The 72,089-nt window shown below is 40.3% G+C and overlaps 1 protein-coding gene and 1 long non-coding RNA gene across 5 annotated transcripts; one reads left to right on the top strand and one right to left on the bottom strand.

Annotated features, from left to right (window-relative positions):
- Positions 1-19,913: 19,913 nt before the first annotated feature.
- Positions 19,914-65,520, bottom strand: LOC115250756 (uncharacterized). The gene is made up of 3 exons (XR_003889338.1): positions 65,313-65,520; positions 21,158-21,215; positions 19,914-20,149 (listed from the first exon to the last, which is right to left on the bottom strand). It is a non-coding gene; the product is annotated as an uncharacterized lncRNA (long non-coding RNA).
- Positions 47,727-53,345, top strand: slitrk5 (SLIT and NTRK like family member 5). 4 transcript variants are annotated; one of them, XM_003977579.3, is made up of 2 exons: positions 47,727-48,610; positions 50,044-53,345. In XM_003977579.3, the coding sequence occupies exon 2, from the start codon at positions 50,102-50,104 to the stop codon at positions 52,727-52,729; it is 2,628 nt and encodes an 875-aa protein (XP_003977628.2). In that variant the 5' UTR covers positions 47,727-48,610; positions 50,044-50,101; the 3' UTR covers positions 52,730-53,345. The 4 variants fall into 4 exon arrangements, with proteins under 4 accessions (XP_003977628.2, XP_029696528.1, XP_029696527.1 ...); XM_029840668.1 differs by lacking the exon at positions 47,727-48,610 and adding an exon at positions 48,624-48,733; XM_029840667.1 differs by lacking the exon at positions 47,727-48,610 and adding an exon at positions 48,815-49,130.
- Positions 65,521-72,089: the final 6,569 nt, after the last annotated feature.

Genomic DNA, 72,089 nt, shown 5'->3' with positions numbered 1-72,089 from the left:
AGACCTGAGCATCTACAGCAGAAAATTGACCTTTATTGTCCCAGTAAAGGACATTTTCCTTTGTTTTAAACAATTACAGCGTTTCTTTAGTGCCACCATTCCTGCAATCAAGGCAATTTAGCATGTTTAGCATGCCTGTCTTACTTTCATCCTCTGTCTGGCTTTTCAGAATCACCCATTCCAGGAACCAACACATTTAGTGTGTGAGATACAGGGTGCTTTTAGTTGCAGAAGAAAGAAGTCTGTGAGAAGATGAAAATTGCGCAAGAAAACAAGTGAGGGGCGAATATATGAGGCAGGACAGAAAGCACGGGTGCTTACAAGTCCAAAAATTATCAAATGTTTTCTCCCCATATCCTGTAATTTGTAACTATCAAGCTGCTGTAGCACATCAGTAGTACCTTGAGGATTAGAGTATCTCATCAAGGGAAATCATTATCTTTGTAAACAACTGTGAAATCAGTTTTGATAGAATTCTAGGCAGATTTCTCACATATCCTGCTGGATGTTTTTTTGTGGTCTTATAAATGCAAGCTAAAATAGTTTGCGAGTTTCACCTGGACAGCGTTTCCTGTCACATGTAGGGGCCTGTTGAATTCAGACCATTATTTGAAGGATTAGGATGTAGAGGAGTTGATGCTGCTATTCCTGTTTTCTGAAAGTCAGCATTAGTGTGGAAGGTTATCTGCCAATCCCTACTGAGGTGAAATTTCCACTGTGACCATGGCAACAGGGTATAAAGACTGGGGGATAAGCATAGGACCACTTCAATTGTAATTTTTGATGAAATAGTCAAATGATATTACTCATCAAGGCTTAGTTTTTATATTCCAGAAAAGAGCTTTTGCAATAAAAACATTGATGGAGCTGCTGCTCGGGCCAATGTGCCGCCATCCTCCAATTAAAGAGAAAATAAAAGGAACACAGCGAGATGCTCTGTCTACACAAACACAGCAACAGCACACACTAAGTGTGACATGCTAAAAATAACATCAAGTCCAGCACCATCGCAGAAACTAGCCCCCAGGCACTCTCATTGGTCATCTCATGGTCAGAATAGGTTGGGCCAAAGCTGCTAATGATAACAAGCCAGCAAGCTGTGACATGTGAAAGTCCCTCACCCTCCTTTACTGCTGTCAGAGAGCAGGTGCTTTGCTGTCTCTGCAATTCTGTCACAATCTGTCAAACCAACATCAGAAAACTGTCCATATTTGTGAATCAGCATGCTACAGGTCCCAAGCTGCAGTTTAGGTGTTGTATAGCCAGCCTCCATATTTATTTTAGCCAATTTAAGAAGATTGATCTTTTATAGTAGATTTTCTTGTTTTTCTATAAACAGTATTAATGTGTCACATTTTATTTTTGGATCCTTAATTTCTGGAGTTGCAAATGTAACTGTATTCACATTATTAGGATTAAAATATGGGTGGATTAAACGATCAATGAAACATTGAAACATGTATAGAATTCATTCATCTTCTATAAAGTATCACTTATTCATAAGCACAGATACTGGGTGACCTCAATAAGCCAGTTCCAATTGGGAAAGGCAAGGAAACACCCAGAACACATACACACACACACATGAGCCCACGACTGGACACTTTTTTTTATAGTGTGTATCTGTGGATCTGTGTCCTAAATACTGGGGCCAATTGCAGGCGAATGGGAAATAGGTGTGGCTAACATGGGTGGGACATGGACTGACGGGTGAGCTAATGGAAAGATACTGCGAAGGCAAAGTGAATGACAGACCAACATTGACAATGATGTCAGAAAGGAACATTAAATCTTAACCAATGTGTAATTTTCAATATTAGCGATGAAGCAGCAGCCAAATCAAGAAATAAACACTGATGATAAATGTATGGGGATTTGACAGGTTTCATAAAACATATTTCAAAATATTTATATGACATATTACCCCTATTATGTGTAGTATTGTGTTAATTGCATTAAACTAAATTATATTCATTTTTTTAAATCATTAAATTGGAACACATTCACCCCCTTCACATAGCAAGCATCAGCAATTATACTTAAAGGCAAAGTGTCACATCTACGCAACATTCACAACTAGAGCATAAAATATATCGTTTATACTGAAAAAATGTGTGAGTCAACATACACTAACGTTTATAAGAGTGACAGGTTTTCCTGTGACTGGTGACCATTGCAGGCTGTGTTTCTGCTTTCTGGGATCAGCTCCAATTGATGAGTATTATTAATAAATGCTAATGCTTGTCGGTTTTCTCGGGCTATGCTGAAGTTATGACATATTGATTTTTATTTTCTTATCTTACTGGATCAGATTCAGTTCTAAAATGTCTCTGCCTTTTCCCATCAATCAGTTAAATGATGTCAAAAATATTGGACAACATCATAAATCTGATTATTTTTTGTGTCTACCATAGAAGCCTGGATATTATGCTTTAAAAAAAAAAAGATATTGCCTCTTGCTTCTGTTTTAAGTTCTTTCAATCACCGTTGCCAAGTACCCTCAGTACCTTTTCCATGCAGAGAAAAAGATTGAGGCGGACTGGACTGTACTCTGTCCTATTAAGAATGAAAGGACTGGCTTCAGTGAATTCCAGCTTTTACTGAAGAAAGTGGACTTTTTACCTTATTGAGCACAAGAAGCTCACACACCCACATAGTTTTAAGTGGTGGTTGGCATTTGGTCACACTTGAAAGACCGTTTTTTTCTTGTTTTTCCCTTCAGCTTTGGAAAAAGTAAGTCAATGCTAGAAATGCACAGGAGAGTCATTAATTTGAATGCTAGTTGGGTGTTGTGGGCTTGATTAAAAGAAATTCCACAATAACTTCCTTTGTGTCCATTTTCAAAGCATCCGGAGGCAGCGCGAGTTTCAAACGGGGTCAGAGTTTCCAATTTACAGGTGCACTGGCCACAGAAACAAAGCAAAAGATACAATTTGGCAAGAGAAACAAACACTCCAAACATTTGCCAAGTGGGGAAAAACTTGTACAAAGGTGTTGTTGAGCTGGGCACAGATGCCGTTTATGTGTGTGTATGTGGGTTGTTTTTTTTTTGTTTTTTTTAGAAATAACATCAATACTGCTCAATTGTGTCTTTTTCACATGGTTAGCTATTTGAACATCTACATCCTCTGGAGACTGCTGCCATTAACTCTCCACCTCCATCACTGCTCATACTACTAGTCACACTAGCTTCTTCAGCACAGTACAACCAGAGTGGGCAACCACCGCACCTTAAATACACTCTACTCATAAAATCTAACTGCTTTGCCTGGACTTTAAGAAGATTCTTTTCTTCCTTTAGTCTGTTTTAGTGCCAGCTTTTTTCATGCTTCAGATCCATCATGTCAGCATGCGCTAAAACTATTTGAGGTCACGGTTTCCTTTGAGACTCCAGTAGATATCCATCAGATTTACAGGGCTGATCTATATATGATGGGAACATGAATTATGCACTGAAAAACATCTCTTCAACTGGAGGGCATCACACTAATGTACACAAGGTCTTTCAAGGCACCATGGGGTTATTGAATTGATGCGTACGGTCACATTATGCCTCAGGATGATGTGGCCCTATCACAGCCCTGTGATATGAAGAACACTGAAGATGATATTATTTAAAATTTTAAGTCATATGGAAGTAGGGAGCATTTGATTATGCTAGTGTCCCAATCCCAGACGCCCAGTTGGACAAATTTCAAAGAGGCCAAGAGCTCACAGAAAGTATCTGCTTTTTTTTTATCCGTCTATCCATCCTTATCAGTAGTGGCAGCAGGTGAGTCGAGTCTCCTGCTCCGCCTGGGGGATCCCGAGGCTTTCCCAGGCCAGATGGGATATGTAATCCCTCTGGTGTGTCCTGGATTGGTTCAGAGGGGGCTCTTCTCTTAGGTGAGAGTTCAAAGAATACCACCAGTGAGAGAGCAGCCTGGTATAAATCCTAATATGGAAAAAGGGTGAAGTTTGACATGGGAGTGAATACTGCCACCGCTGGGTGATGAAATTCGATGGAATGACAATAAATAGACATTATTTAGCATTGCTACTTGGGAAAAACCATTAATTATTCGATCACGTTTGTTTGAATCACTCAGTTGTCTGTATAAGGAAATCCAAAAGACACCTCTTCATGACCAGGTGAGCAAAGAGGATCAGAAGACTCCACTCCGCCCTTCCATTATTTATTCACGGTCATTCAGCCAGGAAAAAATGTACAGAAGCACCATGTCAAGGTCAGATTTGCTAGAGCCAATGGACTGCTGTGTCTCTTCCATTTCAATTTCAGACAACACTTTCTCTTATTCAGTGCTTTGATTTTAGTTTAAATCAAACTCAGCTTGCCTGTAGAGCTGCTGCAACTTCCAGGGTGAGAGAACTCAGGGACAGTGGGAAACAGAAAGATCATCAGTGCACTCACAGAAACCAAACAATGTTGAGAACCTAGAAAACCCCTCTGGGGCTGTTTTTAAAGATGAAGACTTTACAGAGAAACATCCACATGGCAAAAGACTCCAGGTGAAGCAGCTCTTTCAAAGCTTTTCCAAGAGCTGGGATGGCTGCTTCCATTCTGTCTCACTGACAGCAGGAGACCCATTTTGTAATTGTTGCCAGTGTTTCCAATTATTTCCCATTTGCCTCATTTTGAATTTTAAATAATTGAATATGTTGAAAAGAAATAAAAATTAAAAACAGGCAGGCAAAGCTAAAATATGCACATGTCACTTTAAAAACTAAACTGCTGTAGGAACAAAGTGGCCAACATCCAATGGTGCTTTATTGACGACCACAGCAAGAATTAAAGAAAAAGAAATAGCAGCCCAGCCGTCCTACAATTATGGTTACAATTGAGTAAGGAAGATAATTTGAAAAAAGTATTTGCATGTAAAAACCTGTGCAATGATTATTTATACTTTAAAATGTTGAACTACAATCATTAAAGTCAATATGAATAGGAAAGATAGCTAATATACAACTGCGGCTATGTAACTTTAATGCCTATAAAGTGTCTTCAGCGCCGCTGTGCCAGCCATCACACATAGGGGCAGAAGAGACAAAGCAACAAAATGTCTCGGCTAAAATGAAAGCTGACACATGATTACTGTATATCTGCTTGAAAAGCCTCCACCACTGCTCAGTCAGTGCATCCAAGGGACAACCAAACAACTGCCAATCTAAAATATGACTCTTATTTAACAAGCATATCAGGAGTGATGGGCATTTTCCTATTCGCAGCCACAAACACAGGTCACAGGTTACGGCTTTTCATAAGTTTAATGCCAGAGCTTTCACTCCTGGGTAATCAATTTGTAATTCATCATTATTTATCTAGTGCGAGGGAAAAGGCCCAAAGGAGTCCCGTTCACACAGATTCGCAAATACACGCAGGGATGGAGCGTACACACAAACAGGAGTGCACACACAGACTTCTGCCGATACCCTGGGGGTGTCTTTGCCCACTCTGAGGTATTAAAAGTATCATGGCAGAGAGGTAATTACAAACTGTGGGGGGAGGGGAGGGGGGGTCTAATGCAGGACAATATCATATTGTGTGCTGTCAAAAGCTTGTCGACGAGCTAATGCATTTAATGGGCGGAGTCAGATATTCCTGAGGCTGGGATTTGTCAAGCTGCAGATGTGTATTATTTTTCATGAACCATCACCAGAATGCACAAGACAATTTATAAATAGTTTTGTCCCAATGTTATATGTCAATAACATAGTGGTGTGTCTCTTTTAAGGCAAGCAAATCCTTCCCTGTGATCGCCTCAAGTGGTTTTTTTTTAACACCAGTATTTTCTCTCAGTTTTCTCAGAATTTTGTTTGAGTTTTTCATTTCCTTTACTGGCTTTCCAGGGTTAGGATTAGATTTATGACCACTGGGATAGCTAGCCTGGCTGCCAGGATTTTGAGAGGATTGGTTTGTTTGGGACGGATGTTCCATGGACTCCACCTTACCTTATGTATCTCTAAAGGTTCTTGAACAACTTTAGAAAATCACAGGGGCTGTTGTGCTCAACGTAGCGTAACAAGCATTTTTGGCATTTCATTCAGTATCGCATACAACTACATGGGGCTTATGGTGGTCATGTGTGAGAGTTGATGAGACAGGTCATATTTAAAGCATGCATTCTTAAAAGCCACTGAATCTTTCTGGACTGCCTGTATTGGGACAGATTTGAAAATATGAATCAAGTTTTTGTCAAGCTCTTTTAGGTTCTAATGAGTCCTGCGGCTGTTAGTTTCGATTGAGTACTGCAGAGATGCTAGTGTCAATACCTGAGTTCATGAAGATAATTTATTCTTGAGAGTCCATCAAAAACCTCCAGACAGGACACAAACCCATCACTGGATACATACTTTGACTGGGTCTTTGTCTTATTTTGCTGCTGAGGTTAGCTATGGCTGGCAGGCTAGCAGTTTAATCATCCTTGCCTAAACTAAACTATGTCATTATTTCATTATGAATATGTGGTTGTTTGTGGAATGATTTTATTTCCACAGATCAATTTCAGCATATGGATTGAGTTACAGTTACATCTCTTTTTGGGGCAGCATAATGGAAAATAATTGTTGCCTTACAGCAAAAAGAAATATAAATGTGGTTAAATGCTGCTAACCACTGTACGCTTGTACTCTAACTTTGACTTCTCACAAGCACTTTATTTGCAATGTTTAAATAAACTAAGAAAATGTTCCTCTAGTTCAGGGCTTTAGACAATCTAGCTAATGTAAGATTTAAATGCTTATCTTCAGTCTGATGATACAACATGTATTTGATAAATTGTCCTCTTACGGGCAAAAGCACCCAGGTGAACCAAGAACTGTGCTCAACACGGCGTAAACAAATAGATTTTATGTTTGGAAAAAAATATATATTTTATTTTTTTCCTCAGTGATAAAAATGGAGGCGGCTGCCATGTAAACCTCACTCCTGCCATCATCCATGAGCATTGAGAGGAAGATGTTCAAAAGAGGCACTGTTATCTGCCAGCTGTTTTCAACAAAGGCCTTCCAGCCTCAACTGTGTCTTTTGAAAATCCACATTGTGAGGAATGGATTTCTACCATGGAAACTTTCACAGTATATTAAAACCAAATCTGATTCAATTTGGGATTTGCATCGTGACACACAGCGGTCTTCATAAAATGGTAATAGTGTGTGGTTTGATCAGTGACCAGATATTTAAAGAATGGATCTGAACTGCATGCATGCATTTTGCACCCTTTGCTGAATTTATAGAGCTCTTCTTCCACAGATCCTCTGTTCAACTTGAGAGAACACTCGTAAATATTGATTCAGTCTGAGGCTGATTGGAATTGCAGCATTTGGGAACATAAGGATTTTGATTGTGTTAATCAATCTGGCAATCAAAACAGTCGATATGGTGCTGCCTTTGATGCATGCATCAAAAATGTTTTTCAGCATGTAACAGTCACACACAAAAACAAGCTTTTTGATTTAAATTGCGATAACTGAGACGGGAGATTACAGTCAATGGAAGGGAAGCCTTGGCACCAGCTGCAATTCTGTAATCCCAGAAAAAACATTATCCCATAAGGAATTACAACTAGAAATGTGAGCATTAAAATTAAAAAAAAACAAACAAAAAAAAACATTATAGACATCAGTCACTCAAATAAAATTCCATCATGACGATACCGTCAAAACAGGACCATCATACAAGTTATTTATCTGGGTTGGGACTAAATTAAGGCTTTTTGGACTTGTAATTAAATGTTTCCAAATGAGACACAATTAGTAATCTCTCCTTACAGTGAATAAGGAAAGCAATGCTGAGCCACCAGGTAGCATTTTCATTAAATCATAACTATTTACATGCTCATTTAAAGTAAACCAAAATCTAATTTCTGAATTTTATTCTGCAAAGATGATGTAAACTGCATAATCTGATATGCTGTTTAAGATAAAATCAATTATGTGATTATAAGGAAATTCAGTTAACACATCCTAATACTCTGGTGTCTTTATACATCTGATTTATGACTTTCTCTTATGTCTAACCATGTCCCGTTGTTAGTGGAAGACCAAATACAACAAATGCTCTGTGCAGCAGGATAAAGTTGATGAAAAGCCACTTTGGTCGCTTCGCCTTGAGTCTTACATCTGTATGTACTACCCAAAACCAAATTGGATAATTGGACTGAAACTTGTAAATAAGGAATTTTTAGACAATCACATTTATGAAATTCAGTTAAACTTGTTAGATTACCCATTATTACAATTACCCCGAGTTGTGAGTTGTTTTTTGTCATTGAAACAGATGTGCTGTTTTAGTTCCATCTGTTTTGCTTAGTAAGAGGCAATACTGCATATCAGCCTCAATCAGAAGTAAATTTGGCAATTTTATATCGTAAAAGGTAAAAAAAAAAGCTAGGGTGTAAAGCCTGTGATAAATGCTGCAGGATACCCAAGTAGTTATAGATTTTCCATCCATATGCATTCATAGATCAATGAAATGCAATAGTGAAGACAGAGGACAGGACGTACCCACTTTGAAATTCTAATGGATTCACCTACAGGGAAAAACATAACTAATGAAGACATTATTGCACCACCCCTCAGTGAATTGATAATAGGCTGAAATGTTGCGCTTGCCTCAGCAAATCAAAGCTTCTGAGAAGTAAAGCTACAATTAGAGAGGTGAAATCTAACTCACGTGTGAAAACGTGCATGCCCGTGGTACCAGTCAGACTTCCAGCAAACATCAACAGGGTGGACTGATGAGCCTATAGTGAGCTGCATCTGTTTCCCTCGCACTACTAAAACAGGAAGGCAGTGGATCTCGTAGTGGGAGGAGGGCTGCTCTTGGTGGAGTTGCTATTGATAAGCCCCACGCCGTGCTCACACCTGACTAATTTCACGTCGCTATTCAAACAACAACCTGCTTTGGCTCCTCCGCACTTCCTGTGGACCCCCAGTGGAGCTTGCTCAATGCAAATGAGCCGCAGGCATTTAAAAGGAACAGTTGACTTCAAATCAAAAGAACTTTTGGGAATAGTATAGATCGCTGCGGTGGGTTGAAAATGACATTATACTAAAACTGAAATTCATCGCAACACATTGTTACAAAGCTGTTCTTTGCATGTTGAGATAACACACAATCAACACAGACACAGAGATGAAAAGACCATTTTAACTCTAAAGTGCCATTTTAATCAATGAAAAAAGTACTTTTACATCATTATTCATGCACGTAATTATGTTTAGTGTGCACGTTAAGATTTCACAATATTAACCAACTGGTCTGCGATGGTGTTTTTGTTTATGGGGTGACACTCAACTTTATGTAAACGATGGGAAATTTAAGGACTTTTCAAACTCATTGTTACCAATTATAGATTGATTTACTTACTTTAGGAACTAATGAGTTTGCTTGGACTGGTCAACAGGAAAGAACCTGGCGAGAAAAAATAAACAATTAAAATAAAAAACATTGAATTCTTGAAACAAACAAAAAAAAAAATTGCAATATTTTAAATAATAGTTAATACACAGGTATCTTGCAGATTCCTAAGATAGAGCAAGGTGAACATTAAAAGTCATGGTTGGTTCAAGGAAATGCATGCCCAAAGACTCAGAGAGAACGATCTCCTGTGCTGGTAAATATTGAAATAAGGGGAAAATGCTGTTGGAACTGGGGGCAGGTCTGCAGGTGGTGGGTGGAGTCGTGATCCTCAGGGCCAGTGACAGACATAAACAGGTACACTATTGAAACTTTAACTTCAAAGGCATTTCCGGCCACCAATAAAGATAAATAATCAGTAAATTAGTTTATGATACTGGTTCAAGTTTTAAAGATTGGTATAAAACAATGATATGAAATAACTTTTGTGGGTGTTCAAAAATGGAATGAGGCCAGGTCTGACTTCATTGCTTCTCGACACTTTTGCAGTATTTGAGGCTTGCCTTTTGCCACACATCAAGAGGATTTTGTATCTAATGCCAGTGGTTGGAACATTTCAATTCATTTTTCTTTTTTGGCAAATAATGGTTACCTGATTACATAATAAAACACTGGCTTTAAGAGTTAAGGAGGAAAAAAAGCTCATCCTTGCCACTTGGTCACAGTATTTTCAGGCAGCTGACGATATAATCAGTCTTTTTATCAGCTGCTTTCAGAGTACAGTCATTGCTGTTGGAAACCCACACATCATTTGATTTTGATTTTTTTACAATTGCAAAGCATCTTATTTGTCATTCACGTCCAAATACATCAACGGGCCTGACCTGGTGAAAGATTTGCATGCCTTTTAAAGACCAATCCTAGCTAGATTATGAGTAAACAAGACACTGAGACCCAGGTATGATTTGATCTCTGAAAAGTTAGACGTAATCTGGTTCCATGCAAGTATACCACCGACCTTCATCCACACACGTCCGTCTAGAAGAAGCACTCATTGCTCTCTAAAGTCAGTTATTAAAGGCTCTTTCTCCTTATCTTTACTCCCATTATCATCTGCTTTCAATTTGCTCCGCTTCCTTTTTGGATTTTGAGCACCTTGAGAGCCATTGTGGGGAGAGATAAGAAATCCCGTTTTTTTTCCTTGACAAAGAAAGACATTGTTGTTCTTTTTGCAATCAAATTCAAACATTTTTTCTAACTTAAGTGAATGGCTGAAGAAGCAATCTCAGCAGAAATTATGTTGTGTGTTTAACATTAAAAATGGCGTTCTTGCGTAATCATCTCGTTCCTCTTTCAGATTGAAGTAGATCATCAATAAAGTGCAAAGGGGTACAAAGAGGACTGAGTCCTCAGATTAATCCCAGCATCTCTCATTTCTCTCCATCATGGTAAAATAAATCACTTACTTGATGTTCAGTGCAGGTGAATCCCTTTAACTTTCCCTTGACTCCGTCTAACTGAGAATCTCTCGCTTGAATAGACTCAGAAAATCCGCAGACACACAATGTCACAGACAATTGCTTTGGCAGGGCACAGGGCCAAGGGCTGTGTAAGAACTGTCATTTCATCCTATTGCTTAGCTAGGTCACCTCATGCTTGGCCTCTCTATTGCTGTGTATATGTGTGTATTTTCTGACAAACGTGTATCCCCTGGCAAGGACCCAGTGTGACGTTTAATGGAATGGGTAAACACCGTTGGTTTCCGTAGGGTAAGGTGAATGCCACACACTCTGGTGATGCTATTATAGACTCATAACTTCCAGCTGCCTTTTGTCGCCCTCCACTTCTGATGCAATCATTCCTCTAACAAGTGCTGAAATATGAGATTGTCTTAATCCAATACAGCATGCGGAGTTTCCCGTTCGCAACCAGCCTCTGAATATAACAAAAAATCAACTCCTACAACAACAAAAAATATATATTTACTTCAATGAAACAGCTGCCAGTTCTGAGAGTTATTGAATTTCCTCCACCACATTTACAGTAGAACACATGGCCAGATTATCTTTCTACCTGGGTTAAAAGGTTTATGTCCAATGTATGCAATACCTCGCCACTTATTGCCTAGCTTACTTTGAGCACTACATACACCGTTTTAGTGTGAGCTGCTATTTTTTAACACTACCAACATTTAACTGATATCCACATTTTATAATTATTTGCAGTTTCATGCAGTTTAAAGACACAAAATGAGAAAAGTAATGAATCTTGAATGGTTCAAATGTGACTTATGGCCAGGGCTCATAATTGTAAATGTTCACCTGGATAGGACCTTTGCTGTGGATATCATAAGGGATTTTGAATTAACTCTACCCAGTTTCAAATCTGTGGAGAATTGTCATCCTGTGCAAATACTCCCCTACCTATGACAAGAAAATGATTATTTTGTTCATCTTTTGACATCTAGGGTAAGTTCCTTCCACATTATTAACATCTGGCTGGTGCACTGCTAGATTCACTTCCTCAGGAGTGTTAGACCTGCAGGATGGACCCATATCCTCATTTTGAAATAAAACTATCACCATCCCACCAGACCTTTTCTGGCAGACTCCTTCCACAGCCCTTGTGATTTTTGGATGGAATAAACTGATCTCTGATTTAATTCTTAGCTTCCTGAAACCCCACACGTCTGACCTTTGAAAACCTACAACGTACAGTCAAAGCATTGGATCATCTTGCTACAACAGGCAGATAATGATCACATGGCTTCCATAGGTGGCACTCTGTAAGTGTACACAGCATGTGTGTGTGTCCACTGTACAGAATGTAATCTACAGCAAAGTGGCCTTTCTGCTTACATCTTATTGTTTCATTGTTTTGTTTTGTTTTTCCAAAAATGACATTTTGGGACAGAATAGCTCAACTTAATGAACATGTTCACCACATTTTTCACTGTAGTTATATTCACGGGGCATTTGCCTTCTCTACAGCGCCATCGGATGGGCTTCCAAATTCCATTGTGAGGCGTGTGAATTACTCAGCCGGTGGTAAAATCAGAAATTATGAGACAGCTTGCTGGTTTGACACACTTAAGATGTTGACCTGTTTTCACATGAACGTGCGCTCCAATGCATCATCTGAGATTCAGGGCAGCAAAAATATAGAAGGCCTGTCATTAAGATACTGAACAGATGTCAAAATAAATACATATATCACTGAATGCAGTATCGGAAATCCAAGCAATTTGAATAGTAAAGAGGATGGAAGGGATTTTGAATTGCAGTTTTTAGAGACAGAAAATTTGGCTAATATGGTATATGCATTACAAAGAATTCAGTTCTGTTAAAGAAGCATAAAGACTGTTTAAGGTTGACTGGTATATGTCTATTAAAGGCCTTGTGCCTGAATTTAACATTATCAAACTGATTATACAGATAGAAAACTAATTGGTCTGAGTATCTTAGAGGACAAATCTGATGTAACTACTGGCTTATGCCATACACTGGGGAAAAATGATAGGCAATAAAAGGGGAAAAAAACAAACAAACATGGTTTTTAATCATCACACAATGTGACGTGTAATGGTAAATATGATATAATCAAAAAATGAGATGTTTCTTCTAGGACTCAACAAAATGGAATCACCATCTATTTCACAAAGTTTATGTGGATTAGCTGTTATTTCTGCAACAGCTACTCTTCCTGAAGTCCGTATTTAAAAAAAAAAAAATCCAATTTACAATTATATTTACATCAATACATAACTTGAATACAATTTCACCAATAATTATCCTCTACACACACTCACGCACCCAAACACCACACCTGCAAACAATCACATTCCCAACATGTTAACAATTACAATAAGAAACAGAAATGTTGTAAAACAAAATCAGCAGACAGGCCATATATTCTTCAAGCCTTTTTCCAAGAATAACCTTTTGATTGATTTTTAGAAACTCTCTGTGCTTGTCTCTTGGATTAATAATGTATCACTATTTATTCCACTCAAATAGCTCTAAACATAATCATTTTTTTCATGGCATTCTTTCTTGGTCTAGGAATCCTAACTTGGCCTCTCTGCACCTGTCTTATTCCATGACCATGTCTGTTTAGAGAAAAAGCTATTCTTGAGTTGGTATTTTTTAAACCCATTTATTCCTAAATAAAATTAGAAGACTTGGTCTTTATTCGTCTTCTACTTTTGGCTAGGCAAGATAAGCATGTATTTTATGTATTTCTTCATTGAACACCAAAGGGCAAGACGTGCTGCTCTATTTTGCACTAACTGCCGCTCTTTATAAGCTGCGCTTGACCAGATAGCTGAATAGTAATCGAGATCAGAGTATCAAAGCTTGAATAACCTGCAAGGTGTTGTTAGGTGTAAGGAAGGAGGACCATCTTCTTATCTTTGCCTACAATTTTATTGATGTATTTTTGCCATGATCATTTACTGTCAAGGTTAACTCCTAGGAGTTTTACCTCTTTTACTTGGTCAACACAGCTGCCAGTTATGGAGATGCATGATTTAAAATCTTGCCCGAGTGCAAAATTTGATCCAAAAACAATACATTTAGTTTTTGATACATTTAAACTTAAATTGTTGTTTGCCAATCTGCACTAAGTGTAATCTCATTCTGAAGGAGAACATTTAACTCCTCCACACTGCTTGATGACATATATACAGTTGAATCATGTGCAACCATAGCCAAGCTGGCTACTCTCAAAGCAAATTAAATATTATTGGTTAAAAAAAAGGACAACAATGGACATATAGGTGAGGCAATAAAGCCAGAAACCATCCTCAAAAGTTTCCCATCCAGTTCATCTAGTCCTGAGGGCAAATGCATGTTGATGCATAGTTTAATTAATGGAAAAAAATAATTTTAAAATTAATTTTTAATTATTATTAATAAACCAGAAAAAAACAACATATTCAGAAGAACCCTGAACTTTCCCAGGACAATTTTGCCAGGGGAATTACTCACGGATGACACTCACCGACACACACATTCGGAAACACAATGGATCTGACCCCATCTTCAATCTGTGCACAGTAATACAGTTGGGCATTTAAAGCATTCCTCCTATTTGCATGACAAACATGCGTCATCCTGCGACACAAACACTCACAAATAATCAGCACACACTCACATTATCAACCAGCTAATTCATTAGCAAGTTTTCCTGCAAGACTATCAATGGTGTCACTGTCAGTCATCTCAGTAGGAATAAAATGCCTTCTGCCAGGATGTGGGAAATCACTAAGAAAATACCCAATAATATCGACTGCACAGTACTTAGCATTGTTAATTCCCATTGCAAGGCCTGCTGGTGTTTATATCTTTTAAGGCTTGTAAAAATTAGCCTTGTCACCCATTGTTGTGTGGATGACAGCAAATGTAAAATATATCAGTGACCGAGGCCAAAAAGATTCAATGTCACGACAAAACTCCGTTCTCAGCAAAACCACTTCAGCACAAGTAGCCTAGCAATTGATTTGTTTAGTGACCCAGGAAAAGTCACAGATCTTAAAAACAACATCAGTTCTTAAACATCAGCTGTTCAGATCGCTGAAGTTTTGGATCTAATAAGAAAACTTTTCTTGGACCCAGGTTTAGCCACTTTAAAAAAAAAAAAAGTATTAATTTATTGCGACCCTCATGAAATATTATAGCCTCTGTGGCAGTGTTTGACCGCACATATGCAGTATCTTTACATGGAAACAACAACAAACAAGAAGGTAGATATCTGCATGCAACACTCAACAAGAATAATGTTTTAAACCACTGTTATGATGAATTTCATAGATGAGGAAAGGTAAGGCTTTTGTGTTTTGGATAGCAGCCGGAGGCAGGGACCTTGGCGATCTGATCCCCGTCTGCATAAACTGGCTCTAGGGACATGGAATGTCACCTCTCTGGTGGGAAAGGAGCCTAAGTTGGTGCGCGAGGTTGAGAAGTTCCCACTAGATATAGTTGGCCTCACCTCAACGCACAGCAAGGGCTCTGGAACCAGTCTTCTCGAGAGGGGTTGGACTCTCTACCACTCTGGAGTTGCCGATGGTGAGAGGCGACGGGCAGGGGTGGCAATTATCGTTGCTCTCCAGCTCAGTGCCTGTATATTGGAGTTTACCCCGGTGGATGAGAGGGTAGCCTCCCTTCGCCTTCGGGTGGGGGGACGGATCCTGACTGTTGTTTGTGCCTATGGCCCAAACAGCAGTTCAGCGTATCCACCCTTTTTGGAGTCCTTAGAGGGAGTGCTGGAGAGTGCTCCTTCTGGGGGCTCCCTCGTCCTCCTGGGTGACTTCAATGCTCACGTTGGCAATGACAGTGTGACCTGGAGAGGTGTGATTGGGAAGAACGGCCCCCCTGATCTGAACCCGAGTGGTGTTTTGTTACTGGACTTCTGTGCTCGTCTCAGATTGTCCATAACGAACACCTTGTTCAGACATAAAGGCGTCCACATGTGCACTTGGCACCAGGACGCCTTAGGCCGCAGATCGATGATCGACTTTGTGGTTGTGTCATCGGATTTGCGGCCGCATGTTCTGGACACTCGGGTGAAGAGAGGGGCGGAGCTGTCAACTGATCACCACCTGGTGGTGAGTTGGCTCCGATGGGGGGGGAGGATGCCGGACAGACCTGGCAGGCCCAAACGTGTTGTGAGGGTCTGCTGGGAACGCCTGGCAGAGTCCCCTGTCAGAAGGAGCTTCAACTCACGCCTCCGGGAGAGCTATGACCATGTCCCGGGGGAGGCGGGGGACATTGAGTCCGAGTGGACCATGTTCCGTGCCTCCATTGTTGAGGCGGCTGACCGGTGCTGTGGCCGTGAGGTGGTTGGTGCCTTTCGTGGCGGCAATGCCCGAACCTGCTGGTGGACACCAGTGGTGAGGGATGCCGTCAAGCTGAAGAAGGAGTCGTATCGGGCCTTACTGGCCTGTGGGACTCCTGAGGCAGCAGATGGGTACCGGCGTGCCAAGCGGAGTACAGCTATGGCGGTTGCCGAGGCAAAGACCCGGGCATGGAAAGAGTTCGGTGAGGCCATGGATAACGACTTTCGGATGGCCTCGAAAAGGTTCTGGACCACCATCCGGCGTCTGAGGAAGGGGAAGCAGTGCACTGTCAACACTGTGTATAGTGGTGATGGTGTGCTGCTGACCTCAACTCGGGATGTTGTGGATCGGTGGAAGGAATACTTCGAGGACCTCCTCAATCCCACCAACACGCCTTCCAGTGAGGAAGTAGGGCCTGGGGACCTGGAGATGGGCTCTCATATCTCCGGGGCTGAAGTTGCCGAGGTAGTCAAAAAACTCCTCGGTGGCAAGGCCCCGGGGGTGGATGAGATCCGCCCGGAGTTCCTTAAGGCTCTGGATGTTGTAGGGCTGTCGTGGCTGACTCGACTCTGCAACATTGCGTGGACATCGGGGGCGGTGCCCCTGGATTGGCAGACCGGGGTGGTAGTCCCTCTTTTTAAGAAGGGGGACCGGAGGGTGTGTTCCAACTATAGGGGGATCCCACTCCTCAGCCTCCCTGGTAAGGTCTATTCAGGGGTACTGGAGAGGAGGGTCCGCCGGATAGTCAAACCTCGGATTCAGGAGGAGCAATGTGGTTTTCGTCCTGGGCGTGGAACAGTGGACCAGCTCTACACCCTCAGCAGGGTCTTCGAGGGTGCATGGGAGTTTGCCCAACCAGTCCACATGTGTTTTGTGGACTTGGAGAAGGCATTCGACCGTGTCCCTCGGGGAGTCCTATGGGGGGTTCTCCGAGAGTATGGGGTGTCGGGCCCGCTGATATGGGCCGTCCACTCCTTGTACGATCGGTGCCAGAGTTTGGTCCCAATTGCTGGCAGTAAGTCGAACTCGTTTCCGATGAGGGTTGGTCTCCGCAAGGGGTGCCCTTTGTCACCGATTCTGTTAAAAATTTTTATGGACAGAATTTCCCGGTGCAGTCATGGTGTTGAGGGGGTCCGGTTTGGTGACCTCAGGATCGGGTCTCTGCTTTTTTGCGGATGATGTGGTCCTGTTGGCGTCGTCGGCCCGTGACCTCCAACTATCACTGGATCGGTTCGCCGCCGCATGTGAAGCGGCTGGGATGAAAATCAGCACCTCCAAATCCGAGGCCATGGTTCTCAACCGGAAAAAGGTGGAGTGCCTTCTCCGCGTCAAGGAGGAGATCCTGCCCCAAGTGGAGGAGTTCAAGTACCTCGGGGTCTTGTTCACGAGTGAGGGAAGAATGGAGCGGGAGATCGACAGGCGGATCGGTGCGGCGTCCGCAGTAATGCGGACTCTGCACCGGTCGATCTTTGTTCCTACCCTCACCTATGGTCATGAGCTTTGGGTAATGACCGAAAGAACAAGATCACGGGTACAAGCGGCTGAAATGAGCTTCCTCCGTAGGGTGGCTGGGCTCTCCCTTAGAGATAGGGTGAGAAGCTCTGCCATCAGGGAGGAGCTCGGAGTAGCGTCGCTGCTCCTCCGCGTTGAGAGGAGCCAGATGAGGTGGCTTGGGCATCTAGTTAGGCATGTCCCTCCGGTAGGAGACCCCCGGGAAGACCCAGGACACGTTGGAGAGACTATGTCTCTCGACTGGTCTGGGAATGCCTTGGGGGATCCCTCCGGATGAGCTAGAAGAAGTAGCTGGGGAGAGGGAAGTCTGGGCTTCTCTCCTTAGGCTGCTGCCCCCGCGACCCGACCCCGGATAAGCGGTAGAGAATGGATGGAATGGATGGAAAGGTAGAAGGATTAGATTCATGGAAAAATACTGGAATGAGACTTACCAGTAAATTGACTTAAAACAAAAATATGACCAAAACAACAAACAAAATATGAGATGTCTATGCAGGCAGAATTTGCAGTGCAATTATGAGAGTCATCTCATGAAGCTGGAATTAAATTAGACATTTTCTCCTAAGTAAGCTACTGCCTGGAAAGAAACCAAATCTAGCTGATAGAAAAGCATCTTCAATGTTCAAGCAGACATCGTGTAATGGTACACGTAGATTTACAACCTCGGAATAATTTAAGTTACCAACTATTGCATGTTCCACAAGAGAATATTAAGCTAATTGAGGCTGCCTTGCTCAGGGCTATCCTTAAGGCAACATAAATAATCAGAGGTGCCCAGCACATGCCATTCAAAAAGAGAAAAACAAATATGCTTCATCACCCTGCTTTGATGCAAAAACATCAAGGCTAAAGGACAAAAGGACAGGATGCAGTTTTCCGGGATGAACTTTTAATTTGGGTTTGCATTATTCCCATCTAAAAATGGTCATGAAAACTAGAGGGGCATTTTTACCCCAATAACAAATATAAATATAAAGCTGAATGTGGTCTGCATTGACACTGTCGGGACATTTCAATCACTACAGTTCTACTGCTAAGGAGATCATCTAATCAAGTTTTATTCAAAATGAATTTGTGGGTGTCAAGACAAACACAGTGACGGAATTTGTATCGAATTATAAAAACATTGGACAATGAGACGGGGAACACTCAGATGGAGCAATGCAGTTTATTATGCACCTGTCTGAGAGCAATCAACATGCAAATTTAAAGTTAGCTCTTGTGCTTGACTGCAAAAGCATTGCACATGGGTGCACTGGCTTCAAAGAGGCTTCAGGGAAATGTCCTGTTTACAGGATCCACAGTTCAACACATGACATGGGGTCAGAAAAATGATAACAATACATATGAGAATGTTCCAAATGTGTTTTCTCAGGTTGTTGACCAATTAAGGTTATGGTTTTTAGCCGTCTGAGAATAGACTAAGGTTATCCAACATCCCATTTGGTCTGGAAGTACCGTGGTATCACCATGGAAGAGCTAACAAACTCAGAAAATGTAGTTTTACTGTAAAACAGCATTTTATGGTAACCATAAAATATGATAATATGATATTAAAAAACAATTTTCTTCTTATTCATTCGTAAACATTATACTATCAGCACTGCACAATTATGACTGAGTGGGCTCGTATTTTCTTCACAAATTCAAAATAAAGTTTGTTCAAAAATCTAGTTGCTGCAATAATACTGGTGACCTTCCAGTGTCACTTTTTTTTGTTTTCTGAAATGGCAATATTTTCTTCAGACATGTTAGAATATAATAGTGAAAACTACACAAATGTTCAAAACTATAAAGAATGGCATTAGGAAGGGAAGAATGGCATTGAGAAGGCTGGCCAAGCAGAAGATTGAAAATTGGTGTATTATTCTCTGCTGCCTCCTTAGAGCTACATCTTTAGCTTATCAATGCCAGTGTCTTGTTGTTAGTTTTAAACCTAGGGTTTTACATCCACCTGGTCCACTGATACAAACTGCCCTGCTTTATTCCTCACTCTGTCATAGGAACTTTCCCCAGGATCAATGTGTGGCTAATTATAAGGCCCACCAGTGTCTAATGAATCCAAATCTGTATAAATGTGTCACCGCAAAGCTTTTTTTTTTCATTTCACCTTTCTGCCAACAGAATTATGATTAAAGACTGTAGCGAAAATATAACATGTTTACTCCAGACCAATATCCATCAAAATGTAAAACTTTGAACCTTTATTATAAATGTCAAAAAGCATACATTGCACATATTGTCAATGCAATATCTGTTCAGTGGAAACTGAAAAATAAAATAAAATACTGGACTGAAACTGTCAAGCATCTGAAAAGAAATGGTGACAGGTCAGTTACACTAGTCAATTTTGAATGCACCCCAACAGAGCCAGGCATGGTGCCAGTCGGTTCGAATCTTCTTTTGCGCTCAAGTTCTCTAGGTCTTGGGCTACTGGAGGCCATCTGAAAACACAGTGCAGGCTTTCAATACCTTCCGTGAAGTTTTGCATTACTGCAAGCCCGGCTGAAATTATACATAATAAAAAACAATGCAACAGGTCCAAGACACTTGACTTCTACTTGCAGGCTGGAAACTTATATGCTTCACTGAAACTAGACCCCAGTATGGTTCTCTTTTCCTTTTTTTAGAACTTCGCCCGAGGCAAAGAAAATGATTATATTGCATGAGATCCTTACATTTATACAGGACAATTCATAATTAAAGACAACATTTCCTCAAGCATGCCCTCGAATTATGGTAAAGCGCTGTCAATGGTATTTTTATATCCGCAGGGACAGCCTTTGGCGGATCCACCCCGCGGTGGTTACATATAAACAGCAGAGGATGTCCTTTGCAGAGAAAATGTCCTTTTCAGTTCTCATTTTCCCCCTCTGCATTATGATGAAAGGAATTTCGCCATACAGGGACAACGCCTGGGTGTTAAGGCTCAAATGTCAAACTGGATCTGGGAATAACAGTGAAATTGCTAATGCTACATCCTGGGGTTATGTTGCTAGAAAGTCAAAAACAATTACTGTGCTGACCACTTGGCTGTGTGAGTAAAAGGTGTTTTGAATGGTGTAAAATGTGGGGGAAAACAGTACACCACTTGTTTTAGGTCAAGCAGAATTAAATTGTACTTTGACTTGTGTAAAAATTTAATAGGCACGGACCTGCAAGCACTTATGTGAGCAGGATATTGGTCATTATGTCTCCATGTAATTAAGCCATCATGAAATAATTAATTGTTGTGTCATGGAGATAAAACTAAGTAACATATTAAAGTAGATTTGGGAAGATTTACAAAGTTCATTAAACTGTGGTGAATATATATATCTAGCATATGCATTTAGCTGTATTTGTTATAGCACTTTGAGATTAATTATTTGGATGAATTATTTATTTTATTACAGTTTATTACAGCGCAAACGTGTAAACATGCATTCAGTATGGAGTGAAGGGCAATTTACCTGGGGCTGGGGTCTCCCTGAGGTTTCTGCCTTCTCAAGTTTGTCCTTTGTTTTTGCCCTAATTAAAATAGCAAAATTTGATTTAGATTGCAAGATGACAATAAAACAATATAGATTTTTCTTGTCTGACTCATATGTTCATATTATGAATGCTTTAATTAATTTACTATTTAGCTTACCGGTAAGCACATAAGCTGCATAACTATTTGTTTGCCGATTTAATGGAGGTTCAGTGCATAACTGTCTAGTAATATCACACAAGTATTTAATTCTCTAATTCTCTCCCTGTTGGCAATCAAGGAAATGTTAGACTTGTATCATATCATTTTCGATTGAATCAGTGTTTTTCCTTTAAGTGGATAATCTGGTACTGGTAGCACAAGTCACATGTCTTCATTGGGGTTTCTTTACAGTAAACCCCGCTCTAGTAAGACATTGTATTAAGCAATGTGGTTAAAAAGATACCAAAAGAGAGTTTGTGTGGACAAATGAGTGCCATTTTCTAGAAAAAGTTGCATTTTGTACAAATGCATTAGGCTCGCCAGCTGAATCACATTAAAGTTTCACACAGCTGTATATGAACCTGACTTACAAAAGCAATTGATCAGGAAATACATTTCTTTATTTTCTTTAGTAGAATTGAGTAGAGTTGAACAGCCATAACCAAGTGACTTTAAATATGATATAATGAAATTGACCAGAAAAAAACTTTTTCTAAATTCTTTGTTTGCCGACTTTAGACCCATGTATCATTCTGAATATGAGATGCTCTACTTGAGACCTATTAAGCTCTGTTCCACTCCATTGCTAAACCAAATTACTGAAGGTCACGGACTTGCCTCTCGAGTAACGTGTCACCAATTACTTGCTCGATTAGCGTTCCGTTAGAATGTGGATGCCATAATCTGTGACGAAAGGGGCATTAAAGGGGACACGTGAGGGGCAGATTTTGTGAACCAGTCAAGTACCATCCTTTTCGCGCAAAGAAAACCCAACAGCAGCATAATGGAGGACAGATAAATCTTAGCCAAAGCCTTTCATAAAACTTTTTTGTCTTTCTGAATAGTGAAATTCAATTAAATCCCATTGAGACCCTGGATGAGGCAATTTTGTTCAGACAGCATCTATCAATTCCTATGCCACATGCTTGTTATTGCTCTTAAAGTTTCTGACAGTGCCATTGTCAATAATTCTTATTATTAAGAGTACATCTGGAAACAACAACAGGTCAATTCTAAGAGAGAACTCCATCTTTCCTCTCATAACACCCATTATTAAACCTTTGACTGCTTTCATTTTTGGATTGAAGAGAACATGTAGAGCCCTGCAATTGACTGGCGTTCAGTCCAGGGTGTACCCTGCCTCCGCCCATTGTGCTGGAATAGGCTCCAGTCCCCCCGTGACCCTCAGTGGAGGAACAAGCGGTAGTGAGTGAGTGAGTGAGAACATGTAGGGAGAAAATTATTACAAAAGCATAAAAAAACTAACATTTGCAGTGTGAATTGGTTCTTATCATCATACAGCCAATTTGTTCCAGGCTGTCGAATGTGAGAAGTGCTCCTAGTAGATGAGCGGACCTGCCAGCCAGTCTTTGGTAGCCTGTCAGCTACAGTTACTGAGCTGGCCCCAAAAGCACAGCCAGCCGAGCTTTTGATGAGACCATCTCATGGAGCCAGTGATTAACGTATTTGACAAAAGAAAGCCGTACGTGCTCCAATGCAACACACAGTCTGGGATAAACTTTAAATGAATGCCATTTAAATCCCAACTGCTTTGCTGACACATCTTAAGCTCTTTAGAAATTAATTTATAATTAAAAACCTGACAAAATGTGATAGCAGCAACCAGCCAGTCTCCAGTCTCTTTTTGAGGTAGAAATCATTTTAGGGTCACAACAGGAAGTCATTGAGTCAGTCCCCAAAGTTTATCTTTTGTATCTCAGATTTTTCTTTAATAAAGCATGACACATCAAAAAATAGCCAGAAAATTCTATTTTTTTGGAAATGAGATGTTTATTGAACCTTTTAACGAAATCCCAATTTTTTTTTATTTTGTTTATGACATTTTTTTTGTATCAAATATGATACATTAGGCGATTTTGGCAACTTTTAGCTCACAACTATGTTAACTTTAGACACAAAAACAAAGTTTGCCCATAACATTTTGACAATATAGAACATGAACAACAACATTTTTCTCTTTGGTTTTTTTGCATAGCACTTTTTAGCACAAGAGGCACACTGCAGCCTCTTTTACGGGGTGGTGTTGGAGTTGGTTCTGGAGAGGACAGTGGTCTGCCACACTTGATTTTGGTTTAGAAAAAAAGAGACGTCTCAGAATCTCGCGTATCAAATATGATACAAACGGCTTTAAAGGGTTAAGTCAGTAAAAAAGTTTCAGGCAAATTGAAAGGAAGTAGTAAAACTGATACTTATAGATTTCTTCCTCAGTTACATATCTGTACTGGAGACGTTCCCTTGGGGTTGGTCAACAGGATGCTGTCACTTGCAGAGGTTTATCACAAAGGTGATGGTGCTCTCATTCATGACCTTAAATCTCATTTTCCAACCTCTGCCTGTTCACCTGTAAAACGATCCCTGGATATCAAGGCCAGTACATTCAAAATAACATTGCCAGGGTATTGGATGATTATTTTCACTGTGTTTGCTTTATCTTTCTCTCACTTAAGGATCCTTTAAAGGGAGCCAGAGGGTTTTGTTCTTCGCTATGTCCTTGTCATTATATTTCCTCCACCTCTCACTCGGTAATATAACAACCCTTTTATTGAAGGGTGAACTCGTATTCCTAACCTTAATCAAGGCCATGTTGCTTTCTTTGGTCTTTTTTTTTTTGCGTTTGTCTTATTATTTACTGATCAAATTCTTCCTCATGGCTCCGTCTCCCATTTTAATTGTTGAGAGTCTAGAATTTCATGAAAGGCTGATACACAGTGCCAGTGGACTTGAAGCTGTGTAAGGCCTGTCAGATGACTTCTCAGCTTTCTTAGGAGCAGATAAAACAGTCAGGTTTCACTGGCTTTCAATGCAAGATTGAAAGGAATTAAATATTTAGCTATATTTGGTGAAAAAACTGTTTTAAAAACTGGAACAGCAACATATTAGCATATTTTTATGAATACAGTATGTCTACGAGCATCAAATACATGAAATAATTTCCAAAAGCATCTCTTGGTTAGGACATATTTGCTTTTTAATTTGAGATTTTAACAAGTACTTAAATTGCTTAAAGGTCTTCAATGCACAACAGACAAGATAAAAACTGAAAATATTAGTGCCAAGAAATGCCATAAAGATGAAGCAGAAAGAAAACAAGATGAGCTGACAGATACTTCAGTACAGAGGATGCACAAGAATAATTGGACACAGGTTGATGGAAAATAGACAAAGGTGAAAGTCACCCAGGTAACCTAAATGGAACAGAACTGACAAAGGGAATATGAAAAGACACAAGATGAACACAGAATTTTTAAAAAGACAAACAGGAACCACTGGATACCAAGCCGTCAGTGGGGACATCAAATGAAACTTGATAAACAAAGGCCGCATATAAAAACTGAATAAGGTCACATGAATGTGTGATGCATCTTTAGCAGGTATGGGGAACCCAGCCCTGGGAGGGCCAAAAGTCATCTAAGGCTTCTGTCATACCAGGAAGTCATTTACAGTGTTAGATGCGAGAACAGGTGAACGTGCTTGTCTCCCTGACAAGACAAAAAAAAAACATGACCTGTGTGTCCGTATTATTGTAGTACAGACGTAAACACAAAAATAACTTTCCTGACATGCTGAACACAGACCCAATGCTCAATTTGTGCCATTTCTGTAGTGTAGTGCAATACCACCGTTTTCTACTCTTCAAAAGTCACATAAAGGCAGACAGTCCTAACACTGAATATCAGATTTTAACTTTTCTTTTCATTTTGTGATGTAGACAGTCAAATTATCATGCAATACCGATCCAGCAAGAGTGGGATCTTTCAGACTTTTCTGGTCAGCATTTGATCAAGGAATTACTGGTCAGCATTTACTGGTATCTAATTTGAAATTTGCAAATCGCAACTACTAGTACAACCCTTGTGTATAGTTGATTTTCCCCGATGCATTGAAAAAAATCTGTTTGTGGACAATAGACTGTATAGTATATCATGAAATAATTCAACAAACAGAATCACTCTGAATGTCTGAATGCATTTACTGTGTGTACAACAGAAGAGGCATTGTATCAGTCCAGAACAGCCTCTGGGGTGCTTTCACAAAATGAAAATCGGTGCATTACAGCAGGAGCACAAGTCCAAGAACTTGTCAAAGTTCTTTGTTTAGTTAGAATAGTTTACCACCCTGAAACTTTTAATAGGACAATTATCAGCTGCAGAAATCAGCAGAACAGGGAAGGAGAAAAGAGAAGCTAATTGCTTAAGTGTTTTAATCACTGATGAAAAGATTTGGGAACAAAAAAATGGTAAGATGTACTTAAGCAACTACTCATGGCTTCTGCATTGTTCCCTGTTGAGGAATGCAGGATGATTGTTTTTAGTGAAATGTTCCAAGGTTTAACTCTCTTTTATGAAAGGTGTCACAGCATTTCTATGCAAAGAATATAATGGGACATGATCAACCTTGAATTGGATTTTAGCTCAAAGATGAATGCTAACAATCAGATCCTTTTATGTTTCAATTCACAGCACAAGTGAGCTTGCCTTTACTGTTTATACCAGCATTTGAGTTTGATGATGTGGAGGAAGGATGAAGGATCTCTATAGCATATAATTTTGATTAACTGTCTTCCCCCTCGCAATGACACGTTTTTAAAGTATTGGGCCCCTATTTATTAAATGTGTGCGTGAATTAAAATTTGCAAAATTCACATTACTTACAAAAATGTGCAAGCAGACCTATTAGCAGTGTGCACTGTCTGAAGTGAGCAAAACAAAATGCACTGTCCATTTAGCATCTTGGCCTTAGTGTTAGGAAAAATACTGCGAGGACAATCTACAAATTAGAAATGTTAGCACAAGCAGTCCGGTTTATCAAACTTGGAAGTATTTATGGTGGTCGTAATTGGATGTAAATATAGTACCCTAGAAGGGCAAGTGCAAATCTCAAACCATCTATGCCAACTTGGAGCTGATTGGAGGTTTGTGTTCAGATGCATTTTAAATGCAATGATACACAGAATAGGCAGACAAGCATTCCATCCACACGGGAAGCACTGAAAGAAACCAAATATGGGTCTTAGGTGTTTGCTGGCCTTCCAAAAGTCATCCTAGTGATTCACTGTTCTCATGCAAATTGTTAGGCCAGACATGGCGCTGACCAGCTGCTTTGTTGTGCGCACCAATGGCCCAAGTGTCCCGCTGGAGCGCACTAGCATTATTGGAAGCTTGCCTCCTCTACAAGTACTTCCAACTTAGTTGAATCAGATTTAATTTTGCATTTTTGCTCTTCCTCAACACTCGCCATGATGGGGGAAAAAAACAGTGCACAAACTCATTTAAATAGTGCTCTTTTCACCTTATGCAATTTCTCTCCCAAGCCCATAAATTAATGCTCCTTATGGGATAGTTTAGGTCTCTTAGGGGATATTTTACAGCGTGAATTCTATTTGCTCTATATCTGTCTCTCCCTTTCTCCTCCTTTGCCCAGCCGGAATGTCCCCCCATATGAGTCTGGTCCCGCTCAAGGACTCTTCCCGTTAAAGGGAAGAAGGAAACATTTTCCTTGCCACAATTGCTTGTTGGGGATCAGGCCCTGGACTTCTGTTTGTGAATAGAGGCAATTGTAATGGTAAAAGACACTATATAAATTGTAATTTAATTTGAATTGATGAAGAGAAATAAAAGACAGATGTGTCAGGGGAGAGGGGACGACACCGGCTTGCATAAACATTTCAACACGGATAAGAACGATAAGGCCAAAGGAGCCCATCGTAATGTACACATTTATTCGAATCACCTATACGCTAATAAGATTTGCAAATGCTTTCATAATTTGCAGTAGGTCTGTTTATAGACCTACTTTGAATGTAATTTGAATGTTATGTTATAAAATCAGAAAACAACTTTTCAGTTTGACTTTCTCAACAGTAATACTTGATTTACAGTTGTGGAATGACACATCAAACACCACAGTTTGAAGTTATAATGTACTTCCTTTTGTTATTTTAGTGGTTATTTCCCTGTGCCACTTTCATTAAGGCGTGAACCCCTGTGTAACAATTCTGGGATGCTCCAGAGAGACAGCACAGTGCCCACTGTGCAAATGCAGTTATTCACACGAATGGGAATTAATATGCTATGCAGTGAATGGCACTGCATGGCATGGTGCAGCCACTATATGTAAAAACTTGGGGTGATTTTCAAACTACCACTGTGCTTTCTTTTTATTTTTTTTATGAGGTTCGGGGATTCATTTGATTACTCTATAAAGCTAAGTCTTTTGTAGAAGACAAAGAGCTAATTGGTCAGATTAGGTGTGCTTGAACCTCCATCCCCAAAGTAAACCCCTCATCACTCCTGTCAGACAACTTTGTATTGACAGTATTTTTCCAGGCTGTACGACCTTGGCTGTCTGAGCCGTCTTTGTTGGATTACAAGGAAAAAGACATCAAGCATAAGTGACACCACAAGAAAATTGTGATTAAAGGTTAAGCATTACAGACTGTCTAATGTAGATATATTTGTAAATATAAATTAGCCCTACCATTAAAATCAAAACTGCTTTAATTGTAATAGCAAAAACATGGAGTATTTAGAAGTGTGTGAATATTAGAATTCATTAGTAAGATCTTAAAACTCCAATTTATATGGGCAGTATAGAGTTTGTACATTACTGTTTTTCTGTTTCACAATAAACCCTGCATCTTAACCATGATTACTTTTTGAGTTTGAATTAGGTGTCTGGCTTTCAGACAGGGTAAATATTAACTTGGCCAAGGAGCAGGATAACAACATGACACCCCCTTAATAACACAGCTTAACCAAGAATTCCCATTATGCATATTTGGCATTGGCCCTTGAAGAAAGCATCCATCCACAATTTCCTTTGGGGAAGACGGGCTCCATCACCCTCCTGACAAGTGCTGCCATATTTCATTCAAGCACCTGTGTTATCCATTTGACAGTTCTCTCATTGCTGGCCTGCTTCCTGTCTTGCCTTTTAACGCTGACGCTGCACAGTGGCAACTTACCATGGGCTGGTACATGGGGATTTCAGCTAAGGTCTCCCCTATTTAGGGCGATTCAGAAGTGAACCACAGCTATTCCAGAGAATGTGTTTTTGTGACATATCAAGCTTTTGTTGAACTAACGCTGAACTCTTTATCAGCTCGGGGGAGTGTGCATAATTGCCTGCTCGAGAGTCCAGGGAGGTAGGAAAAGGCAAGGAGATCCCACCTCCCCCTTTCTTGCTGCTTCTCAAAAAGTGTGCTGTCTATGAGCACTTACTGTATTATGATTAGGGGTTGAAAAAACTGTGAAGAAACTAAAATACATGAGCTATGTCTTTATACAAGAATCACATCTACTAGACAACATATCATAAACCCGTCCTTCCATTTTAATCAACCTTTTTGTCTTGATGCCATTTTAGTTCCTCAAAAAAGAAAAAAAAAATCGAAGTGACACTAAACACATTACTGTTGCTGCCATCTTTGTTTTGCTCCTTGTCTAATAAAACCCTTGCTTGGATGTAGAGTGAAAGCAGGGTAGGATGGAGGTTTGGAGAATACTGTGGTAACCTAAATAATTACATGCCCTGTTCTCCCAGAGTGATTAATTATATCTGCAGGAAGGGATTTCTTATTTTAGAGTCCTCCACAGACATGGGTTGGTAGGGAGACAAGACAAGGAGAGTAAATGGAAAAAAGGATGATGACAAAATAGAAGGGGGCCCTAATCAAACCTTTCTTGACAGATTTAGGCTGTATGCAAGACTTGCAGTGTAATATCTTTTGCTCTCTGGTCAGCTTGGAAGAGCTTCTCTGCAGAGATGAAGGATTTAAAGTTAATCAATGTGTCACAGTGGACTTAATTAACAGAATTTGAGCGTCTTGACAGAATATTGAGAGACTTTTGCCTCATGCATCACATGCAATGTAACATTTGGGAAAGATTAGAGTTTCTTATATATAACATAGTTTTCTTTTTTTCCCCCATTTTTCTTAGAGTATGTGTTTGCCAGAATGGCCTTTCTGAGAGGTGAATATATATAGTGGACATGCCATATTTGGCTGAAAGGGCAGTCCTTCCTGGCTTACTGTAGAACGTCTGATTTGTCATATTCGAACCCCATTTGAATATGATGTTTGGAGCTTAGGCTCAGTGCGTTTTACCATCATGACTCATTGAATATAGCATCCAATATATTTTATTGAGAATTGATGGATGTGTGGACTGAGTATATCTTGAATAGAATAATCTACTTATAGAATTTTCACATATTAACCTTTACATTTATCAGAAATTGAATTGTATTACATTGATGTACAACTCTCACAGTAATATCTGTGTTTTTACTATTTGAATTCATATTAATGTGGAAGTTAAAGGTTCCATTCAAGTGTAAATTTTCATATATGTCAAAACAAAGTACGTATCATCTAAACAGATACGAATATACTTTTTTAAAAAGTATATTCTTCATTTGATCTCCATGGATTATCACAGAATATCAAAGTGGAAACATAATTTAATCAATTCATATGCTAAAGAAAACCCAAAAACCTGAAATAGTGCCCTGACACAAATAGTTAGACCTTTTACTTCACTTGAACTTTAGCTCAGTAGACCTTCAATTTCTCATTATCTTCTTTTGGATATTTCTACAAATTGATTGGACAAGATTTGGAACCAATACGGTCTGAAGGACTGCTCTGCAGAGCTCAGAGACAGGATTATATTAAAGCAGAGATCTGAAGAAGGTTACAAAGCATACAGATACTAATCTGCTGCACAGAAGATTCCCATTAGCACAGTGGCCTTTATCTTTTTGAAACATTGGAAGTTTGGAATAAATGGGAGTCAGCCCAGTGCTGGCCAAAAAAAAAAAAATCACTGGTCACTCTGAGCTTCAGAGATCCTGCCTGCAGATGGAGGGAGGTTCCACAAGATCAACCACCACTGACAGAGGCCTCTCGGTGAAAGACATGAAAACCAATGCTACAGTGATGCACCATTATTATGTGAGGGTTTTTTTCCAGCAGCTGGGACTGGGAGGCTGGTCGGAGTTGAAAGAAAGCTGATGGGATTAAAGCACAAATAGATAGTTGATCAAACCCTAATCCATAGCACCAACAAACTAGGCAAAAAAAAATCACCTTTATCCATAATAATGAATGCGCAAACAGCCGATACAACACAGACGTGGCTGAGGGACAAATCTGAATGTCCTTGAGTAACCAAGCTGGAGTCCTGACGAACCCAGTCTCAGGGGACCTGAAAATGATTGTCCTGATGTAATCTGCAAAAGGATCTGCAAAGAATCAAAACAGAATATCCCCAAATCCAGACGTGCAAAGCTTGGGTCATCATACTCAAGATGACTGCAGGCTGTAACTGTTCAACTGGTGCTTCAACGGAGTACAGAGGAGAACATCTGAATGTCTATGTTCATATTTTATTGTTTTTGTATTTACATATTCTGATACAATATTTAACAATGCTAAAGCATCTGAACGTGTGTCAACTGCACAGTAGATTAATTTATAAAAGAAACATTTCATTTTTAACTTTAGACCTCATTTCCCTTATTTCCCATCCCAGCAGCAGTTAGACTGAATGAAACAACCTTGAGTTTTTGACACAGAAAAGGTGAGCTAAAATTTGCTCATGGTTAGAGGGTAAAAACAAAGACACGGCCAGTCCAGATGGGATTAAGCAAAAAATGAAATTACCTTCTCTGCCTCTGAGCATTATATCCCTGCTAAAAAAAATAAATAAATAAATAAATCACAGAACCAAGCACCAGCTGCTCAAACACCAGTTCAACAAAGCTGCCACCTACAAAATATAAAGTGTACTGATTTGGTTCTGCAAGTTCTCATTTTGCTGCTTATCTTTAATCCCTAGAATGGGTCAGTAAATGCAGTGTTTTCAGCAGTGTAATGAATTTTACAATCACACAGGCAGAGGTGGGGAGCGACAGACGCCTGCAGTTGGTACTGCTTCGTGCAAAAGCTCAGCTCTTGTCAGTTTCTCAAAAGCCTCCGTAAATGGCACATAATCTGTGAAATGGTCTTAACTTTACAGTATACATTTTTGATTCGCAATAAAAAAGGTAATTGCTTTATAAACATGCCAGTTTCCATAAAGTTTCCATCTTTTTCAATGTTACTGGGTGTCTTGGTATTCCGCAATGGATCTAAGCAATAAAAAAGCACATCCAGGAGAGCTAATGGCACCCTAAAGAGTGGAACCCTGACAACAGGTCATCTGATCTGTGGGGGTTTTATTGTTACCGTTATTTGGTTACATGGAACATAACCAAACAGGAGTGAGCTGATGGAAGAAAACATTGTAAATAAATCAGTTAATTCAAAATGGTGTTGTGAAACTTTGTCTTTATTTTGAAAATGTCAATTTGTCATTCATACAATTATTACAGTCTTAGCCATTCATTACTACAGTTACCCACCATAAAAAAAAAAAAAAAAAATTATTTTAAGCATGAAAAGTAATCAAAACACAAGTAGACATTGTGAGCATGTAAGTCATGCGGCTCAACGGGTTTCTCTCCTCTGATCCCCACTTCAAGCATCCAAGTATTTAATCTAATATTTTTGCGTTATATTTTGTTTCAATTTGATTAATACATTTTCCCAATTTAGTTGAATTTTAAAATCTCCTCCCCATATATATTTTTTTTAAATCATTAGATCAACTACCAGTATATGGAAGGAATAGTTGCTGTTAGGAACACACAATGCAACAACATGCACGTTAAGGAGACAAAACAACTCAATTTAACCAAAAAAAATCTGCCTTCCCAATCCTTATGTACTGGTTCATGTTTGTAATATACAGCACTGGATTTCAAATTTGCCACTCCTCTCTGCATCCCCGATCCATGACAAGAAAAGTCAACGTGTGTAAATCCTGATTCGTTCAGGTGAGCTTGTTCAGAGTCTTTGAGCAGTGACTCCTGGAAGAAAGCTACTTGGATTTTATCATACATATTGAGATACAATGCCCCCCGTATACGGATCAAGTACACCATTTATATTAAATGAGGCTATTTTAAAAGATCTGTTTTGCATCCATGCGTCTGCCCCTCCCCTGACTTCCACTCAAAAATCTGGTGCTCTCCTCCCTCTTCAGAAGTATTGGCAGGGAATATACAACTAGCATATTGATAAACATCAAATTAACAATAGTTTGTCTGTGTAACTCTCTCTCTATGAGTCTGTTGAACCGACCCCGTTGAGCCACCCATAGGAGCTTGAAGGGAAAAGTCCCCCCTTTCCGCCTGGAGGGAGAGGCCTTTACCTGCAACATTCTCATGGTGGAAGAAAGAAGAAAGCAGGTCAAAAATAAAGTTCCAGGCTACGAACACACCAGTCTATTTAATAGTGGACAGTTCGGAAAAATTGCACAATTAACTTTGCTGCCCTCAAGCTGTGCGTTGAATCCTTTAGGTTGAGATGGAAAGGAAAAAAAAAACACTGATGCACCTGTTCCATGAGTGTCCGGAAGTTTGATGGTTGTCACGGTGTAACCTCTTCCCTGCACGTAACCTCCTCCTAGTATTATAGGTTGCAGTTCCCTCATGTCTCACGCACAGCCTAGCGGGAATGAGGGTTTGGAACTGAACTATATTATCCTTCAGCACTTTGCAGATCTCTGTAGAGATGGATAGTCATAATCCAGGCTTACATTGTTTTCTTTTCAGGTAAAACCCTTTCTTTATTATGCTTTGCATGTCTACTGTTTGTTTTAATTTAACTTAAAAACATACTTATGGAGCATGACAGAGCATCTGGAATGAGTTATTTTGTTATGAGGGGATTTCTCTAATGTGGTTCAACCAGGAGCTCTCTCATTATGCAACCATCCTGACTGTGTTATAACCGGTAGGTCATTTTAAATAATTTCCTCAGTCATCAATATTCTATCTGAATAATTGTACTTGTAATTGTACTGACTTTACAGATTATTCACTTATTTGTTTTAACTGTGTTCTGTAGTTTCTTAACTTTTTAAAACCTTTAGCCTGAACAGCCATTCCATGTATGTATGAAGGGCATACTCATGCTAAAAAAAAAAAGTTCAAACCCTTTCAGCGGGACTGGATGTTTGCTTTCCTTTGAGGTAACAATGCAATTCTGGCACAGGAACAAAATGTCTTTAAATGTCGTGTTTTTCCAATGCTCACTCCTGAAGATTTTGTCCAAAAAAACACTCCGGAGACATTTTTAAATAAAAAGCCACAAATCACTGATCAGGAAGTAAGTTTACATTGTGCAATATGGAGACAGAAAAACTACAGTACAGCTGTACACTAGAAAAGTGCCTCCCTGAAGAGAAAGTTCAGACAGCATACATACTACAGTGACCTCTCCTAAAAAGGTGACATTCCCAGCCAGATTGGGGAACTATTCCCCTTGGCTACCAAACATGCAGTGTCCATATTCAGATATCTTCACAGGCTCCCTGCTCCTGCTGACCATTGCATGTTTCCCAGTAACTGAGCCTTTTGACGTCAACATTTTTTTTAATGATGAAAAACTCAACATGGTCTTGGAAGTTGGAGAATTCCTTCCCAAGCTTGCTGCTGCATCTTAAGCACAAAAATTGCCACTTTGCATTAAAAAAAATTTCAACTTCAAAAGCACCATCATTGTCCTCAAATACGCCATCATGACTCTTCTGAGCAGTTGATCCACATGTGCCATAAATAAACAACATCTGTGTTGCTTTTCTGAGAAAACCTCAAGTTTTTCAGATATTGAAATTATACTTACATCTAATCTCACAATTATCATGAAGCCGCAATGTCGCTCATGTATTTATTTATTTTTTTAAAGTAATACAATTCATGTCCTCAGACAGGAGCTACATTAATGTCTGTTATTGGTATTGGGTATAATTTTAAGTCTTAAAGGTCATGACTTTGTTCTAAACAACATCACTCTTGCTGCAGATGTTTGGAGTGATTAGTTGACATTAAAACCACTCTTCCAAATGAATGAAAATTGTTTTATTGTCTTGCATCAGCCCTGGCCAAAAACACTGGCTAATCCTTGTCTGACATTTTTATTTTGAGTAACCAAGGTGGTCTTAGATCTCATTAACCAATACCAATCTTGGAAGCCATCATGGCCAAATCTTCCATGAACCAATTAAAGTTAAATTTGAAAGACCAATGTCGAATCGAATTAGGACACCTCCACTGTTGGTGTGTTTCTATTAAAACAATTATGCGACACATTCAAGAGTGCGATGGGACATGTTATTGGAAGTTTTGTTCTCGCATGTGTTCTCGATAACAGGACAAATGCTGCATAATATCTGGTTCAATATAACAATTTCTTTTAATCTGCTTAGAACACATTCTGCCAATCAATTAAAAAGCCCAACAGAAAAAGAGAGGCTGATAAATCACAGGATGTATCATTTGGACTTAAATGGGAACAGTAAGCGTGAAGAAGAAACTCAAGAAACATTGAGAGAAGCACTAATTATCAATGTCTGTGCCAGCACTTTAGAAGTATTCGCCTTGAAATAATTCCATCCAGCAACTGAATGGTGTCCTTTTTATTCCATTCTCTTGATTTATATATGAGAGTATTGACTTGTCCAGCCACTTTGGACACCTGCAATACAAAATAGGGTCACATTTTGAAGAAATTCTGCCTATTTTCAATAATGTGAGTGAATTTGGCCTTGAGGTCCTGGAAATGATAGATTGGGTTTGAAACAAGAAAGTGAAGGTGGAATGACTAAAACACTGTTTTCTAAAAGATATACACCACTTTTAGAATATGGGGTTGAAGAAAATGAACTAATGAGCCCATGAGATGCTATATTTAAGCTATCTCTGTTGCTTCAATAGACCTTTTAAGAAAACTAATTTGTAAATAGCAAATATTTTATTTCCTAAAAATATCAACAGGGGAAATATCTTGATCATGAGGTTTGACGGTCTGAACAGGAACAATAAACTTTTTAGTCATGGAGGTGGAAATTGCCCACACTGTCAAACACTCCCACCAAGAATTTTTTTTTTAAAGGGATCCACATTTTTTGTGCTAAGAGTCTGAAAAGACCAGGAATGCGTGAAAATATCATGTTAATACTGCAAAGAGCCAGAGTTAAACCTGAAGCCTGGAAGATGCTAACTAATAAGTATCCTAAATTTTTTTTTTCAAATTTTACATTATCCACTCACAATCCACACTAAAAAAAATAAATAAATAATGTAAACCTTCTAATGTGATTTTAGCATATGGATTTTAGAATGACATGATTACTAAGTGAGAGATAAAGGTCTTTTAGGTCTGAAGGAGCAGCTTAGTAATATGAGGTTCTTGAAGTCTGATTCGATACAGACATCCTTAATCCCCAAAAGTATAATTTGTTGCTTTATTTTTTAAGAAGCCTTGTTTCCTTTCAAATCATCACCTTTGTTTCTGTGAGAAACACTGCCAGTGCAAATGTGGAATGAGCAGTGCAGGATCATAAATTTTAGCATTGAGCTGAAAAGTTTTGGTGTCACGAAAAGCTAATGTCAACGATTGGTATTTGCAAAGAGTGAAAAGAAGGTCAAGAATTGATGGTCGTGGAAAAAAGTGCAAATTTTTAGGTGTTTAGGAATTATTCATATAAATGATATAATCTGTCAATGCAGATATTTAGTCTCCAAAATATCAATAATGAAATTGTGCACAAGTGAGGACCACAGGGAAGAAAGCTGCTCTTAGATTTTCAAAGATGTTTGAGGGCCACAGGTGTTTGGGAGAAGCTTTTTGTGCAGACCCACCCACCACGGGCTTTGTGATACAACAACTCAGTTGGCTCAATTGGAATCTTAGTGTGAGTCAGATTGTGCACATTGGCACTGAACCATAGCCTGGGAGAGTTGCAGAAATTGGTCTCCAATAATAATAAAGAATCTTATTTAGCCATGAAATCGAAAGCATATCCTTCAGATTAGCAGAGAAAGGGGTTTTATAGTTGCCTCCTGCTTTTCAGACATCAAACTATGGCTTCAAATGCTAAATAAACACTGAATTCATCAGCAGTGGGACACTGCTGGATCATTGGACAGACCATGTCTGATGTCTGACTAGAGCTTAAAATTCTAAAAAAAAAGTCTCCCTTAAAGAGTGAATAAAAGTACATTCACCATTCAATTATCAAGTAATTGTAAAGTTCATAAGAACACATGCCTGCAAGCAGCAGCTAAGGGAGGAAGGACACTTCCATGAAAATGTAATTCACCCCGAATTATTTTGCTCCACCAGCAGCATTAGAAGAGGATGAAGAAGAAAAGACAAAGTTGCCCCTCAGACAGAAGTCAGTGTCACAGTTTAGATTCTTGCTGACTGGGATCAATATGTAATTACCTCTGAGAGAAGAGAACAATGTTTTCACCCCATCTTTTTACTATTTAACCCCTTTTTGTCCCCATGGAAGCCAAGACAAGTGGCAGCAATATCCACTATCGTAATTTTTGCAACAGGTGTCTTTTTTTTTTACTTGCATCAATAACTTGATACTGCTAATGGACTGGTTATTCAACTTTTTGTGGTGCTTGCGCTCTCACCTGTTGTAACTCAGGTGAGTGATTTTGTTGACCCTCTGACCAATGGTGAAAATCAAAGCTTTTAAATGGGATACTCAAATTTGGTAACAACGAAGGAGATTTGAATAGCCTATTAGGACCCTCATTAAATAGGTAACTTTATACTTTAACATGTGCTTTTGCTGTGCTATTGTAAATGTGTAGCGGTACTCTAAAAAGGTTACTGTAATCATTGGAAAATCCATTCTGGAATGGACAGGTCACTTTAAAAGTTAAAGTAGGCAATTTGGAAGATATTCAGTAAATTGCCAAGTCTCATTCCAAGGTCATAATATACCAACACTTTGGGGTTGGCAACAGTCCCCATGGCCCGCTTCCAGGAACAACCCAGTGTCCATTTTTGATGACCGGACTCTCAACAGTACACTGTCTTTCTTAGTTTACTTCAACTTGAAGTGGCCCCCTTCCTTATTCCTCAGTTCCTTTGTTCCAAAACAATAGCAACAATCAAAAACAAGGTGATAATATACAACTGTACGGCTAAGACACAAATCGAAAGAATTAGGTCATATTTGGAAAATGTAGTTTTGAGTGTAGACTGCTTGCACTAGTGCCACAACTACAATTATACTTTTTCTTCATGCGTTTTCAGCATTTGATTGACCTTCGACCTTCTCTGCTGTTTAGAGACTGACAATGTAGACTTAATGAAATATCTTATTGAGATTCAAGGATTCTTCCAAAACGCCACCAAGGAAACTGCACAAGTTTTTTTTTTTTTTTTTTTTAAACCCTCTAATAGACTATTGTGCTCTTTGTCTGACAGGTCGGTTAGTTGGTGAGGGTATAAAAGAAAAAGTTGCTTTTGCCTCTCTCTCTTTTTCCCCAACCCTGCACTGCACAATCGGGTGACTCCCTCGCTCCTAAGGGTTCAGGGACTTCAGTCATGTTTGACTGGCTCTTGAAGACATTGTTTAAGGTTTTTATTATTGCTATGAGGGCTTAGGTCACGTTTCATTGGGCTTAGCGAACAAGGATGGTGCCACCCGACATTCTTTGTTGGCTCACTGTGATGGTCATATTTACTCACCGCCTCCTCTTCTGTTTTCCCAGACCAGTTGCCTTTATTCCTCCTGAGTGTGATATAGCTTGTACATTTCTTGTAAAAATAAAATCAACCTTTTTCCTGCAAGCTGTTGTTTCCATGTTGATGCTTACCCTGTGGCTGGTCATATTTGAGTTGTGAAAATGGGGGGGGGGGGTTATAAAAATGACACAGCGGACTATTTCATTGAAATTGCTTACTCCAACATTGATGTTAATGTCAAAAAACTGTCTAATATCTTTTTTGAATGCAAAACAAGCTAGCAGCGATTATAACCTTTTATGAGTTGGCAGTCACTACAAAGCCCCACAAAGTGTTTGACGACTTCCTCTACAGGTAGAATCTGCATAAGTCTGTCTGCTGCCAAATAGAAATCCATGGATCATTGTATTTCCCCCTTTGTCTAAATAGCAAACCGTCAAAGCAGCTACTGATCTTGGAACGCCATGACAGCGCTGTCCTCCACCTAGCTTCCAGAATAAACAGCTGCTGTAGCTTGATAGTGTCCTGTCAACAGGGACTGAATGCTGCACACTTTGTCTATTGCGAGTCCAAGATGTTTTTCCCCAGTGGAAAAGTGCTGTGCATGTAAGCATCATTTACTTCTGCTTTTCTGCTCTCTTTTAGAAAAGCAGGAGTAATATACTGTATCTCTCAGAAGAGAAATATTTTCCTTGTTTTATTTCCGGGTGAGTGATCTTTACTGTTTGCTAATATACAGGACTAACATGTGACTTGTGTGACGTGTGTTGGTCTCCGCCAGGGCTGCCCTTTGTCACCGATTCTGTTCATAACTTTTATGGACAGAATTTCTAGGTGCAGTCATGGTGTTGAGGGGGTCCGGTTTCGTGACCTCAGGATCGGGTCTATGCTTTTTGCAGATGATGTGGTCCTGTTGGCATCATCGGCCCGTGACCTCCAACAATCACTGGATCGGTTCGCCGCCGCATGTGAAGCGGCTGGGATGAGAATCAGCACCTCCACATCCGAGGCCATGGTTCTCGGAAAAAGGTGGAGTGCCTTCTCCGGGTCAGGGAGGATTTCCTGACCAAAGTGGAGGAGTTCAAGTACCTTGGGGTTTTGTTCAAGAGTGAGGGAAGAATGGAGCAGGAGATCGACAGGCGGATCAGTGCGGCATCAGCAGTAATGCGGACTCTGCACCGGTCCATAGTGGTGAAGAGAGAGCTGAGCCAAAAGGCGAAGCTCTCGATTTACCGGTCGATCTTCGTTCCTACCCTCACCCTATGGTCATGAGCTTTGGGTAATGACTGAAAGAACAAGATCACGGGTACAAGCCTCCGAAATGAGCTTCCTCCGTAGGGTGGCTGGGCTCTCCCTTAGAGATAGGGTGAGAAGCTCTGCCATCCGGGAGGAGCACGGAGTAGAGCCGCTGCTCCTCCGCGTTGAGGAGCCAGATGAGGTGGCTTGGGCAACTAGTTAGGATGCTCCCTGGACGCCTCCCTGGTGAGGTGTTCAGGGCATGTCCCTCCGGTAGGAGGCCCCCGGGAAGACCCAGGACATGTTGGAGAGACTATGTCTCTCGACTGGTCTGGGAACACCTGGAGATCCCCCGGACGAGCTGGAAGAAGTAGCTTGGGAGAGGGAAGTCTGGGCCTCTCTGCTTAGGCTGCTGCCCCCGCGACCCGACCCCGGATAAGCGGTAGAGGATGATGGATGGATGGATGTATCTACATCCATTCATATTACCCCATACGTTCTGTTTTCTTCTTATATATATACTGTATATAGTAGGGGGAGAATATTTCATATTCAAATGGGGTCCCATCAATGCTCCTTGTGACGGTTTTGTCACTTAATAATTTAATTATTAGTTAAATTTCACCAGCAAAAGCTAATACGCAAACTAAAACAATATAAAATGCAATATAATATATGAACTCTTACTGCATGTATTTCATAAAATCTGAGATGCATGGAGCAACATTGATCATGAAGTTGACAAGATACTACCAATGTGCAGAACCACAGAGTAGCATTTATCAATAGGTAGGACGAGTTGAAGGCCACATTGTTGACCGATCCACAGTCAATTTTGGGCGGCGCTGTGCGTTGTTTCTGGTCGAGCTTTAGCTTTACACTCAGCAAGACATTTAACATTTACATTTCACTTTGATATATTTAGATTAACATTTCACTTTAGACTTGTCACAATTATCTAAATGCGTGAAAACTAGTTACTTTTACATTTGACGCTCCATAACCCTCACAGTAGGCCATCAGAGTCTACCAGGATCCCTCCAAAAAAAATCCCCTTTCCAGATATATACATAGACACACAGGCATACACATGCTCACACTTGGTTCCAGTATGAATCGAGTCACTCTGTCAATGCACCGAGGGGATAGCGCCTTCCTCCAGCTGCCAGTCCCCCAAATCCACTGACTGATCCAGTGCCCACACTGTGGCCTGCACAGCCACTAAACAATATTTCAGCCTTCACTAGATGCTGTAAAACTCATCATGCTTTTTTTTTTAAAATAAATAATAAGAAAGAATAAGAAAGTTAAAGAAGCCTTTGTAAAGAGACATTTAATGGGACTCTGGAGATCTAACCCAAAGAATGAGGATGTGACAAAAACGTCATTTGATGGAACATTGAGCTGTCTATTCATCAGAGCGCGAGGTGCTGGGTTTTATGGGTGCCAGAAGCCCCTTCACTTCAGAGCATGACGTTTTGTTGTTTTTGTTTTTTTTAATCAGTTTCAGACTGCCAAGTTGAACATTTGAGCATCTAAATGCTGTTATTTCATTTGGAAATAATGTTACCAAGTTTATGTCATCATGAAGGTGCCAACATGTTGACTCAAAGTGCTCCACTGTCAGTTTCTTTGAGATTTGAGACTCTGAATTAATTTGTACATGCTGATATTCTCCTGTTTTTTTGTCCAATACACTGTAATTATCTTGACTAAAAAGAGGGCAAACAGTTCCTCTAGTGACTTGCAAATCCATTATTGCCTGCCTAATTGGCTTGGCAAAGCTCTCCCCCTCTTCCCCTCATTTGTGCACACAAAGATTAAAATCCTACAGTGATTCTTAATTTGAAACAGAAGAAAGTACAGACAAAAATGATTAGCCAGTGCCCAAGAAAAATAAAGTAAATCATGAATAGTACATACATATCTACATGTCTATGCAGGCATATATTTGCATACCATGAAACATGCTTTCCACTAAGAAAACAGAAATCTTTCTGCAATTCCACAAAAAATTCCACCTTTGAATTAACATTTTATGGATAATTCTCTGCTTAGGAATGTTTCTTACAAATTATTTACAGAAGTGTGAACATGGATTTATAAAAAGTCATTTTTTGTGTGTGCAGGACATAGCATGGTTAAAATTGCTACAGTATTTTTTAGCGGGCAGAACAGTGACACCATGGTAACTGCAGCCATTGACTTGAGGTGTGTGTTTCCATCACCTCTCCCTGTTTTCAAAGTGTTTTACAAGTGGGTCGCTGCCGCCCATGAAGGAAATACATACACGTATGGAATCTACACCACTCTGCACCAAAGGAATCACACCCAACAAGAATATCAAGAGGAAGTTACACACCTTGCACAGGATGTTATCTAAAATTGCAAATATAATAAAATCTCAGCACAATAAATCGACAGATCGAACAAATCTTTAAAGCCTTCTTTCAGACCCTAGTGCAGAGTGTCTGTTGTGGGTTTTGAAGATTAGAAATCCATGTTCTTTCATCCGGATCATGTTCCTTTTAGCCAAACTTTAAAAGCAGAACTAAGTAACGTGTTCCACATCTGCGCTGGCATGGATTAGTCTGTTGATGATGGATCTTTTGGCAGAATGATAAAGTGGAGGACTGGTTTGTCAAACTTTGTTGCCTGTGCATCAAGCCTGGAAGTGTTCTGATAGCTTTAAAAGCCTTCACGCTTGCTGACTACAGTCAAACGGATGGACTTGACTTGGTTATGGTCCGTTTCTCATGTTCCCCAGTGCAGGGAGCTAATAAGTCAATCTGATCCCCTCCCTGATATTGCGAGGATGCACTTATCGCATCGTCAGCAGCTTGTCTCATTAAAGCCTCGAGTTTCGTTTGCATGCTACCAATTCAACATTTTTAAATTGCCTCTCTCCTGCTGGCTGGAGCCAAGTCATGGGTAAAAACAAAGGAACGAAGTCCCTGCACAACCCCCGGCGCACTCCGACCATCAATCACAGCTGTCAGAGCAGCTGTGCTCCTGCTCTGTGGTGAGAACTCGCACCAGAGCTCTACATCAACTGGAGCCGTGATGAATGCACAAGCTTTAGCGCAGGTACTTTTGATCAAAGGCTGTGCCATTAACAGGTAGCACTGTGACAAAAGTAAATCTAACAGTTGTCAGTGTCATGTAGGGATTGATGAAAAAAGGTAAGCCATCTTTTGACATTTGTTTTCTCCATTTAATCTGACCTCCCTATACTATATTCATACTTTCAATTAACAAATTTAATACACAATGTCTGCTCCGTGCCATAAACTTGAAATCCATATTTAGCATTTATCAATTGATGAAAAAATTCTGAAATTATCCAGAAATTGGATATTAATCTCTTCTCTGGGACAAAAAAAAAGGTCAATGCCCAGAAGTTTCCTATTTATATACTTCACTGCCTTTTTTCGATAATTTTGCACCACATTTGGAGGTAGCCTTTGGAGCACTGTAAGGCACCGCACCTCCAAAGGCTCTGACACGGTCCTTGCAATTAGCTGGCAACTCATTCAGGGGTGTACCCTGCTTTGCCCATTTGCAGCTCCAGCACACTCCTCGCAACACTGCAAGGGGTAGGACAGAAAACCCTGCTGGCTTGTGGCCCCCACCATTGGACTCCTTGTACAAGGCGTATTTATGCTCAATTTAATGAAATACTTCTGACATTCTAGAACTCCATGTATGTAAGCTGAACTTTGGCTATTGGTATGTTAAGGTAGTAAATGTACTCTCTACTAAAGATATGTTATGTTTCATAATCCAATCTAAATGAACGAGATTCTCAAATATTGTGCTCAGCTGAGGGAGCTGCCCTTCGAGACTGCAAAGAGTGTCTATGCTGTATATCAGAAAAACTCCCGAGACCTTTGTAAAAGGCCAGAAATCCAAAAATGTATTTGCATTTCTGGTTATTTTAACACCAATAGTTGCTTTTAACAAAATATTCTCTCTTCTCTGGCTAACATTTGATAGCAGTGCTCGTGTTTAGGTTTGTCTAACTTTTACTGATTTGATCTAGAATGAGTGTTACTTTAAAGTGTATTTTCTGAGAAAAATAAATTCAAATGAGCCAATTTTCCATAATGGGTTCTGGAACTACAATGGAAAACAATGCACATCACCGTTATTTAATATGATACATAAAAATACAACTGGTGTGCTACGAATATCAAACAAATCTACTGTGCCAAATTTAGTCCATAATTTGCTTTTGTGTTTTAAAAGAAATCAGCATGAGACTTAGTTAGTTGAAGTAGAAGTACTGTTGAATTCTCCTTGGCCAAGATTCCTCTTTGACCGGCACAACTGATCAATGTGTATAGCGTGTTTTCAACAAAATAACCCAAACCTCTTAACAATGAAAAGTACTCTCCTCCACTTCTTATCTCTTCTGCTCATGCTGTCATGAATACAAAATTCAAGGGTAGAACGTTCATCGCTTCTAGAAACTGGTAATTACAGTAGTAAACAAGTTACACAGCAAACAAAGACACTAAAGTCACTGTTTATTCATCTCAGTTATTGCTGTTAAAACAATCACCTCAGAAATATCTTAAATGCAGCATGACTTAATCAATTCAGAAGTATTAAATTTGGCGAGACACCAGCATAGAGGTAGAGAACCCTAACCCTCTGCATCCTTGGAATGTGTCATTAGGCTTCATTCCATTACAGGGCCAAATCGGTGGCCTTCATCTTGTCACTCCATGTAAAGCAATTTTCACCACAGGAATGCCAGCCGAGTCACAATGCCCAATGAAAAATGTAATGCACCTCGGCCCCTAAAAAAATATTCTGGGTTTGTACTGAATTGTAGCAACAGTTGGCCTCTGGACAAAACATCGTGGGCACAACTTCTGACACATAATCTTCCACAGTGTATCGATAGGCTCTTTATTGAATCTACTTATTAATTTGACATTGTCACCTGATTGCTGAAAAAGATTGTTAGTACATTTTCACATTATTTGTGTCCTCATTTGTTGTCTTATGATTACAACTGTGTGATTTGTGTTCTTTCCACAAAGTTCATGTTTTATTGATTGTGATTTGTTTCTAGATTTAACTGATTTCAAAGGAAAATTGGAAGAGAACTTCTAAACCTAAATCCTGTGCAATTCAGAGACTCAAATATACATATATCCACGTGTTTCTGAGTCTCTCTGCAAAACCACATTAACGTGTGAGGGTCAAATTTAAAACATTTCTCAAAAATTATTTTGAGAAATGGAGAAAATAATGCATAAATATATGTGCACACACACACACACACACACAAGCCTTAGTTTCACTAAGGGGAAACTGTTTAGTTCATATTTATCCATTGGTGTTTCATGGCACAACAATTTCTGCTGACCCTAATCAAAACAAACTCCAAGTTGAAATCCATATTAGAAAGACTGACCTAAAAATACTGTGGGAAATGGAAGATGCACAAAACCAGCCATATTGAGGTTTTCTTTTGGAACATTGCATTATTCCTCCTGCCCACTGCTTCTGGCTCTAAAGCATTTCTACTAGAGGGCTTTCTCTGTAAAATCAAAGGCAACAGAGTACACAGCTCCCAGCTCGGATATGAAAGCCATCAGAGCTAATTTCACATTGGCACATTAAATGATCTATTGCACTGATGAGAGTGTGCTAACCCTGCTCTTAATTGAAGTTTATTTATTTATTTATTTAAAGAAGTGCATTATAGCAGAGTTGCATCAGAACAAAATGTGCATTGTTGCTTCCTGGAAAGGTGGGGCTTGTGCCCAGGTAACAGGAATAACCATTTTAGTTTTTTCTTCAGGACACAATTTTGCAAGTATTGCCACAGCAATTCTAATACTGCCCCCTGTTTTCAGCAGAACATCACTCAAAAGCAGCAAAATATTCTTCAGGAGGGGTAAGGATCTGGTGAAGGGGCATACTTTCAGAGTTTATGTTCCACTTCAAATGTGACCTTTAGCATTAGCCACCTCAGATGTTTTATACTCACACTAAATTGAAAGATTTAGTGCCCAATTGTAAACCTCATGGTAAAGTTTGTTGTAGTCTTCATGAGGAAAGCCATGGTAGATCCTGCTGTGTCAGCTTAGGCACATTCATTTTTATTCAGCAAATCAGTTGCATTTTCAATCCCATGTTAACGGGCAGACAAATTGAAGTTGGCAGTGTGGCAGGTACAAACATATCAAACACGTGGATAAGCTTGAACTTAACAGGATGTACAGTTTTAAGTGTCAGTTAACATATAAGCTTACAGTAATCAGCAGCTTCCAACATTTGGTTTTTCAGAGAAAACAGTAACAAACGAGGGGTTGTATTTTGTAAATGCAATCTTAAAATATTCCAGGGAGACCAACACAGTCCTATGAAGGCTAAAAATCTTTGTTTTTTGTTCTACCAGTGAGATCCCCGCTTTCTCTGTAAAAGCAGTTTTCTTCAGGGTAGGACAGAAAACCCTGCCCTTAGTGTTGAATGTCCTGCACTAAGGAGCCACATTTATCAGATATGGCAGTTAGCATACAACATATTGTACACCAAAGGACAAAAAACACTGATACCGATCCACTAACGAATGCAAAAAATGTGCTAATTTGATCTTTCCATTGTTTAAGTCTAAATTGATCTATGAACTTGGATGGAAGTTAAATGGAAGAGGTTTTGGTTGGTTTAAGAAATAATGTTTTCATTCAGGACTCAGGACAAACTGGCGTGGTTACGAAACCCATCGGGTTAGGTTCAGACAAAAGATGCCTGCTAATCTCACTATGGTGTGAACTTTAATTTGCATTTAATTACATAACAATTTGTCCTAGGCCTCATTATAAAAGTATGTGTTTTATCTAGATGATCTATGATGATAGCTTCTATGTTTCTATGACCCTATTAGCCTTTGATGTAGTGGTGCACTGTATGCAAATGTACACCCACAAACATGTGTGCCAGCTGTCCCATGTGCATGAAATCTATCACGGCATCAATTGACCATCATGTTGCATCTAAACGGTGCATCGTCAAAGTATTATCTTTAGGGGAAAAAAAAAACTAAGATTTACTGCAGTTAGTTTAAGGGCCTCTCCCATAGGAGGACACAAATTCCCCGGTGTATTAGATTCTTCATTACTGTACTCCAGCCGCCGTTGAATAGATACAGATTTGTCCATTCCCATAGGGTAGGCCACTGTTAATACGATTACTGAGCTACAGACTTTAAGATAATTTAATGCATCTCTGACTAATTTCAGTACGGCAGCATGGATGCCACAACCGCTTATTGTAGCTCTTCTCAGGCTAAATAGAATGCAAGAGTTGACTTATTACCACACAATACTGACTAAGTGGGAAATCTCTTTGGACATGGCAGCCCACCATATCCTAGATTTAATTCGATTTTCTGTTCATGGTTTTAGTTAAGTGTTAAACTTTTTGTCCCACAACAAGAGAAAAGGAGGGCAGCTGCAGCTTTTTCTTGATTTGGCCTTTCAGCAAGGGGCAAGTAAGCCACGATTGGGTGGAATACACAACCCGTGCAAAGGCACGACAGCATTAGTATTTGGTGAAAAAGTGGATTAACTCTAATCCTACAGTACATTCATCTCTTTCAATGCAGATCTCTTGTACAACTTGTGTTTCCTGTGAATGTAGAATTAATCCAGTGTATGGTTGGGAGCATATATCTATATAAGGAGATTTAAGGTGGGCAAATTATTGTTTACTTAGTTTTATGTGGTGCATTTTATTATTTAAAAATAAATACAGTGGATAATAAATTGGATCTTTTGAGTCTCCTGAAAAGCCTCCAAATTGTGAAAATATGATGACTATTTCATTTGAAATAGCAGTGCAGTGGTGATTTATCTGACATTAAATAAGCCATTTAATCATTCAAAGATGAATATGTTGAAATCTGAAATGGCATCCATTTCATCCCGACTGGGAGGCAGAACTTGGAATAAATGCATTTAATCATATTTCCTCACGTGTCAGTGTAGCTGACATTAATGTTCTGGACGGATCTTCAGATCGACGCAATGTTTCTGACATCATCAACAAGGCGTCGTTAATGACTCCTTGTATTCCTGCAACGTTTGTCCTGCATTTCAAAGCCGTCTCCAGAGCCACAATTGCAGAAAGACGGAAAGTGAAGAATGCCTGATGTGTCAGGGTGGTGTCATTTTGTGCTACCTCTCATCTGAGAAAATCAAAAGCCTTTCTGTAACTGAACATTATGGTATTATATTTAAAGGAACATTAAAGCGATTTTTTTCCCTCCCTCTCAAAAGCATGGAAATGAGATGCCGAGCAATGGATGAAAATAGCTCGAGCTGCGTTGTTGCTGCTGAATTAAAGTACGCCGGAGTTCCAAAGTACAGCCGGGAAAATCGAGTCTGCCAAGAAGCCTTTTTCATCATTATGCTGCCCTCTACGGGTCTTCTCCAAGCCTCCCTCTTCCCTCCCATCACCTCCATCCCTCTCCCTCATCCTCCTCCTCCACATTACCATAGCCCCGTTAAAGAGAATGCAGGCATTAAATTGTTTTTCATTTCCGCGCTGTGACGGTGCTGAGATGGGGAGTATTTGCGCATTTTAACGAATGATTTCAGCTGTGGGACCGTTGTAAATGTTCCACAATGTGTCCATTGCTGTAGGGGGACGCGCTGGTTTGCACCAGCCAAGATCAAGTTCCACTAGTTGAGACGTCGGCGAGAAGATAAAGCTGGTGTGCGTGCGCGCAAAAGGAGAGAGGATGTTTCAGGAGCACCGCGGGGCTGCGGGAGGGACTCAAATTTCGCAGCCAGAAGCTGGCAGAAGATATCCGGAGATCCCCGCACGATCCGACCAGTTTGGCAATTGAAAGAAGGAGACTTGGGGCAGATCTGCACAGGAACTGGTGTACCAGCCGCACCACTGGCTACAGACGAGGGGTGTTCGTGCCCCGCTCTCCCCCGCTTCGCCAGTGCGCATGGATGAAAGTCACAGTTAAAATGCATGCGGGAAGTCTCGGCTGATGTGGGATTTTACCCCAGCGTCTAGTCTTTGCCCCCTCGCAATGTTTCAACTTTGGTTTTGACTTCTTTTCCGAGATGTTCCTTTTAATATCGAGGAGGAGACGGCACAGCGTTTGGCCGCGCCGGGTTTCGCGTTTTCGGCCCGAATGAGACTGCGCTCTTCCACACCGGGTGTATGGAGCTCAACACCGACACTTGAGTTTTAGAATTTTTATTTTGATATCTCTCTTTTTTTTTTTTTAAGACAGCCTGGGGACAACTGTGGTTATGGTGAGGATGGGGACAAAAGAAAAAGAATGTGCTCGGACGTGATTTTCGGAATGCTTTGGCGTTTGCCCGGATTAGAACGGTAAGAAGACTGCCTTTACTCTGTATTTCCATATGGGAGAGGGGCGAACTGTCCGTGGTGCCTAAATCAGTTTGTGTCACTCAGGTCGTTTCTAAGACGCAACCTGCGGCTGTTAAAGCAACGGTGAGCAAAGATTGTGCATTTTCACGCGCAAATGCAGTTTTATCTAATCCGAATAAGAGCCAGCCTGCGCCCATCTTCCCGCGCTGCTCCCTTTACAGGGACGCTCAAGTTATCCACAATACACCCAGAGGCGATGGAAAGATCATTTATTGAGGGGTAAAAAGTGGTGGCGGCGAGGGGTGAGCAGAAGGGACGAAATGGAGTGGACACCGCGCTCATATTAGGGTGTTCAATCTGCGCATATTTGCGAAGATTTTCCGGCTAGATGTGTAGGCTTTTGTGTTCTTTTAAGGAGCGCAGGCTGACCGAATGTGCGTGCGCGCGTGTGTATAGGTGCGCGCTCACGCGTCGAAGAAAAAGGAGATGCAGGGAGAGAAGAGAATGTTCAACCTTCTATGTAAGCGATACGGTAGAGAACAGTTGATGGTGTAATTATTTACTCCGCAATTTCGACCGGAGATCCGTGATGGATCCGACACCGCTCGCCTTTGATAAACTCCTTTCGTCCCTTCTTTTCCGTGGGCAGAAGAGTCGATACCGTCGCCTGACGGGCAGATTTTCACGTTTTCTGCACAGCAGCTCGGCTGTTAAGACAAACACTGGCCGTTTGTTTGGAGCGGATCGTTCGTGACCTCCGATATATATATATATATATATATATATATATATATACACACACACACACATATATTATGTGATATATTCCCCGTCGCTAGTTGGAGGGAGCCAAAAAAATAAAAATAAACGATCCGACAGTTTGCACACTGTTACCAAGTGGTCAAGAATGAAGGGTGAGTGTGGAATCTTTGCTGTTACAGAGTAGCTTTTTTTTTTTTTTTCTTTATTATTGACTTTTATTGAACAAGTTCAATAAAAGCTGCCACGTCACCCACCGAAAGTCACGAGCCTGTCATATCTTGACCGTGCTCTGCAAGCGGTTGAATTACGAGGCGAGCAGATCTTTCAGTCTGCGCACGGGCAGACGTTTTTTTCCTTCCTTCCTTTGATCGAAATTAAGGCGAGCTGTCACAAATGCGCAATGGCCGCACGAATTAAGCAGCTGGCTCTTAAACACGATGCTGCATTCTAGCGCAAATGGGAATTTGTCATCTGGGGCTTTCAGAACAGAAAAGGATGTCTGCTGATGTAAAGTGCATTGCCATAACGCATTCATTAACAGGCCTACTTTTCTTTGCTCTGTGAGTTGGTTTTAATCATCCAGTACAGTTACCATTTAGTTAATTCAGGCGTTACATGTATTTTTCATTGTTTTGTAAAGCAGACCTCATTCTTTTTGTCCCCCTTTTTAGATGACACCTCATACTGGTATCGTGCTTGAGTGAGCTGGGGCATCCTCTCCCAGGAAAAATGCATATCTGGATCCTAAAAATAATCCTTCTGGTTGCATCATCTCTGACGCTGGTCGAGATGTATGACAATTATGGGGAGATCTGTCGAAGCCTATGCACCTGCGAAGAGAAGGAGGGGATCCTGACAGTGAGCTGCGAGAACCGGGGGATCATCAGACTGACGGAGATCAGCCCCGTCCGTTTCTCCATGTATCACCTTCTGCTGACGGGGAACCTCCTAAAGAAGTTGGCGGTCAATGATTTTATCAATTACACCGGAGTGACCATCCTGCACTTGGGGAACAACGATCTCTCTGAGATAGAGTCGGGTGCTTTCAATGGACTCCAGGGATTAAAAAGGTTACATCTAAACAACAACAAGATTGAAGCGCTGAGGGATGACACCTTTGCCGGATTAGAGAGTTTGGAATATCTTCAGATTGATTATAACTATATCACCAATATAGAGCCCAATGCACTGAGCAAACTACATCATCTGACAGTGATGATTTTGAATGATAACCTGCTCTCTGCCATGCCACCGAATATCTTCAGAAATGTTCCCCTTACACACTTGGACCTCAGGGGTAACAGGTTAAAAATATTTCCCTACATAGGCTTGCTGGAGCATATGGATAAAGTTGTGGAATTACAACTGGAGGAAAATCCATGGAATTGCTCATGCGAGCTCATTGCGTTGAAAGCTTGGCTGGAGAGCATAGCTTACACAGCTCTGGTCGGGGAAGTGGTGTGTGAGACACCATTCAGGCTCCATGGCCGGGACCTGGACGAGGTGTCTAAGCAGGAACTTTGTCCAAGAAGACCCCTAGAAGACACAGTCCGACCTGCACCCCCAAGCAGCACTAATGGATATTACCAAACCACGCCTGCCGCCGTCACGGCCTCTGCCACTTCTTCGGCTGTTTTGAGGTCTTCTTCTAGGCCCACGAAGGGCACACGCCATTTTAACAGAACAAGGTTAAAGCCCACATCTCGATTTCCCGGAGCTAACCCTTACAATTATGGTCCTATCATTGCTTTTCAGACCAAATCTCCTGTGCCTTTGGACTGTCCCACTGACTGCACATGCAACCTGCAGATATCTGAAATTGGGCTTAATGTCAACTGTCAAGAGAGAAAGATTGAAAGCATTTCTGATCTCAAACCCAAGCCATACAATCCTAAAAAGATGTATCTCACAGGAAATTACATCCCTGTAGTGCGGAGATCAGATTTTGTTGATGCCACAGGATTGGATTTGCTTCACTTGGGAAACAACAGGATAAATGTGATCCATGACCGGTCCTTTGGGGATTTAACCAACCTGCGTAGGCTTTATTTAAATGGTAATCTCATGGACAGGCTGACTGGAGAAATGTTTTATGGTTTGCAGAACTTGCAGTATCTTTATTTAGAGTACAATAAAATTAAAGAGATCGATGCAGGCTCTTTCCGCTTCCTTCCAAATCTCCAGCTGCTTTTCTTGAACAATAACCTCCTAAAAACTTTACCCATGGGCATCTTTTCTAGTCTCTCGCTGTCCAGGCTCAATCTGCGAAACAACCAGTTCCAAAGCCTCCCTGTAAGTGGGGTTTTAGATGAGCTGAAGCTGCTGGTTCAGATAGACCTCTACGAGAACCCCTGGGACTGTTCCTGTGAGATGGTGGGCATGAAGATATGGCTGGAACAACTTAACGCTGGTACGGTTGTTAACGAAGTTGTGTGTGAGATGCCAAGACGCCACGCAGGACTAGACCTCCGCTCCATCGAGTCCGAGCAGCTTTGCCCCGACTACTCAGACACTTATATCCTGCCGACTACCCCCACAGACAAGCCAGTGGAGGAGCGGGTTTTCACCACAGATGCGCCGCAGAAGGGCAACAACCCAAGCAGTACCGTCCCCCTCTCTGTCCTGATCCTCAGTCTTCTGCTTGTGTTCATCATGTCCGTCTTTGTGGCTGCAGGGCTGTTTGTTGTTGTCATGAAGAAGCGTAAAAAGTCACAGAGCGATCGCACTAGTACCAACAATTCTGATGTCAGTTCCTTTAATTTGCAGTACAGCCTCTACAGCAACCGTTCTGGCCCCAAAGTGAAGGCACCAGCTGGTCACGTTTATGAATACATACCCCACCCCATGGGCCACATGTGCAAAAACCCCATTTACAGATCGCGAGAAGGAAACACGGTGGAGGATTACCGTGACCTCCACGAGCTCAAGGTGACATACAGGAATACTCCAGATGAGGAGAGGGAAAGCGGCACACTGAGGAGTCCTGCCTACAGCGTCAGCACGATCGAGCCACATGACAACCCCTCACCGGTTCAGGATGCAGACCATTTCTTTAGAGGGATCCTCGAGCCTGACAAGCAGCCAGCTCATCAGTCCATGGCTCCAATTCCTGCAGGTGCTAATTTAGAGTACAAGTACACGGGGCCTGTATCCTACACATACAACCCAAACTTTGATGTCAGACGCCAGTTCTTGCACCCGGAGAGGATAAGAGAAACAGTGTTATACGGCACGGCGCCCAGTACTGTCTATGTCGAGCCCAACAGAAATGAGTATTTGGAGCTAAAAGCTAAGCTTCAGTCTGAGCCCGATTACCTCGAAGTTCTTGAGAAACAGACCACTTTTAGCCAGTTCTGAGCTACAGAATTATGGCAATGAAGCATTTTCTCTCAAGACTCTCCTCCACGGGGTTGCTCAGTTTTTAGGGTGCCTTGGCATGACACAGGCAAGCAAAAGGAGTCTAAATGGGGTGTGCCGGACAATTTTGTTCATATTTCTTAAACTTGACATTTCAAAAACGGATACAGCTCTCTGAAACATGGATGGACAAAGTGGCTCTACTTAACTGGTGATGCAAAATTTATTTTTCTATGGTGAAGATCGAAGAATACACAAAATATAAGTGTACAGGTAAATCTTAAACAACTTCATTTTCAGGAATATAACCATACATAAGGTATATTGTGAATCAGAAAATAAATGTTTATAAAAAATATTCACTGGACAGAGGAAAAAGAACAAAAAACCTTGTACAGCAGATGATTAAAACTGTGTAGGACTATTTTCTGCTGTAGTCTGTAAGTAAATATTTATTGATATAATCTGTTTTTTCGAAAACTTTTGATTCAGTATTACCTGTGTCAACATACTCCATGATCTTCTGGAAAGGCTTTTGTTTGTAGTTTCATTTACTGTAGCTCTGCATTGTAAAAGTGGCTTTTTTCAAAGTGGCACACCCCCTCTTCCCAATGTTTAAAAAAAAAAAGAAAAAAGACTGCAACGTTTCAAGAAGATGGGAAAAAAAAGTGTCTTTGTATGCTTTCTGCACTTTTTGGAATAGGAAGGCCGGTACAGCCTTTGATCAGCTCTCATAAAGGAGATGATTATGTTAAAAATAAATATGGGTATTGATTCTTAATGCGTAGAATTGATATGCTATAAAAACTAAATTCATAAATAATATTTGAATTCTGGATTATGTTGTGTAATACCGCTATTTTAATCAATGTAACACCTATTTTTATATGAGCATTCGCAGGTCCTCTATTCCTTATCAAATTTATGTTCTGATTGCTTTGCACTTAATGCACTATATTGACCAAACTATGTTAATGTCATTAAATAAACATGATGTCAGGTTCATACCATGTTGTTATGAGGAAACAAAAGCTGTCTGAGCATCTCAGATTAGCATAATTATAAACTCTTGGTCAGAATGTGAGTCCTTTTTTTTCCCCTTTTTAAAGTGTGACATACAGCGCTCGCAAAGAGCTTACAGGAGCAAGACAAATATTTTTTAATAAAATCAGTGTAAGCTGGATGATAGTATTTGAGTATGTTGTGGAGCCAATCAGAATGCAGTAGCTGTAATGCCTTACAGCATCAGTGAGTGGAATCCATTGGGCCCATGGATCTCGATTAATTACTGGAGCTCTTTTCTTTGCAATTGTACCATATCAACAGCATCCACCTAGCTGCACAACGAGCAATGAGCTGTCCATTTCAGAAAGCAACACAAAGGTTGACTTTAAATTATGAGCGATGTTGGCAAACTGACACCAGTAGGTGCAAACTGGCACTGATTAATTGGCAGTGGCAAACACGCTGCCTGCCAAGCAACAAAAGGTCAAGTAAACTAAAATGGGTGGAGTGACATGTCATCAGAACTTGGAAAAAAAAATGAAACTTGAAAAACACAGTCACAAAGAATGAGGGGAAACAAGCAAACCTGTAAGTACTTTCAGTCATTATGTTGTTATCTCGCAAGAAACTGCCAATAATTCCGTAGACTTCGGATCATGGCTTTAACAACAAACAGCTAAAAAAAAGAAAATGCTATTGCTAACTAGAATGGTTTTGTTTTTTTCTCCTTCTGCTATTTGCAAAAGCAGAGGAGGATGTTATTCTGTGCAGCAGTCTACCACATTTGACTGATTGAATACTGTTGAAAGTAACTCCCCTCAGATAAGTTTTAGATCTGATCTGGTGCTCTTGTCAGATGTTGATCTTTGTTAGATTATATCGTGATTTATTGAGTAGGTGTGTATGCTCACATCAGTTAGCTTTCTATTCATTTTACCCATTTAAGAAAATGCAAATTGGGCCCTTGAAAATCCAAAGGATGCTGCGTGCCATTTTCAGGGTAGGCATTCCATGTCCCTAGACTGAGGCAGGCATAGATTTCTGTGCAGAGGAAGCCACAAGGCTGGTGATTTTCTTTAATGTTAAAAATGGCAGTTGATTCAGTCAATTTCAGTGAAAGAGAGCTGGTCTAAATTCCAAAACTCCAAAAACAGGCTCTGGAATTTATTTTAATTTTAAAATGGGATCTTTTCTCAGAAGAACAGAATGTGAGCAGCAGGCACCATTTACAAGATAAAGAGCTCTGAAAACAAGTTCTATTATGGATCTCTTTTAACATGAGGCTGGTATGCATGGTCAGAGGGGGAAGACCCATTGTTGACATGGTTTGATAAAAATGCATCATTGTTATGGTTTTATTTCCTGAAATTATACAGCATTGTATTCTTTTAGGATTGTTCATTTAAATTCAAAATCTAAAAGAGAACCAAAAAAAATAATAATAATGAATAATGCATCCTGAGCCAGTTGCTAGTGTCCAACTTTTTGCCAAATCCACAATACGGAGGCCTCTTGCTGCTACAACCTAGCACACACTACATGAAGCTTCCCTCTTCACGAGGGAGATGCTTGCAAAGAGGAAACGAGGGAGGGTAAAATTGCTTGCCAGTTGAAATAATGCTTTTAATCAGTCAATGGCTCTCAACACAAATGGATCCATTAAAGGGTAGGCAAAGTGTGTATTATGGCTCTTCAGATATTCCAGTTACAGCCAAGTTTTGCCTGCCTGTGTATACCAGTACTCTTGTGATGCTACAAGGTTTTCTGAGGTTGACAAAAGATCAGTTTTTGAAAAAGGAAATGAGTTTCATGCAACACTAAAGCCTCATGATTTAGTGCTACAAAAATTTTGAATTTGACAAAATGTAAAATCGTAGACACAGAGGTCTGAGAAGGCCTAGTGGGATGCATTCAGCAACACCAACGCTCTCACAAGTTCTGACAAAATGAGACAGCGATGGCAGAATTCCCTGACACCGTTTCTGCTTTCTGCACCATGTGTGTTCATTCAATGCAGAATGGCGAGGCGCGTAAAAACCCATCCAAGCCGACATGGTGTTGGCTCTTCAGTTATTTTCAGTACAGCAAGCTAAACTTTCATTTCTTCTCTCAGCAAATGTCAGACTAATTAAAACATTTTCTGGGTTTGATTTACCGGTTGCTCTAAATTGTGCCTTGCAGTCTCAGATGGCTTTGGCAGAATGCTGCCTGAAAGATAAAATTAGCTTGATGCTAACTAAGAAACAGGGCAGAAGTAAGCTGCAGAAAGTCCTGCTGAAGCTGTATGGTGGGCCAAGAAAGGGGTGACACCTATGTTAAAAGTTTAAAATAACTGAATCAGCAGACCATTTCCTGACGTGTACCTGGAGAGTGTGTATTTTACTTATTTTAGTGTTATTTAAAAGTGCTTTGAATTACTTTAGCAACCGTCCAATATGTTTGAGCTTTAAAGTTGAGCTATGATTTATGTTAGATTTCTGTGGGTCAGTCTCACAAGGCTTTTGGAAATGATTTTACATTCACACCTTTCTTTATTTGCATCTGATTTTAAATTTACTCTGATCCACATTTTGAACTACATCCAGGACAACTCAGGAAAGGAACTGAATGTTAATTTTTAAGATGAAAATCAGAGCTAGAAAAACATCAGACATACTCCTTATTCACTTCCGTACACCTACAGCAGCCCTTAACATGCAAATTTACAAATAAGACTAGTGGACTGGAAGAGTAAAGAAGAAAAAAAATCAGGTACAAGTACAAATTTTACATGCAGTTATCATCACAATGTTTTAAGCCATGCCCAACTGAGTTGCAGCTTTTAAAATGTGGATGTCTTTTTTTGTCCAATTCAGAAAATAATCACTTGTTAACGTGAACTGCTGCATGTAATTTCAGCGTATAGCTAATTATGACTGACAACAGATCTCGCGCTGTGCGCTCTCCTGAGGGGGTAAAACATCAACCATCTGCTCCGTGTATAAAGACATGCCCGAGTGTGTGCTTGAAAACCTGGCCCACCCAACGATGTGGCAAGGCGCTTCATATGTCCGTCCTGCATGTGCCGACTGATAGAGCAGGAGGACATGTTCCATATGGTCAAAACGCTGCCTCGCCAAACTGCGGGCCTCGCCTCTCGCCTGCCACCCAGTCCCCGCCATAATGCGTGCAATTGAGTTCAAGGAGAGCTGGGTAATTGAGAGGGTAGGGATGGCATCTGACAGGCACCGATGGCTCCAATGATTACTTTAATCAGAGTGGTTAATGGAATTCCTTCAGGCATGTAGAAATGCTTAAATGTTCATCACCACTCACTTTTTTTCACCCCCCCCCCCCCGTTTGCCATGATTACTGATTACCTTACTTACCCTCTTTATGCTTTCAGTCTCTGTGTGAGACTCTGCTAATGCCTCAGTTGGTGTCTTAAGTGTGAATTATCACGAAAGGACTATATTATGATCAAAATTTATTACATGCAAAGTCTTTTAAATATAAAATGATGACAATACATGGCTGTAATTGGTAGCACTGTGAGTCAATGATTAATGGGGGTATTTCCCAACCGAGGCCAAGGAACTGTTTCAATTATGTTCAGCTGAAATGGTTTACTATCAGTTCAAATATCAGAAAATATGTGGATTTGTGCCAGATTTGTAAATAATCCAGTTTATTTCAGGAATGTACAGTTTGGACTTGGTGCCATTGCAATGCTGTCATCTGAATAAACATGTCTATTGTTGATTACTTCTGTTTATTTAATTGACTAGAAGGCCTTTATTTTAAATACCTGGAACAAAATATTTAGCAGACTCTATCTGCGCCAGAGTATACTTTTCATGGAAGCACTTTCATTGAGTTTTGTTTTAATTTTAGTTTGGATTGTTTGGATTTCTATTTAATCAGTTGCCAAAGAGGCCATGGTTTACCATCTGTGAGTGCCTTTGTTTAATGATCAAACCACCATTTATTTTAACAGGATTTTGATCATCTTTATTTCAGATCAACAAACACTATATTGTTGTCCATGTAATACTGTAAAACTTCAGAACACATGAAACCCTTAGTCAAACAGATATAGGTGCCCTAAATGGATGCTTTAAAAAAACAAAAACAATTATGGTTCAAACTTTGCATTTAAATATGAGTTAATTTTAAGTCTTATGTACAGAGTGATATTTAACTATTATCCATCCTATCCATCCTTCCTTTGCATTTGAAAGGCACCCTAACTGGGGGGGGGGGGGGGGGGGGGGGTGGATACAAAGGTAGATACAGAGATGGAATTTAAAATAGAGGATGAATTATTCTGTCAGCCATTAATGCCATGTGTATTATTCCATTTATGGAACAGGTCCCATGGTATGTCAAATCAAGTTTACAGTATATCATCCAAAAAATTGGAAATGACAGTGCTTAGACCCACTGTCATGCTCACATAAAAATGCCTGCCTCTGTGCTCAACAATACAGGTGCTGAAATAGTAAATACCATTCAATTTAACATTGCCAAATAAAAGTTACCATGAAATACATACATACACAACTTAAGAAGTCCTACAAAAGTACCTTTAAAGTGCTCATTGTGTTGCCGCTTGTTAAATTAATAGATGAACATGCTAAATGCAATCCAGGGAATGCATGTATTTGGACTGTTTTAAAGAGCAACCCCCCCCCACCTAGATGTTTGTTTTCATCTCCAGTTTTGTTGATTTGTATGTTTTAAATTGCTGTCCACGTTGTTTCAGACCCACGTTAATTGCACTATTTGATAAATGGCAACTAGCATGAGTGACTCCCCAGCTGAGGCTGCCCATGCCTGGCCAAAATAACAGGTTGATGTATGGTAGCCGTTAAAGTGTCAGGTCATTTAACTGGGCTGTGATCTCAACACATGTCTGGAATCCTGCCTCATGTGTGTCATCATCTCAGATCAGTGGTCTCTAATGCTTTCATAAAATGGAATCCATTTTTAGTGAGTTATGCAGTGTAATATAAATAAATATATATGTATATTTAATGTGCTTGACAGAATGTTTTTCTACACTTCACTATTTTTCCTCAAAAGAAGAGCTTGTTTTAGGTGCACTATTGCTAATGAAGTAAAACTGTATCTCGGAGTGTGTTTCAAAGTTTCTGTTCGTGACTCACATTTATTCATACATGCACTGATTTACTGTGAGATTATCTTTTCTTTAATACTCTACCCTATTTTTCCCCTGCTGCTGTGGCTTTCAGCAAGCAGGGAAGAGTCTCCTGGATCATTGCTAAAGAAATTAGTGTGCAAGCAGGGAGATAGTGCAGATAATAAAATGGTGGGAGGTAGACAAACAAATTTTCTCACTTGTGAGAGTGAGCCATAGTAATTTTGTTCACTTGGTTCTTATCAAAGTGGACTTGTCAAGATGGGAAAACTTGTTTTTCCAACTGTCCTCCTCCCAGAGTGCAGTGACAGACAGCTTGTTTGTGTTTGGATAATAGCAAGGCTGAAGTTGGCAGAGTGTGGGTGTGCTTGTTCAAAAAATGGCTTCCATGGAGGGGCTCTCGGAGCTTTTACAGCAGTAATGACGTCAGATACTTGTGATGTTCTCTGGGCTGTATGTGTGAATGTGCGTGGATGTAGACTACATGTGCAAAGAATAGCCAGAGTAAATGTGAAAATATGAGATTAAAATTGAAACAATATGTATATGCCAAGCACTGTGAAGGCCTCAGCAGTATGCATCACTTCTCTTCCCAAATAACTAATTTGTCTAAAATTCTCTACATTCCAATTTTATAAAGTCTTCATTTATTAGTCCCAAATTACTGTACAAGACTAAACTTGTTTGTTGCGAAAAATAGCCACTTAATCATGCAATCATGATGCATTTTCCAGGCTGAAATTACCTTTATCCTCAATGATGTGACTCATCTCTATTTATTTATTTATTTATTTATTTATTGCAAGGCAGTGAGTTTCTCAGGACAGTACACTTCCCTCTCTGTCTTTAATCAGTTATATACCTCTTTAGTTGACATTCTACACTGATGGAATTAGCATTGTTGTTACTCTCCTGCACTGGTAGTATGGTACAAATCAGTCAGCGAGGGTTGGGGAAAGTGATGTCCAGCAAGGAGATTCAGATTTGCCAACAAAGACGGTTGGTGATCTATTGCAGAGATGGTGGTGCCCAGTCATATGGGAGGTGCTGCTGCTAATCTTTTAGCATGAAACAAATTGCGCATCATTGCACCCCTATTTAAAGGGGTCCTACCCATCCACTTCTCTAGATGAGTAAGATTCCAGAAATGACCCACCTACACTTACCCACCCATAAGTGTATTAAGCCTTCCCTTTAGAGCCTCCAAATTCCAAATGTTTCACATGTGTGAGCATTATTGTAAACTAAACAGTGTTTGTCACAAACTAAGGGAGTTAACCTTTGTTTTTATTTAGCACATCCTGACAAGTAATTAAGTCTGCAACAGCACTCAAGGCCACGTGCCCCCCATTTTTACACATTGGGCTCAAAGCGAGGCATGAGGCAAAAACTCGAAACCTACACGCAGCTCCGATCTCATTTTCCATGTTAAAGTGTGTTAACAGGGGGAATTAGCAGCAAATGAAACCACCAGAGATTCTCAACTCATCTAACTGCCAAGGCCCTATTATAGACTCCACATAAATGTGTAAGGTGTCTTGGGAGATCATGGTTATTGAATTATGCCAAAATTAAACCATTAGCAGGGAGAAATCAATCTAACCAACTGGAAACAGTCATGCAATTCCATTCAGCGACAAAGCATATGGTTTCATTAAAACAGACATCTTAAAGAGCAGGATGGGTCTGTGTCTGGAGGATGATGTTGTGCACCTGCAGCCTTTCAAGAGAAAATGTACCAGGATTCGATACAGTTTCACACATTATGTGGCCTCTTCTGTCAATTTAACCTGAGGGCTGACTTTTTCCATGTTAAAATCATGCAGAAAATAAAAAGCAGTTTAATTGGCCAGCAGTAAAAGGTCCATTCCCTCTGCTGCTATCAAATGTTAACGGCTGAGAATGTGACCTGGTCAGCACAAAGAGCAAGGACACCAGGTCAGACAGATGAGAACTGAAATGGGGATCAAGACTGATCTGTTGGTGTACAACTAGGAAATTATGTATTTAGGTAGGTGTGACAGGCCCCCCAAAACTAGAAACAAGGTCAAAACAAAGGTACATGAAAAGATAAAGTTGTATCTACATTGAGAACAACAGTCAATAAGAGAAAATAACCTGCCGTTGTTTGTGTCAATGCAGAGTTGATCAAGTTGACATAATTGGGAAAATACCAGTGGCCACAGAAACCTCGTGCATAATAATTAACCATTACATCCTCCTCTGGGTCATAAATTATCCAATGAGAAATTAGCTTTCGCTGCGCTTTCACAAGAGGCACAGTCTCATTAGCAATAGTCTCTTAGCAACTCCAGATGTATGTATAAAATAGCATATAGTCTCAAAACCAAGAAGCAAAAATCATGAATTATATATTAATTTTCAAGAAGGAAAATAAAGAATTTCATTTTATCTAGAATAAACAAATGCAGTGAAATTAGTGATTAGTTTGAACAGTGATTGAAGTTATCACATTTTTTATTTTTTATTTTAATGAAGCACCCAATGACAGTAAATCTAGATTATTTCCCTGTAGTCTCACCAAGCCCCCCATTCCTTTTTACAAATTTAAATTGTTCAAAATAATTGATACTATCGTTTATCATGCACAACAAATAGCAGCTGGATGATTGAAGCCATCCCCTGAAACAATGACATTTACTCAGTCACAGTCTGTTGGAACTAATAACTCACATCAAGGTAATTACATACTGCTGTGCCTTAAACATCCATTTGTGCATTTTGCCACCTATAAATCGAAATTTGATTTCAAATGAGAATAACCTAATGCTGGAGAAATTAGGGTCTATGTAGGTTCTAAACAAATGCGAGAAAACAAATAATGAATTTACACCTCTATTTACACCTCTTATGAATTTACACCTCTTAATACTTATTTAGTAATAATTAAAGTCAAGAAGTTTAATAAACAGGGCACATGATGGCTGGAAAAATATTGGGGACACGTAGTTTTGGATTTCTGGTCTGAGTAAGTGTAGTTTATATATATATGTATATATATATATACACACACACACACTTATCAGCCACACAGCTTATCAGCGAGAGTCATTGCGCTCTATCACAAGAGAGGAGAGTAGACAGACATGCACACACACTGGAAAACATTGGGGAAACATTGAGAAACTTAGATTCCAGACCTCAAAAAAAATCTGCTGACATATGTTTGCTAACACTAACCAACGACACACCGGGGTGGAAACGATCCACACCATCTGTCTTCTCCTGCCAGCAGTAGGGAATGTTCTGTGTTGTATTACATAATTGCAACAAATGATGTACAGTCTCATTGGTTGGAGGACACAATGTTGGCATATTTTGGGAAGGTTACCATAAACTGAGGATTTCTACATATGTATTTTTTTAATTAAGGAGACTAAAGTAGTGAGTGGCACAATGATATGCAGATTTTAAGATGTACAGTCTCCAACCCATGAAACTCTTTTAACTTTAATCTTTTTGCAGGTTTCTTTTTCTTCTTTTTTAAATTTCAAATCAATTAATCTCTCACTAATCAGCACCTGATTGCATTCCCAAAAAACAGGCATTCAAACCTTGTATTCAAAGCCTTTCATTAATAGATGGTTAGATGAGGCAGATCAGAGCAGATCTGGGTGACAAGAATTTACAGAAGTTCTCAAATAATTATGGAAAATGTTCAAACCTATTTTGGGAAGACTGTCAATATCCAACACTGTGTATCCAACTGTGACTGCTACAGTATCCATTCTGCCCTTCTACATGCAAAATGAGCCTCCACAACACCATTTGTAAAAGCCAAAGGTCCTGCGCTGGATGACTGAGCCTACTTTCCCCATGAACAAACTTGTGGAAAAAAAGGGGATGGTGAGGTGTTGATCCTCTGTTTCTTTGTGAAGTTAATTATTCACTCCACTGCCAGTTCCTGTTATTGATGTTCTGCTCTTCATCCCTGCTCATCACGCTTACAACTAACACTTAAAATAGTGATGGTCATCTGGCCCAAAGATAAGAAAACTCCTAAGTAATTCCTGCAGATACAAACCAGTCTGGGTGTCATAGTGACACATCTGCCAGCATTTTGCTTTTCCATTTATGCAATTCCCATGCTGAAGCATTTAAAACAGATTCAATAGATCACCAAGGCAAAAACTTTCACAGTGTGGTCAAGTATTGGCAGGGCCTTTCACAAGTGACAGCTAGATTATTTTGCGGGAAATGTTGCGCAGCTTTCAAACACGCTGGACCTTGTTTATCAAGAAAGCCTGCGATAATGAAAAAACAGTCATCTGTTCCAAAGATTTGATAAAACACTGCCAGGGCTGGCCAGATGCATTAATGGATTAGAATTTAATTTGGGTCCATCTTTCTTTCAGAAAGACCCCTTTGGAAAAGTCCTTGGCAGGCGGCTGTGCCGGTGAGCATCGCCCTCCAACTGACGTGGCTTGCCTCACGTCTCCATTCCTTTGTCTTGCTCTGCTTACCTACCCCACCCAAACAACAGCTAAGCAAAGGAAGTGATTGATTTGCTTTCCTTTGTGAGTAATGATAAACTGCAAACTCATTAAGATGGCTGCCGCTGCATCCTGAGAGCATATTGCACAAGATTCAAATCATATTGAATCTATCTGCTTTATTGGGAAATTTGTGAATAATTGAGGTGGTTTGTTTACCAGAACAACTACCCTGAAGACTACTACAGTTAATGTTGAAGGCTTAAGACCTCAAGAAAAAAAAATCAGCTGTTCCATATGTCATTCCTCCTCAAGAGAATACATAAGATTTAATCCTCAGGGGATATGAAGAGCATTATCTCCAGAGACTGACTGAAAATAGATGGAGCAGAAAATGAAGATGCTTACATAATTATTTTTCTCATTTTAGCTGTTACCGTAAAAGTACTGCAGCTCTCTCTCCAGAGAGATGGGGATGGATGTACAGTACAATGACATTTCTGGACAACAGAAAGCTCTAAAGGTCGATGATGGAGCAACAATGTTGCCAAGATTTAAGGTTAACAGAAGCAGAAGACAGAAGCAAAAAAGTTTTTCAAAAAAGTTGAACCCAGCAAGAAAAAAATACAAAGCATCACTTCTCTGTCATGTTCTAGAAGTAAATACAACAGAGAGGGAAATATTTGCATTCTATTTCTATAAAAAAAAGGTTTATTTTCTATATTAAGAAACCTGAGGAATAATTACATGGAAAATCATTTCTTTCTGATGTCAACACCAAATTTAATGCAGCTGCCTTTAAGAGCTGTGAGGACACTTTACAAATCTTTGCCTTTGCAACCCCAGTAAACACACTTAAATAGAATTGCTCCATCATTCATCTGCCAGACTTTCAGAAAAATGACAAATGCGTCAATAGGACATAATTAAATGCCATCAGAAGAAAAACAACAAACCACAAAGCCACAAACTGTCTTCTAGGCACACCTATGTCTCCTGTTTTTTTGGTTTCAAAAAGGCTGCTGCAGGTCAGTTAGGGCTGAATGAACTTTAATCATAACCCTGCCATACAGAAACGTGATTAAGTCAAATTTAATCACACTGAGTGTCCCTCAAAGTGACACTCATTGCTTCCTCCTCCATTCTGGGAGAATCCAAGAGTTCAGGTGATTTCAGGCAGATTTTAATCTGAAGTGACAGGAATGTCAAAGGAATCACAAGGGGAGCCAACGTTCGCCTGCTAAAGTTACCTCTGCAGGTATATCTGGGGACCTTGAATGACCTCCTTTATATAAGAGACCATTTCTTCTCTGCAGCCTGTTTTGGCAAATGCCTACAAGCGAAAAAGTCCATTTCTGACTTTCCCCATTTACAGCTAGTCAGGCATGATTATGGTGGGGGAATCATGCAGATCCTGTGGTCAAGCCAATCATCATCAAGAGTATGTCAAAATTAGACTTCACACTTCACGCAAGCTTTTAGCAAACCTGCCCAGCAGCAGAAGTGTTAATTATCCTTCCACACTCTCCTTTCAATCCAACTCTGAATATAGCTTTCCAGAATATCTTAGCCCCAGGAGACAATGGATGGGTTCACCCATTCTTACCCTGACATTCCCTGTATGATGTATCCAGCAAAGATAGCCAGTGCCAGATTATATATCTTCTTAGAAGCATCAGTTGAACAGCTTCTATTATTGGAGACAATCCCATATCTGTTGGTTGAATAATTTAATGCAAATCCTTGACTTCCACAGGTCTAAATTCAAGGCGCTGAGGCAATTTACTGAAAGGGAAACACTTGACAGTGACCTTCCTGTTCTGCCTACTGATTAAAACAAGTGGTAGCATGAATGCGCTGTTTCCCTGAATAGGTAAACTGTAAAAATCCACTAAAATCAAATCAAGAGTTGGAAAGCAAAAAAAAGGCTGAATGAACAACCTACACATCAGGATTATTAGGGGTGGTAATTTGTTACACCTACCTTTTGAACCTCTTCAGAAGCAGCAGGGGGCAAAATGTCCAGTGGAAACCAGCAAACAGGAGGGGAAATTGGTTTTCTTTCATTTTGGATTCAAGATGGTGCAAAAAAAACAACAGAAAAATGACAAAACGAACAAGTGAAACAAAACCTGAAATCTTATCTCGAGGGGAACAAGAGGAAAGCAAAGAAAAGCTTGGACTGAGTTGATGAGAGGAAGTGAGACACAGGTAACAGATAATTTAATTGTTTGAGGGGGGGGTGAGGGGCGGGGCACAGGAGGAAAAAGTCTATGGAGTAAACACACACAAACAAATAGGGCTGAAAACAAAAGACAACCCAAGCAAATGTCATAATCCCCCCCCCCCCCAACACACACACAAAAAAAGAACACAAACATTATAGGAGTTTTAACAACAAGGAGGACTTTCAAAACAGGATTTTGCACTCGTGTGCAGACAAACACTGTATTAACAGGAATGTCTTGTAGGCTCTATGGATGACGGAGCAAGAGCTGCAGCTCTGTGCATTTTTCTAGCAGGATAACAAATTGATAATGACTGACCTTTGCCCCCTACATCTCGTGCCTCTCTCTTTCAGATATTTGTCCATGGATCACTGCGTACATGGGTTTGCAGCTTCACATGATCCCATAAGTGCCTCGCTCTAAAAGTGAGGGGGGGTAGGTGCAATAATCTCACTCTTGTGGCCAGTGAACTGCAGCTTGGACTAGGTTAATGCGATCATGGCTGCAGACATGCCTTGATTCCCATATAGCGGTGCACTCTGTGAAGAATAAATCTGCAGAGAAATCAAGAAACAGGAAAGAAAAATCTGTCTTTGTCTCTATTGATGACAAAAAAGACCATTAAGATCTATTAATTCTAAAAAATCAAAACATTGATTACAACTAGGCTCACAAATGAAAATAAAAAGACAAAAATGTGTAAAGTGTTGGGTGTGTGTAACAATGAGTCAAATAAAGCTGCCAGATGCATCAATACAGGGTGTTTATCAGGGCACTCCATAGGTCCGTAGAATTCACTGAGTGAGTGACCTGATCAGACTTTGCTCTGATTTCATCCAAGTGGGTGGGAATTGACCCTCCTGTCAACATAAATCCTCACATTAATGGCATTTTTTATATGCTTGAGATTTTCCATGTGTATGTCAGAAGTCATTTCAGCCAGCCATTTCTGATAGGAGGCATAAGAGGTTGGTATCCAGTCAGTCGTATGAGCCTTTTAGGAACCGCCATCCCCAGCATTAGATTCTTGCATTGTTGGACAGCTGAAACTGGACTGGCTGATGTCTGCTGTTAGCCACATAATGAATAGTGGCTAGACATCTGTTTCAGGTAGTTCCAGGTAGGTATATGGACAACTCCCTTGTCCAATTATCCCATGATTTTCATGTAGTATTCACATTACAATCATCAAAGAAAAGTAGATATAAATCGAGGAGTTTTCTGCAAAGTGGCAAAGAACATGTTTTAAAATCAGGAGTGTATAAAATTACGAATATGCAGATTGTGGAAATGGTGTGGGCAATCCAAATTTTAGCCTCAGCTCATTGAAGGACACAAAATGTCCACCAACATACAAGAAACGAGCCCCCTATCTCCCCAGGCATAAAATAGCTTATCTGATTTTGGGGGGCAAAAAAAGGAATGATTAAAACAAATTTATGACTGGCAGATTCAGAGTTTCAAATTTTTGAATTTTTCAGTATAGACTCGAGTGGAGCTAGCTATCAACATTAACAGAACATAATGGTAATAGCTGTCATTTATTGCTTTCTCATGAGAAGTAAATATTTATAAATCATTTTTTCTTCAAATACACCTGTTTGTGTTTTTGGAAGGTCAGCAGATTGAACTGTGCTCTGGAGCTTCCAATTATATCCAGTTGGTCCATAGAACAGCTGATTATCATCTCAGACGACCTTATCACCAGCTGCAGTCTCTTCCAGCCAGCTCCTGTCCAATCCCCATACCAAACAGTGATGGTACAGGAGCCTTGTCTCCATCTTGTTCCACCTGTGGACCCATGGGAAGGTGAGGGTTTGTTCAATTACAGGATCCTGTGTTTACTGACCACAAGAGATCCTAAGAGCTGCAAGTTCCCATGAGTTTTAAGGTGGAGGCCCTCTCCATCTTACCATTAATGGGGAAAGAGAAGCAACACGACAGTGACACATCATTTTATCTTCTAAAACAATGTTTTATATGTAATCTAAATGTTTTTAGATTTTAAATTCTGACTTTTAAGATATTTGCAAATTTACCATACATTATAGGAAAATATAAAATAGGATAGACATAAGTTAAAGAAGTACGTGACACTTTTAAGAGAGTAACAGATAATACTGTATCTCCTCTTGTGGTGATTGCATCTTAGATCGTGGAGGGAAGTTCGGGCAATTTTTTTTTTCTCATCTGGGTGTATTTCAGGCTGTCCGTCAGGTTTGACAAGTCTGAGGCACCTTTTAGGGTACACATCCAGGTGGCATCCTGACAAGATGCTTTATTCTCGATGCCTGAGCTGCTCACCCAGGACCTTGTGAACACAGAAGTGGATTAAAATGTAGAGTGTAAGGTAAATAGTGAGCTTTGTCTTCCAGTTTAGTTCTCCACTACAGTAAAGTGGGCATTGATGAGGATGCCACACCAAACAGACTATCAATCTTTCCCTCATTCACAAACAAATTACTGAGGTATTTGAACTGCCCCACATTGTGTGTGAAGCAGCTTTTCCCAGAGAGATATGACATGTAAACATGCCCGGCTTTCCTGCTAGGCTAGTTTGACCTGGAACAGGACCTTAATGTGGAAATGTAAATGTGGCAGGGCGTGGCCTGCCCTCCGCACAGGTGCCATATGGAGGTAATGCCTTAATTGGTGGGTGGGAAGAAAAGGTTTATATAAGGCACTGCCTCCAGCTGGCTTTAGTTGTTGTCCCCCTTCGACGAAGGTGCGGCGTAGTTGCAGCTTATCTGGGCTGTTGACCAACTGAACCTGTTTCACAGAACGAGCATGCTGTCTAGCAGCGCCAAGGTAAAAGCACGGCATGCTAACGCATATTTCCTCTGGTGGGCACGACTTAAAGTGCAACAGTGCAAGATCGTGTGCTTGCTACTTGTTGCAGAAGGTTTTTGCTTCCTCCCGCTATCCTTCCGTCTAGAGCGCTTTGCCGTAAGGGCGCGCGCGCTAGTTTGCACTGGGCAGGTAAGGCGCAGCAATGCGCGTCACTGACTCCCCCACTCACGCAGTTGATAGATAAATGGTAATGGGGCTGTTCTCGCTGCAGTTGGCTGCCGGCTGGTGTCAGTGGGTCGCGTTGCCCCAGCGGGAACCCCTCATGGAGTGGTGGCGCCACCAAATACAGTCGGCACAGATTACCTCGCTTACTGGACCCACTGCTGTTTTGGCTCAGTCCTTTAGTTCGGGACTCTCTCCTGTTCGCGCGCGCTCGCTCTCTTGTAAATTGTATTATCAACTTTATATCTACTTTTTTTTAGGTTGTTTCTTTTCGTTTCTTGTTTGATGTCTTTTAGACGATCTGGTCACAATTTATTTGCCTGTCTGTGTGAGGTGCGTGTGTGCTCGTCGCGTCTAACTGTTTACCACTGGAAATTGTTCCTTTCCTTTGTGGACAGGTGCTGCGGGCCACGGCGGGGACCCAACCCCTGGTGGAGGGCGTTTTCATCACACCCCTCTTGTGTGTTTTATTTATTTATTTTGCAGTAGCACGGGTGTTTTTAGTTTCTCTCCTTATTGAGTTTTACCTGCTGGTGGGGCCCCAGCCCTGTCCACCCCCTTTGTTAATTTAACTTTTGTACAGCCAAGATTTTGTTGTATTGGATTTAATAAAATTGTAGCACATAACCCTCAATCCCGTCTCTGCCTCTGTAGTAGAAACTTATCTGCGTGTGCCTAACCGAGTGATTGTTCACTGGTTAATTCCTGGGGTGAAATTCCCCAGGTGGCGTTGTCGTCAACCATTACACCTCTCACTCGCCACATAGTTGACACATTTGTGACCTAAATTCCAAGAAACCTGTCTGGGATTTCTTTGATCCAATCAGTGACAGAGGAATCCTGGGACTACACAATGAAATCAATCTGAAGAGTCAGAGATGATGCTGATGTATTTTGACAAATATGGGTCCACATTTGGGATTATTAGACATCCCAGCGTGGGCCCCTATGCATGCATAAGTAGGTACGCAGTGCTGGTAAACAGCATTTCCCTTGCTGTTTATTACAAGGTTAGTAAACAGTCCATCAGAGAGAAGCACCCAATAGTATTCAAGAAAACATCTGGTATGCCAAGACATTCCTTTGTCTCTGAAGGTTGTCTTTGCTTTTAATGTTGTTCATATCAGAGCGTGGTGGTTTGCTCCCACTGGCTATTCAAGTCTTTAGCCTAGACTGTTCCTGAGCATCAGACAGCCAGTGATGGATGGCTTAATTAAGGTGAGAGACAAAGACTGAGATATTTTCATTGCATTTGGTCTTGGTGGTTTTTGACAAAGAATGAAAATGGTTCACTAATTTGAAATGCATCTTGGGAAAATGTCACAATCATCATCTGCATACATCGGTCTTAAATAAATTTACATTTTTTTTCTTTAATAGCACAATTCCTTTTATAACATCTTCCCTGAACTGCTTGGGTGTAAGGACACGCATGAAGGCTATGATCATAAAATGCTAACAGGTTTCTGGCAAACACATAACTTGACAACTTGACTTTATAAAGACCTTATTCAAAGAATGCAGCACACCCAATGATATGAAATATAATTTTTATTAAAATTTTAAAAAATGAACAAATTCCTGAGCAGCATGGCGAGCTTCAGTGACACAAAAGTGCTGTCCATTCATTTTTGCATCTATTTAAATATACATGTGAGCATAGATCTGTACTGATCGGTAGTCATCACATAATCATACATTTTCTTTGAAACACCACTTACTCCTAATCAGTATCACTGAGGTGGAAAATGACACAAGACAAGATACCAATCCATTGGATGGGCGGGCATACACTTAATTCACTAATCCATCTAGGGGCAATTTACAGTGTCCATTCACCATAATGTGCATGATTGTGGTTTGGAGGAAGAATCAGCCTCTATCAGGTTTGAAATAGTATTGCTCTATTATTCTGCCACAGGATCCGCTTGGTTTAATGTCAAAAGACACCACTTTCAGCAAAGAGCAGGGTTTTTTTTTTGTTCATATTTTCTCCCAAACAGCCTGACTCAGACTGTCAGGATTACTCCTTATCATTTGTAATGTTTTTTTGTGTGCTCTTTATTTAAATTTATCAGAGCATCCCTTTAGGCCTATTTGAGTCCATTCTATATTTGTGTAATATAATAAAAAAAGAGTATGGTAATTTCGTAGGTAATGCGAGAAGGATTAAATGTGGCTATGTGTGAGCATGTTTAGTAAGGACAAAAGAATGTAATATCTGCTTAGGTTAGGCTAGTCTCGCCTGGGCGCCTCCGAGTATGCTGAGAACCGCTTCAAGGTAGTCAAAGAAGCCTTGGGACCCACATGGCCGTGGACATGTGTGATATGGTACCCTGGTAAAAATGTGTAGTCAACACATGAGCAACGTGACTCAGCAAGCATAAACTTGCCCCCGCCTGTGTGAGAAAATGTAACTAATGCAGACTATGTAACTAAGATACGCTTCCTGCTATATAACCTTGCATGTATTGTAATAAAAGGAGACAATGCTGGGGGTGAGGAAGAGTCCCCGGGACAGCGCGAAGGCAGACATGTCTGTAACGGAGCGGGACTCCCCTTGGCCAAGGTAGAAAAGGAACTTTGACGTCTGGTCTCAAGTTGTGGTGAACTTCGGTCGTGCGCCTGTCTGAGTACACTTCTGAGGATGATTTAGAGAGCTGATCCATTTCTGGAAGGATAGTTAGTGATCATCAGCTTTTCGTTGCTGTTCTGAAGTTGCTTTCTTTCTTTTTTTCTTTTCTTTCCTATGAAAGAAAAGAAAAGCTGAGTGCTTGTTTTGAAAATCTTCAACGTTACATCTTTTGTTGGTCAATAATTTTTTGCCAAATATCAATCAGGAACAATGGGAGTCAGGGACAGCTTCACCCATCTGCTGCAAGGCAGTTAAATGCAAAATGATCGTACAAAACTGTGTTTGAGAGAACATAATATAGCCTCTGATAGAAAGTGCATAATTTCTAGTCATATGCTCAATTTTTGTTGTTCTTCCTTTAGTCCCTTTTTTACACAACATATTTACCACTAGGATAGGTCACTCATTCAGAACATCTGCTTACAGAGCCTTCATTTTGCCCATTTTATTTTACCTTGGGTTTTTCCATGTTTGTATCTATCTGTGCAGTGAATCAATAGTTGGTTCTGTGACAACATCTGTGATGGCAATTACTGAATGACAATAAAAACAACTGTTTTAACAGAAGATTAAATTATGGTTCTGACCCTCCTTCCACCAACAATGGCTTGCCAACAAAGGCTTTCGCAAGCCAGACTACTGTAGTGTTGTCTCTTGTCACACTGTTATTTCTGCCACCCGACAGCATAATTTAGAACTCTCCTTGTTTTTACTTCATCACTTTCTGTCTTCCTCCTCTGTACTACCCTGTGCCCTGCTTCCTGCCTCTTGGCTTCCTTACCCCCGCTCCACCTGTATTATCCTCTGAATAATTCCCTCTGTATCAAGTCATATGTCTGTTCTTTTTGTTCCCAATCCCATGAAGGTGCGAGCCTTGAAGCACCAG

Source organism: Takifugu rubripes, chromosome 8 (assembly GCF_901000725.2).
Source record: "Takifugu rubripes chromosome 8, fTakRub1.2, whole genome shotgun sequence".
NCBI lineage: Eukaryota > Metazoa > Chordata > Actinopteri > Tetraodontiformes > Tetraodontidae > Takifugu > Takifugu rubripes.
This window is presented reverse-complemented; position numbering and strand designations above follow the sequence as displayed.

Bases quoted from the DNA above. Each gene is read 5' to 3' on its own strand.
- slitrk5 (XM_003977579.3), top strand. From the start codon at position 50,102: ATGCATATCTGGATCCTAAAAATAATCCTTCTGGTTGCATCATCTCTG.